The sequence below is a fragment of the Corapipo altera genome, unplaced genomic scaffold, assembly GCF_003945725.1.
Source record: "Corapipo altera isolate COAL_440 unplaced genomic scaffold, ASM394572v1 61286, whole genome shotgun sequence".
Taxonomy (NCBI): Eukaryota; Metazoa; Chordata; class Aves; order Passeriformes; family Pipridae; genus Corapipo; species Corapipo altera.
The window spans coordinates 4,765,126-4,837,214 of NW_020884907.1; the positions used below are offsets into that span (position 1 = coordinate 4,765,126).

Here is a 72,089-nt window from a genome sequence, read left to right on the forward strand (position 1 = left end):
CCAAATACCTTCAAGTTTCACTTAATGTGATTGTAAAAACAGGTCTGTTATTCAGCTCTCAAGGGTGGCATCAACTTCATTAGGTGTTGTTTGTACAATATGTTAAGCTCAGAGGTATTTTAGACTAATGAGGCTCTATTGTTACAATGTGTCCCTCCCTAATTGCAATTTCTTTATAAGTAGTTGATGTGGTTCAAACTCTCTTAAATAGTAAATACTGGCCAAACGATCAGTCTTAATTGATGTGTACTTTAAAATAAATCTTCCCATTAGGGACATGCAAGCTGTATGCCTACAAGCTTCAGACAAAAAAAAAAAATTTTAAAAGAAAAAAGAAAAATACATGTGTCCAATGCCTCACCCATTTGCAGAAAAGTTCTGCAGACTCCTTCCTTCTTTGCAGCCTTGCTACACAACCAGACACACAGCAGCAGCAGTAGGGTCTACAGCTGAGTTAGAAGCATGGAATCATTTAGGCTGGAAAAGGCCTCTAAGATCACTGAGAGCAACACTGCCAAGTCCACAGCTAAACCATGCCCTCAAGTGCCACATCTATGGGTCTTTTAAATACCTACAGGGATGACAGAGTTCAGCTCACCCAGCCTGTGCTTTCCAGCAGCAGCCTTCACTGACACCCTCAGTTTAGGTAATCCACTGCCTCCCTCACACTAAGAAGAGAAACAGCCCCAGAGGTCTGGATAGGCAGTCTTCTGTCTCACCAGTGCACAGGCACAAGGGCTAAACTGTGGTATTCAAACAAGCAGTGGCAAGAGGGACAGATGGAATCACTCAATTTGGCAAATGCCTCAAATACTGCTCTACAAAGGATAAGTATATACAGCAACTCACTTGGGATGAAATAAGTTAAGCAAATTAAGGGAAAAACAAGAGTGAAACCAAACAAAGGAATATCCAGGTTGCAAAGAGGATTTTTGTTTCTGAACAATGTAATTTCTGTGCTCTTCTTTGTCCCTCATGCAGAAAAGACATGAGGCCTATGTAAACAGAAATCGAGATAAATGTAAGAGCTCCAAAGGAAAAGAAATGCACTAAAACTTAGTTCCCCTTTTGCACTGACAAGGCTCCTTCTAATGGTCATGCCTGGGCAAAAACTGTTTTGCTTTTAACACAGTTGCACCGAGAAAGACAGTACATAAAAAGAGATGTCTGCCTACACAGGGATAAAATTTCACCTCTGAAAAGGCACTCATAAGAAAAAAGTTTCTTTATAACAAAATATGTACTTTTATTTTACTTTCAGGAAGCACTCTACTGTGTAATCACCGAAGATTAATCTTGTCTCTCCAACACTTCCTCCTATTGTTTGTGTTAAATAAAAATATATGGTAAGAGGTAGAAAGGGAACATATTAACAGCTGGGCCCATATTCTGATCAGGACTACATAAGAGCAGTAAACTGCCAATTTTCTTATAAAGAACAGAAAAACAGGTTTGAAGCGCTTAAATTTCCTGAATCTGTTTCCTTTCCTCATGGACTAGTCTAATCACTCCCTGAGAATATCAAAGCAACCAAATACATGACTTGTTCAGATCATCTTTATTGATTACTGTAAGCAATTTTCTGTCAAGTGAGGTTTTCCTGTACCTCCTATCTACAAATTAAATTCAGTATTGCAGCACAGAGTTGTCTGACACTGGTTGATCAGAAGTCTGGTGAAGCTTCTGTTCACCTAGGTGGGGTTTGGTATAATGCCTCAAATGCCATTCCTGCTTTAACAATTTGTTACACTGACATACTAAAGATGGCCTTGTTGGAGTTTAATTCCTATTACCACCTTTTTGTTGTTTTATTGACAACTGTGTTACCAGCTGCTATCTCATGGATGTTATTACTGTCTCATGCATCTTCTTGGTGCTGCTACAGTAGGTAAACATTGCTAAAATTTCCTGTTTTATTCACTAATGCCTTTGGCCATGCAGTGCTCGAGAGGAGGTGTCACTATACAGTCATCAATGGTATTTTACACTGTACATACATACCAATACTTCATTTACCAACTAAACTGTTTAATAAAGCAGAGGTCTAGCCAGAAGGCAGCTATTATAAACTCACCTCAAAGATGAAAGCACTATGGATAAGGAGAAATTTTCAACATATCACAGTGCTGTTTACTGAATTTATTTCTTCCTTTCATGTCAGCAGCCACCACCTTGGTAAAATATTGTCACTTCTCATTCTGAGCAACATTTTACTCCATGCTTGTCTGTACTCTTCATCATTACTACAAAAAGTTTGAAAGTGCGACCTGGACAAACTCAACAGATTGAATTGTGTAAATAAAGATAGTAGTAGTAGTATTAGTATTCCAGTACTGCAGAGAATAGATGAATTCACATTTTTTAGTGCTTGGACTGATATTAATGCAAGCCTTTAGACATCACTTAAAGAATGGGAAATGCAGTCGCTTACAAAGATGAATTTATTTAACTTTTTAAAGCATATCCTGCAAACATCCAGGCTTTATTAACAGCAATAGTCTTTCACTCAACCAGATGATGTGGTTTTTTTCTTGCTTATAACAAACCCAAGTCTCTCACTCACACAGGGCAACAAACTCTGAGACTTTTTGTCTTATATTTCCTTATCAGCCTCAGTTTCTCAAGCATTAAAGTTTGAATTTTTAGAATTTGGCATTTCCCTCTATTAAAAGAAAATCTTACAAAGCCCCATTTTCTAAGTTAAAGTTGCCTTTCATAACCCCACATCAGACCCAATTCTCCACCCCAGTGACTTTCTTCCAAGTTCATCGGATGAGGGTTTATTTCTTAAAAAAAGGTTTTCCTGCTTGGAGGTAGAAGCATCCAAATACAGATATGTCCAAGTATTTCAAGTGGGTTAGACTCAGCTATGTGCTCCAGACGTTGAGCACATGGGAGTTCCAGGAGGAGGAAGGGGATCATTCATGCACTGGAGTAAGGAAATAGCATCTCCTGAGGTGACCACCACACCAGGGAGCAGAAAAGACATAGTTTTAAGTGCGTGTTCCAACTGCAAGATTACTAGAGAGGAAAACAGTACTGGCTTCCACAAAACACACCATTCAGTTCATTCCTATGTACCTCTAGGTGTCATTCTTCTATGAATTCTTCTATGACACATTCTACATATTCATCTACCTCTCTCACTGCACCTAACCAGTTGAAGCAGTTTTCTGTCTCCTTGCTCTGTAAATGTGTTTGTAACTCTATGAGTTCTGGTCTTCTGCAGCATTCAGAGCAGGACAGAAGGAGGCACAGCAATCCTCAGTATGGTAGCATCCAGATCCCGTAGCATCCCACTTAACACAGTATTTGTTTAAGTTTAAGCAGAAATAGGCACAACCGACACACAAACTAAGTGTATCTCACTGTTGCAAATTAAGTATAGGGTAGAACAGATCAAACCCCAGTTCAAAAGGAAAACCAAAAAATCTAAGATTAGAAAAAGGAATATCAAACACTAGCCATAAAACCTATCTTAAAATGTCCAAACCGATTTTAGGGTGAAGTACATCTGATCCATATTTCCTTCCGGAATTATCTGTGGAAAGGTGCACTTTTCAAGTGTACAGTTTGGAGGAAAAATACTAATTTTTGCGCAGACTTGTGCAGCGAAAAGGAAAATAAAAACTGAAGGCAATCCTAACCATGAAAGACAATGTCACTTCTGAATCAGGGCAGCTGCTTCTGTATATATGATAGAAAACAAAAATTATGCATGCTAAACCCATAAAGCAAGAACTCAGTTCTTCAGGCCACTAGTTAAACGTTGCTCCCTCTATCCTCCACCTGGTAATTGTAGGGATCATAATGGAATAATGCACAGTCTTATTCCAATTTACAGGGCTGTAAATTCTCAGAGCAAACTGATAAAATGCCCACTCATCAATTCCCCTGCCCTTTATAAAAAAAATCTATAAGGTTTTGTAGCTGCACTCCAGCCAAGATGTAAACTCTTATAAGATTCTACATAATAGCATTCACTACCGTCCCAAATCAATAGTATGACATTCTGCCACAAGTACAGCAGCTGGTTTATTGTTGATTTGATTCATTCTTGGATGATAATAAAACTGAATGTTTTGTTCAGAATATATTTCCCAACCTCCCTTTACATATTTTGTTAACAACATCTCCCTTTATCATCACATCAACTTGAGAACTTTATGTAGTTTCTTAGCAGTTACCTATCACATAGCACAAAGGCTTTTCTAGTATAAATGAAACCTCTTTCTCTGAATACCCAGATTTCATCACTTTTTGCTCCCTATCCAATAACATGAGGACATTTTAGTAAAGGCATAAGGACCTAAAATGGGTGCAACACAATTGGCATTAGTAATATATTTCCCAGTATCACTGTCCTCAGAAGAAACACTCCAGGGATCACGAAAGCAATAATGATCTACCATTTCTTTTCCTGGAGTAATTAACTTAATTGTAAATTAAAAAAAAATAAATCACGGTAGTCACGAGTATTAAAAAAATAAAAAAATAAAATACATTTGTACATTTTGTATATTTGTACAAATTCTAACCTTTTAGTGATGACTGCTGCAGACTGACAACAAAACTGTATGAGGTTCAAGGACACCAACCACATTTTTTTCCCTTCTGCCTGCCTATCAGAAACGACTGCAAAGTGCTAGACTCCACAAGATCTAGTCTAGCTGGTAAGCGATATGAGAGTGTCAGTGACAAAGGTCAGAATTAAAGGGCATAGTTTGATAATTGAGAAAAATAAGGACACACTGGGCCAAATACACATATGGATTTGAAAAATAAACTAAAGGAAGAGGAACACAAATAAAGCGGGAAAGCTGTTCTCATTGTATGAGGCAGCAAGAGACCAAGTAAAAAAAAGTATTCAAGCTTACAAGCCACTGAGCTACCAATTTCTTCAGAAGATGAAGAACAATTCTCTGGGGAGAAGTCTGTGTACAGCAGATAGCCACACCATCAGGAGTATCAACTTCTTCCCACACCTGATCCACCACATCAGAAAGAGAAAAGATACTAGTATCTGTCTAAGAGGTCTGAAGCAAGCAGATAAGAAAATAAGGTACTGTATCTGCCCCACACCTCTATATGTGACATTTCTGTAGCTATCTAAACCTACCCCCCCAAAAAAGTTATGGATACCAGGAATCAGAAAGACAAAGAGTGATCAACTGCTTTAAAAATCTGCCTAGTGATTATAAACTACAAAATTTGCATATCCTTGCATCCAAATATGGCAATCCCGAAATTGATCATACAGCTTAAATGCTCTTAAAATAAAAATGGCATGAATTCAAGCCTTATCTTTTATACAGGCATTATCAAATCAGCCTTTTCGGGTTCCTAATGGCAAATAACTATCTACTATTTTCCAGCCCTAAAACATCTCCAAAACATCTCAAGATCACAGTTGTGCAGAGGCACTAGAAATCAATAGCAAACTCAGTTTGTATGAGCCTGATAATCAGGAGAGGAAATCTCCATCTCTTGGGCATATAATGACAGCACCAGCACCACTATACCTCTCTGCTCCCACCAGAAATGCATCTTAAAGGCCTGCTCCTCTTCTTTCCATTAATCCAGGCAGTAACTGTTGCAACATCCAAGAAAGGTAAGACTTCTTAATAAGCAGTAGCAGTAAGAGTCTCAGGGCACAGTCACCCAAGCCTGTTTTGCTTTACATGACCTTACATAACACCAAGTCCCACTGCAGTAAAGTTCATAAGGTGGTCTTGGCAGCGCTAGGTTTACAGTTAGACTTCATTTTAAACGTCTTTTTGATCCTAAATGACATTATGATTCTATGTAGTCAGGCCTGAGCTAAAGCTAGACTAGCTCAATAATACCAGCTGTGTAGACACAAAAGCACTGAACTCCCTAGCCTAGTACCTGACCTGGTTAGTACTGCACTAGCGTGGGCAAACCTAGAAGCCATTCAGTACAGACAAGTGCAAGTAGTGACATAATTGCAGGCTGGAAAATACAGACTTACCCTGCTGGTAGCATAGGATAGAAAACAGTTGCTCAGAAGCAGACACAGTACTCTGTGAGAGAACGTGACTATTTTGTAAACTACAGCAAAGACGCATAACATTGAAGAAAGGAACCATGTCATAATTGTTCCTTGCTAAAATGTTCCTGAAATTATCCATTTGGGGGAAAAAAACAATTGCCTTCTCTCTGTACTTGTTCTTTAACATATAGAGTGAACGCAGTTGCCATTCTGACTTTTAATGAAGGGTTTCATTACATTTTACTGTACAAATAGACTGTTTTCAAAGATAAATACTTCATATTAATGATTTACAAGCTCAGTATGTCACTTAAGTTTTCTAATCAGTTTTAAGAATGTATGTTTCTTTGAGAAGAATAAAGACTTCCTATCCTAAGTGAGTAGATGTGAAATAAACAATAGTCAAGGCCAATTCTTCTTGTGACCAGAGAAGGTAAAAGCTTTTCTTTACAATATTTGTTGAAGGTTATAGCACTTGTTTTATGGAGGAGGAATAAAGTACAGAGACTTTGCCTAGCTGGCCAGTCTTGTGCCTGGCCTATGATCACGTAGTATCAAATGCAGACTAACAAAAAGGCCTAAGTAGCAGGAAACCAAAGATGTACAGAGTAGCTACTCAAAGAGGCATTAAGTCAGACTCCAAGTAGCTTAAATACAGCTTCTTAAGTACAAGTTTCACAGGGAATACCCAAGATGATGAAGAGCATGTATTTCATTCCTTTTCTTCCTTTTCTCTCTCAAGACTTCTCACATTTATTTGGAATTTTCACTTCCAAGGAAATAGCTGTTTCATCTTTACTTTTGCTTCTTAGCTATTATGCTAATCCTACATTTCAATAGTTACTGTTTCACACATTTATAGATTTCATTATAGTTTAATACTGACCACAAAACAAGTTTTCTATTTAAAAAGACCAAGTATTTAGTTATACAAAGAAACCAGAGACAAAAAAAACCAAAAACGCATCATAGTATAACTAGATGTCTCTTGAGTTTACAAATAAAACCTGTGAACAGTCCAAAGACAGTCCAAATGCATTTGTATTTGTATTGTTTCACAATCTGTTTATAGATGCTAAGAATAGAAAGAGAGTACCACATTCAATATCTTTGTTCAGTCTCATAGAGAAACCCTCATTACAGTGCAGGTCCTAAATGAAGTCTAACAGAACTTCTGGATGCCTCGAGTGTGAGGATTTGCAATCTAAAGAAACATCGCTGATCATTTCCTTGACTAACCTAATCATTATAGTAATCTTCAACAAACAGAAAACTGTGTTAGTAGTTAATGTTTGCCAATTCCTATGGAAAAACTGGTTAGACAAACTGTTTTGTCCCACTGGCTTTTGGTGCATTGAGAATTAATACTATCTATTTTTAAACTGATCTGCAATGATTTGACTTTATAGCAGGTACATGCACACATGTGCACAAATTTATCACCAGAGAAGTGCAATATAATAATCTGACATGTCAGGACGGGTGGACATAGTCATGTCTGAAATATATACATACGTTATTCAAACTTGGGTACTTAGAGACAGATAGATAATTCACAAAGTAGAATTTATAACAGACCACATTACAGTTTTTGGTAAAATGTCAGCAAAACATCATTTGAAATAAGAGTTTTTGTTTTACATTCCTTCTTAATGCATTGAAACAAGATATTGCTATTAATAATGACATTTCAAAGACACAGTGCACTTAGATTTAGATGATTTCTGCTTTCAAGTGAACCTATGAAGTGCTGCGGATAAAAAAGTAAACTCCCTTATGACGTCGCATCAATACGTTACTCATTAACTGATTTTTAAATCTGGCTTGAGCTGGACTCACACCAAGACACCACTTCCTACAGCAGTGAAAGGCTGTAAGTTTCAAGAATCACTGTAGAACTGAATTTACCTAAGCCTGCAGTTAACTCCATTAAAATGTTGAGAAAAGGAAACTCTTCAGAGGACTCCGTTTTTCATTCTGAAAGTTGGAACAGCTTCCGAAACTCAAGTAATGACACCCCAGTCAGTCCTACAGAGAGTGTTGGATCAGTATTTATAAGGTAAATACCAGTATGTCTGGGGTTTCTGTATGTACTTGATGACAGGGGGAACAGGGCAGCAACAGAGAGGCATTGGGACAAATACAGCAATGACGATATCCACATGACAAAGCTTAATATGAGAAGGCAATGCATGCAGAGATGATAATTCATATTACTGATTGCACTGGGAAGGGGAGCACTACCGTAAAAGAGAAATTTGTAGTCATGGACAGAAGGGTGTTGTTCTTTCCTTCATTACCTATGACACTGAAATAGGGTTTTGAATTTGTATAACACTATATACAAAAAAACTCAAGCCTTTAAGTGACCTCTGTCAGGTCATCCAGATATTTATGATATCTGAGTGGATCTCTGTACATAACAAATGTAAGCTTTGTTATATCAGGCAGCTTAACAAAACATTTTCATGTGTGTTTTGGCCTATACGAACTTTGCAATGTTTAGTAAATTATGTTTCAAGAGAAAAGGTACCTTAACCACAAGGAATAATCATGGAAGTTGAACACTTGGATGCAAGAATACTGCTAAAGTGTTTGCTGATAGAACAATAGTAAAAAAAGTTTTAAGGGGAAATTTTTTTCCTTACTTTGGAAGAGTGGGCTTTTTGGATAGCAGACCACCACTGAGGTGGAATTTCATTGCAATGAAGAGTTCTGGATAAATCATGCACACTTCAAACAGCACAGAAAAATGAGGGAAGGCAATGTCGGAGAGCTTCTGGCACTTTCAACTTATCTTTCCCCATCTACTGCAGGAGAGAGACAAGTAAACATCCATAGTATTTAGGTCAGCCCATCATGAATAAAATAGCTTTAAAAGCTATTCAAAGATATCTTTAGACATTTATTGGTTCTTAACTCACTTGAAAATTCCTTACCAAGCCCTTGTCCTTAATATCTGCTCAGTGCAACAACCATCAAGAATGATTTGAAACGTTCACCTCCACATAGTATTTGTGTGGCTGAGTTACATTTCTTTGTGGCTGTGCACAAATATTTTATATGGAGTAACAACACATATCAGTACTACTATATCAGGTCACTACTATAAATGAGTCTGTTGGCCTCATTTTTTCTCTTTTTAAATGTTATTAGGGCTTTTTAATATCATATCTGCATACCGTCCTTTCTTCCAACTCAAATGCCAGAGAGATAATGTCCACGAGTTTGGACAGATAATACAGAAACAGAAATTTTAAGTTTTAATTAGAACTTTCAAAGATTCTTATCCAGAACTAATCACTTAGAGCTTGTTTTTTAAACAAAAAATTCACATCTGTTTCTGTATACATCTTGATCTCATTTTCCAATCAGGCATGGGACATAAGTACATACAGTGGCATAAGGAGGGTGCAACACAAGGTGACATTTAATCACTTCTAATTTGGGAAATACAAAGTTTGTCCTCTTTTCTCTGTCCTGTCCAGAACACTGGGCAGACAGATTTACCTGCTTTTTTATTTACCACTAGATAACAGTACACAAAAAGCTGCCATATACGCTCTGACAGCAACATGATTGGGCCTTACAAAGAACAGAGTCCTTTACCTCAGATTTCTCAATAATCAACCTGCCTGCCAAATGTATTGAGTGGTAGGGGCAGGTCTTCTAGAAATCCAGTTTACTCAACTGCTGTTTTAGTAAGGATAATATGACCATAAGGCCCTGATGTGAAATGATACCTCTATCAATACAAAGATGGAATACCAGGCTGTGAATACTAGTCAGTCTAATAAGAAGAATGCATGATAGTACACAATGAGCTAGTAGTTAGACTGAGCTCTCATCAAACTTGCTTTTCATGTGTTTGTCACAGTCATAATACATTTATGCAAAAATGACCCACACAAAAAAAAATCAGGTAAAATGCTTTCGGGAAAAATAAATGCAGACTCTGTATTCAGACTCTATTTTCAATACAGTCCCATTTTTCATATATATGAAGATGCACCCATAGAGAAAATTTACTATATTAATGATTGTTCTTGTTCATCCTAATTATTCATGCCTGAGGACAAAAACTGACTATATGCCTAAGTTTTTATATACCTCTGGTTTTGTCTCACTATAATTGGCACCATGTGGAAGAGCATGAATTTGCCAGAATCCAGGGGGTTATTAACATTTCATAAAGGCGAGCTTACAGTTTATTACCATGGCAGTATGTTATTCCTGACATAGAGCAGAGCTGATTTCAGAAGCAAATTAAGTCTCTGGAGCTATAGCTGAGATGTCAGCTTTATATGCATTATAGATGGGAAATTCATATTGATAAAAGTATTCACCACATGTGTATGCAGCATTTTATCAGCACGAATGTATAGAGTTGTTTGGAAATTAGAAAAAAAAAACATTTTCCACAGTCCAGATCAAAATACATGCTAAAACAATAGGGATCTCAACCTCCCATTTGGAGCTCACCCCTATAATCTGAGTCAATACCCTGTACCCAGATCTCCTAAACTTTAGAAAAATCTCGAGTCTTTTGGTTTTTACCAATCTTGATAGTGACTCTGGAAAAAAAAAAACCAAAACATATTAAACACAAGAAAATGTGTTTTTTCAGCAATTTAGGTCAGGACTACTAACCACTAGGTCTGTAAATGTCATACTGCTATGTATGTTTACATCAATCCTAGCAGTAATCACATTGCAGGTTGGACATTACATGCTTGGGGAAAAAAAAAGAAAAAAGAGAGAAGATTTTGTATTTGTCAGTAACACTGATATTAGGCAAAGATTAGAAACAATTTTTTTAAAATACAGAAAAATGTACAGCATTGAGAGATTTGTTTTCTAAATGTAAACTCATGGCAATGGGAGTCAAAAAGTCCCTTGACTCTAATCCCGGCTTGGCAGCTCATTTGGTGCATTACAACACATAAATAAATTAAACACAAAACCCATGTTTTGCATCTGTGATCTGGCATTAATATTTACCTATCTTTCGCATACAGTAGAATAACAGAAAAACCATGTAACAACTAGTAACATAAACTTTAAAGATGGTTTTGTTACAGATGGTTTTTTGGTTGGACATAAGAAATTATCCTCACATTAGGTTTTCTCTCTGAAAATTTTTTGGTAAAAAAATAAACTTTTTAAAAGTAAATTCTGCATTGAAATTATACCCCTCAGCATCTTCCAATGTACTTCTGCAAAGCTGAGGCTTAGTTCAGACTAAATCACGCAGTCATGTTAAAAAGACAGACATATACTTACCACCTTCTAAAAGGTGTGTTGCCTTTATAGCTCAATTATGAGCACCTGGAACATTGGCAACCACTTTACTGTTCAATGGCTTGCATCCGGGAGCTGGCATTCACACTTTGTGGCCTGAATATGAAGACATATTTACATTTGGGGTTTTTTTCTTCCTCCAGAGTAATACAGCTCTTAGTTCTAAATGAGACAGAACAGTATATCAGCTCAGTCAAACAGCTTATTATTCACAACCCCATCTGATGTAACAACTGTGAGAAAACTGATAGAATGACCCACTCTTTCCCATTATCTTGTGTTCCTCACTTTAACCTCCCTCTTCTAAGGGTGAGAACAAATCTTTCCTAAGCTTCTGGAATGTCTGGGTACTACATTTTCTTAAGGAAGATTCAGTTTATTCTCAAATAAGCTAACTTTCATTTTCTTACATACTTAACATACCATATTGCTACTCTTCAGAGACTACTAGATGACCAAAGGTTTCTCTCAACAAAATGATCACTATATTTAGACATATCATGAATGTTTGCTTGCATGCATGCATATCTGGTTGCAAAAAGGGTCCACTGCATTCCTCTATGATACACAGATTCAATAATTATACACATGCATGTACCTTATTCATTAGATGCACATAATCTGTTTGATGTCCTAAACATACAGCTGTACCTGGATAGAAATTTTTGTCCCAGGTATCTGTATACAGAGATGTCACACTTGGATGTCACCCAGCATTTCCTTGGACATCTATAATTAGAGGATGACAAATCAAGCTAATCTGATCCACCAGAGTAGAAAAAGTAATATTTGCATTTATTTTTTCCAGCATAGCTAGACAATATATTAAATGATAACATATTTGTTTTATTATAAAGCAATATATATATATATTTGTATTATAAATCCAGAAAAATGCATTTTGCTGCCATGGGATTTGATCCTATCCTTTTAAATTACAAGATCTAGGCATTACAGTATTCTAACGTGCTAGCATGGCCACCCATGAGGCATCCAGGGCAATATATTGCATGAAAAACATGCCTTAACTTTTTTTCCTTATGAACTAAGAGAAGACACTCTGTGTGCCAACTGTCTGAGTGCCTTCTCACAGGTAGCAGGACTGAACATGTCACAAGGTTGCTTTTGTCACAATACAAAAAACTTGTCAGGAACAATTTGGAGAGAGATGAATGTTACTTTGTTTCAACATTGTGTTTTTCTTCACCCTCCTTCCCATACTGTTCTTTTGGTCAGTATAGCCCAGCAAGACACAGTGGTAAGACTCACAGTATGCAGTGTGTCCTCTGTGACCCTACATGGGTCCTTGTGAAGGTCATTGGTATAAATACGGTTGTAAATGTGTTGATGGAGCACAAGTACAATGTGTTACACATTCACTTTGAGGTGGGCTGACACCACATTACTAGTAAGCCAGAAGTTTTGTGAGACGGTTTGTCTCTTTTTTCCTGCTGGGTGTTACAGTCCATGATTGTAGCGTAGTCTAGTTCATCCAACTGCGTCAGTATGGAGCCACAACAAACAGCCTCGGTATGCCTCAACATTTGTGATGAGAAATACGCTACCCTTCGGCCCAGCTTACTTCATTTGCCCTATATACTTACCTGTCCAAAGCAGAGTTCAATCAATACAGTAATCCAGGCTACCTTAAAAAAAAAACAGGAATGGATAGGCAGATAAGACTTCCAGTAAACTGCTCAGGAGAAAACAGTGACCTAATATGGGTCTCTATAAAGTAATCTCACACTTTTAGAAACAAATTACTGAACTCTTAACCCAGGCAAGGAGTGAGAGTCAACTGGCCAAAACTGCTTTTCATTTCTTACAAAATTGCACCACTTTCTGTGTTCTGGCCCTAGTTATTTTCCATAGGCTATTTTGGGCACTGGCTTATTCCATCCATTTTGAGAATACTTCAAGTGTGCTGAGTGACTTGAACACTGTTTTTGAATACTCCTGCTTGAGTGCTTGAGTGCATCAACACCCGATTAGATCAGGTATTGCCTTGTCTAGTTGGATCCTGTAACCTCCAAAGACAGAGTCCATAGCCTAGCCTCTCGGGGCAACTTCTTCTAGTGCTGCACCACCCTTCAAGTGCAGCTATTTTGTCTTTTCTACTGTGCATCTCCCAAGCTGTAAGCCTAGTTTCACTCTAACTTGTGTTTGACTTGTATATATTCTAGAAATCAGATTTTTTTTCACTGTTTCAACACCTTTCCAATTGTCTACTAGTTTGTGTCTCATACTATCACAGCTCCTATTTCTATAGTATTTATCATAAGACTGCTTTCCTATCACATTTCAGCTGCAAGGACTCACTTAGCAGGTCTTTCAACACTTAATGGCTTCCAAGAATTTCTGTAGCTTTCACAGAATCCTACCAATGCAGAATATCATATAAAAAACTGAAGACAAGACATACATAATGACTTATGAGCCAAAAGTACCTGCATTCAGGCACTATTAAGGTTGTATCTCTTAATACATTTTTGCACCTGCAATGAGATACAGAAAAATTCGCTACTGAGGAGAAATGTGCTCGAGTATACAGAATGCCTGCAATCACTGTACTCATTTTCTGCTTTGTTTCTTTCCAAGTAAGTTTCCTCACACTCAGGCATGCTGATACTTGCCATATAAAAGAAATACTGTGTGAATAGCCTTGACTGTACTGAAATAAACCTTGTTGATTAAGACAATCTCTAACCCTCTTTATTTCCAGCTAGATTGCCTTTTTTATTGTTCAACAGCAATATCCTATCCAAGGATCTCTAGGCCTGGGTAGCAGTTCTACCGCTTTTTATACAGACCTTTCCAGTGTGCCCCATTAGGCTCTTTTATTCTTTCTTTCTTCATATCATTCAAGATAGGATTCATAATTATTCGGATAAATTGAAGAAACAGATTGGAAAAAAAAAAACCCAGAGCAAAATACACAAAGGATACGTAGACAGTCATACTTAATCAGATCTAGGAAATTGATGTCAATATACTAGAGGAGAACAACATCTCAGCTGTCCTTTATGAAAGCTTCACTAGGTCACGGTGGTTGAACACTAAACCTTAGCCAGCCTCACCCTGTTGTGAAACACATAAACATTTTACTACGAAATATGACCAATGGTACTGTGTGTACGAGAGATGAGTAATCTCTTAATCTCCTCTCTATGCAGCCTTTGTAAGGCTACTGGTGTCCATCTTGGGGTAAGGCACTTCAGAAAAGATCTGAACCTATCAGACGCAGTTCATAGGAAAACAATTTGTACATTTTACCTGAGACTAAAGATAAGATGAAAATGAGGGCAAACTGGAGACAGTTTTTCACTGTTCTTCATGTTGAATAAATTAAGAAGTAATGGGTTTAAATTTCAGCAACAAGGATTCAGGACCACATTAGGGTTTGAGGATGTCTCTCGGATGATAGCAAATATTAGAATTGATTGCCAGGACACATTGTTGACTTTAAAGAACAACTTAGACAAGAGTCTTGTCAGGAGTAACACAAGAACAGCAGGTCTTACTTTGGGACATGAAACTCGATGAACTCGATGACTCTGTGAGTCTCTCTCCATTCTGCTTTTCTGTGATTTAACATGTATCTGAAATCTTCTATAGTGACATTGTTTCACCTCTAATTTTTCATCCTTTGCTATATTATACATAATGTTGAAGGTCCCAACTACAGAAAACGCCCAATCTTCTCTGAGATTTTATGTACCCTTCAGAGCAGGACCATGTCAGTTTTTGCCTACATGGCATCACTAGCACTGCAGGTACTAAACAGGAATCAGTAATTTTAGAGTACACTACTTTTCTCTTTCTCTCTCCAGTCTGCATTTCATCAACTAAAGAAAAACTAAGCTCACATTTTCGCACAAAAATAGGTCTCTGTTAGGGACAGGTTGGTCTTCAAATACTTGCTTTACCATATCTATATAAATGAACAATTATCACAGTAAAAGCTTCTTTGCACTTTTTGTGTGTGTTTGTAAGACTTGATCAAAATAAAAGCATATAGTTTTCAAGTATATTCCAGCAACATGAGCAGCTGCAGATTTGATTGTTTCATATAGAGCACTCCTCACTGCATATTACTGGGAAACCTGGCATTCAGAACTTTTATCACTCCGGAGTGTGTCCTCTTACTCTAGAGTTGCTGTGTCACGTACAGTTTGACAGAGCTTGGCCACAGTTTCTTTTTCAAATCCTTCAAAAAAATCACAAGCTATGGTCATTGCTCATTACTTCCACTGTCATTATCAAATGATAGCAAACTGCTCTAATGAGGCATGTATTGGCAATTTACCAGAATCAACTCTCTGACAAGAGTTAAGGTATCATGATATGGAAGAAAGTATTAAGCCAGGATTAATTTTTTAGCGTTTAGGCTCCAGGTATCAATTTATTTGAGAGTAAGTTTCTTCTACACTAAATAACTTGACTGATTTATTTAAATCAGAGAGCTCTGCATACCTTGAGAATGGAATCAGATGAAACCAAAACAGAGACTGAGCTCCAGGGGATCAAGCAACTCCTTTCCAGTTCTTGCACCACTGAGGCAGAGATAGGAACCTCTGGAGATGAGTGAACAAAACAGCATTTATCTCCTGTAGCTAAATCTGCCAGACTGAAAATCTAAGCATTCAAAAGACAGCAGATTTTATTTATTCAAATATCTAAAAGTCAGATTCTGACTTACAGAAACCACCACTGTTCTGCTGAAGTGCATATAGTTACCCAGGAGTTATTCAACCACAAGTCTGCTTCATAATTAGGACTAAATTAGCAGCAGATACATTTTTAGTGCAGTGAGAAGCCTCCAAAAACAAGATGAGGGGTAGGCAGTCACTTTTCCTGCTGATTCTAATTATCCCATGCATGCCTAGTACACCCTTATATGAGAAAAATCTGCGGGGAACACAAAACCTCAAACAGGTTGCTGCACTGCAGAAAAGGGTTCTAAGCCTGAACAGACACAGGATTCCAATCCTGCCTTGCCTAATCCTTTCGGTTCCAATTCTACTCACAGTCCAGACAGCTAAAACGGCCCCTATTCTGTTATCTTTAGATAAATGAGATGCTGGTATACAGCCACAGGTTGTGTCTGGCATAAGAGAGTGGGAGAGGCTCTGTAAAGCAGTGCCAAGTTCGCTCAGGTGCTCCACAGGGAAGCATAATGAAGCAATCAATGTTTCACAGGTGCAGGACCTAACAAGTCTGAATAATCTTTCTTGTAAATTACACCTCATTTTTTTCCACATATGCCTTGACTTTTATGTTAAACAATACATAAACATTAGTTAATAGTGTTTCCCAGAAATACAGCCATTTTAAATGTCTTCCTTTCTGTGCAGCTTGGTTTACAGTCTTCGCATTTTCTTGAACTGGAGCTAATTAAACCAACACAGCCTAGATAAGATCATACAGCAATCTCACATTTGCTGTGTGCCCAAGAAGCTATGGCAGTCCTGAACATCTTCACCATTAACAACTCTTTCTTTTCACTGATTTCCCGAATGTACTGCAATACCTAAAATTCATTTCTTGCACCTCCAAAAGACTAAGTATTCAAGTAATCCTAATAATGCCACTCAGAGGTGATTAATTTGCTTCTTATATTTTTTAATCTGAAATGTATGTTAGTATCTATCTCCTACACAGATAACCACTAACAGAAGCCATTGTCATGTACATATTCTCCTCTTACCTCATGTGAACAGTTGGCTGTTAGGAAGAAACCAATATATTGTATTATTAATTCTATTAATATATTCTAACATATTAAAACATTAAAATAGACCTTTTCATAGAGCTGTTACTGTGAATTTTCATTCCCAAGATTGGCACTCTTTAGACTGTATCCTTACAACCACAAACTCGATCTTAACTTTATGAAAATATTAGTTCACCAAACTAAAACCTGACTTGGGTATTAAGTGGGCAGTGAAAATATTTTTCATTTGCATGTTGACAGTTTGTGCCTGCCATGCAAGACGACTTGTGCCAAATGCTTCCTTAAATTTAACCTTCCTGAGGGCACAAACTTGCCCCACACCTCCACCAGCACAAGCCAAGGGAAGGCCAGGGTAGGTCATACTTGATCTTTTTTGCACAATATTAGGTCATTTTTCCAGAGTTACTAGAAATGAGACAAGGAAGGCTAAGACCCATCTAGAATTAAATCTGTCCAAGAATGTCAAGAACAACAAGAAGGTTGTCTACAAATACATCAATAACAAAAGGAAAACTAAGGATAATATGGGCCTGTTAATGAAAAAGGGACCGTGGTAACAGAGGATGCAAAGAAGGTAGAGCTCCTGTGCACCTTCTTTGCACTGGTCTTCACTGGCAAGACCAGCCACCGGGGATCTCTGACTGAGTGGACCTGGGTAAAAGAATGTTGGAAGGAAGACTTTCCCTTGGTCAAGGAGGAACTACTTAGAGAACACCTAGGGAAATTTGACATCCTCAAATCCACAGACCCTGACAGGATACATCTACAAGTGCTGAAAGAGCTGGCAGACAATATAACTAGACTCCTGACCATCATCATCTTTGAAAGGCCATGGAGATCAGGAAAGGTGCCTGAGGACTGGAAGAATGCAAATGTCACCACAGTGTTCAAATAGAACAAGAAGGAGGACCCAGGGAACCACTAGCCAGTCAGCCTCACCTCAGTCCTGGAAAGGTAATTGGGCATCACATCCTGGAGGTCATGTCTACTTACATGGATGACAAGATGGTGATCAGGAGTAGTCAGCATGTATTCACTGAAGGGAAATCAACCTTGACAAATTCGGTTGCCTTCTACAATGAAACAACTACCTGGATGGATGAGAGGAGAGTAGTGGATAGTGTCTACGTCAACTTCAGCAAAGCTTTCAATACTGTCCCTCACAACATCTTCATAGACAAGCTGAGTGGTGCCAAGCAATAGGACAAGAAGCAACAGACAGAAACTGATGCACAGGAAGTTCCATCCAACTATGAGGAAGAACTTCTTTTAGGGTGACCGCACACTAGGAAGGATTGCCCAGGGTGGCTGTGGAGTCTTCCTTGAGAAATACAATTGTCTGGACACAATCCAGTGCCGTGTGCTCTAGGATGACCCTACTCGAGCAGGCAGGTTGGGCCAGATGACCCACTGTGGTCCCTTCCACCTTGATCTATTCTGTGATTCTGTGATTTTTCTGGGCAGACGAACCAGTCTGGGGTGCTGCTCATGACAAAGGAACCAAAACCACTTGAGGCTGCCACAAATGGAAATATCAGCTAGTCACCTCAGAAGTTCACGTTAGTACAAGCCGCCCAGAGGCCAGCATCGATATTTGGGCTACTGCCTGCTTCCAGGAGTCACTGGGGAAATACGCTGACAGAAACCGGGGCCCCGCTCACCGCCGCCTTCTCCCCCGGGACGGCGCCTGTGTGAAAGCCCGTATCTCCTGTCCCCCCGTATAAAACATTAAGGATGGCTTTTGTTGGAGCGGCGGGAGGCGGCGTCTCACGCGACACAGCATCCCGACTGAATAATTTAAGGCTCGTATAGGATGGGCTGCGAGGGGAGCGTGGGGCGGCAGCGCTCCCTGAGTTCTCGGCCGCGGCCCGGGCCGGCACAGAGCCCCCAGCCGGTCGGATCGACCGGTTTTTGGCGGCTCGGGCTCCGGCCCCAGCCGGCCGAGCGCGGGGGCGGGGCGACGAGGGCGGAGCGGAGCGGGGAGGCCCGTCCCGCCGCCGGCGGAGTGCTGTGGGGCGCCGGGGTGCTGCCGTGCCGATGGTGCTCATGACTGAGCCGCGGTGCGATGCGGAGGAGCCGAGGGCTGTGCGGGCCGCCGGCAGGCAGGAGAGCAGGGGCGGTCTGCGGCTGTGAGTACTGCCCGCGCCGGGACAGGGGGGACCCGCCAGGGCGCGGCTCCGCCCGGGGGGAGCGGCGGCGGCCCCCGGGAGCCGCTCGGCGGAACCGCGGCCCGGGGGCGGCGGGGCGGTGGCGCCGCGCTCTGGGGGGCGCGGGCCTCGAAGTGCCCCGGGAAGAGTCGCCAAAGGGGCTCCGCGGGCAGGCTTAAATGGAGCGCGAACACCCCCGCTCAGCCAAGGTCCGCACCCGAGCACAGCGTTGAACTCCGAAGTTACACTTCAGGAGCAACGCGTATAAATACTGCTTCTAGTGATTTCACGCAGCAGCCTGGAAATCTTTCTGAAGTACAGCAGCTGTGTTTTATCGCTTACGGCAGTGTGCATGGGCTCCAGTGGGAAGCTGTGATCCTCTCCTCTAGGTGCCAAGAAAACCCAGAGCTTTTCTAGAAGTTCACAAAGTCTGATACAGGCACGAGGCAGTAAAATGGGAGTTCAGTGTGACTTCTGTCCCACACAGAGACGGGACAAGGCAAGGCGGTGGTCGGTCACCTGCCTTGGTATGGTTCCCCACCATGGTCCTTGCCCGTTGTGGCAATACCCATACTGAAACTTCTGCTTTTTAACCTAGGAGGTACTGTAAAAATTGAGCAGGTGTACATATCGAAAGTACTTAATGTTCTCCATGAGGAAGAGGAGGCCTTGCTGGGTGGCAAAGGCTGTCGGCCTGGTGGAAGGTAGGGAAGTCAGAGGGCTTCCCATGGGCCGGAGGACTCTCTGCACTCCCCCAGGGCTGCTGACCTTCCCAACCTCTGATGGTGACTGGGGGCATAGAGGGTTAAAGGTTCATCTCCTGCACTGGTCTTTGGCTTCCTGTGGAGATCTTGGTTGTTTAGTTTCTTGCATGCCATGGCAATGACCATCACGTGAAAATGTTACTGGAGTCAAACAGCTGTCTGTTTCCATACCAGCCTCCCAATTCACATGGCTCTTGGCAGTCCCAAGGATAGTGTTAGAGAAGTTAAGCATCTGCAAAACAAAAATCTAAAAACTGTGGGGCTTTCTCCTCAAAAGAAATTTAAAAAGTTAACTTTCTCCTATTCTGAGATGACTCCTCTTCCCAAAAAACTATTTTTCAGAAAAATTTAATCTTAGCCTCCAGGAAAAAGGCGAACAAGTTACCAGCAGCTAGCTCTTTCTCTGGAAAGAAACACTGAGAAGGTCTGTGGGTTCTGGAGGTTTTTTTGGTTTGTTTTTTTTTTTCCCTCAGCTGTTCTATCCCTGATCTCTAAGCAGGTGTATTCCCAAAGTATGTATCAGAGTGAAATCTGTTGCCAGAAATAACTTGCTTGTTAGAGAGCACTGGGAATCAAAGTGTCTTCTAAGTGTCCTTTATCCTGAATGGTGTAATCACATCAGTGACTTCACATTACAAGTGAGGCATAATTCCCAGACCTTCTCTAGAGCCTTCTGACTTGGATCCTGATCCCCCACGCAGAATTATGCCAATGAACCTAATCAAGTTCTTCAGGTATGCAAGATCTGTATCTGAGTTTTCTTTTGAGAACAGAAGTAGGAGCCCAAGACAGAGCATAGAAAGCTTGATCTCAGAGACAGTGCATGTACGCCAGGTGACGAATTGTCTGTTTTGACTCCAGACGTTTAATCTTTTGATCCTGAATCAGCTACAGTTTTAGAAGCAAGGTCAGTCTTAACCAGTGTGATAAATGGAGAAGTCTCACTTGCTATGACACTATGACATTTTTTTAGCTGTCAGTTCTTGCTGTTCGGTAGGTGTGATGCAGAGGAAAGCTGGGAGGTCTGTTACGCTGTAGGCTACAATCTTCAGCAGTACTAGCCTGGGCATCAGGAGGCTGAAACGACCTGGGGTAGGCAAAAAAACTTGAAATGCTTTGTCTTAGACTAGAAAACTGTTGAATCGTTTGCTGGCTGGAAACAAAGTTGAAATTTGTTTGCCAGTCTTATTTAACAGGTAGCTGGATCCTTCTGAGAACCTGTTGTATTCATGTAACTGTGAGTTAGCTCACAAGCCAAGTAACTTTGATTTGACTAATGAGAAGTTGTACCGGGGGATTGTTCAGCTGAAGAAGAGGAGAATCATAGTTTTGATTCAGCAAGAAGTGAGCTTTCCAGAAATTGAATCGTTGAAGATTTGTTTTTAGAAAATGTTGTGCATAAGTGTATGTGGATATGGTGGAGTTTCATTCCCTTCATGTACTTCCAGGGAAAAATATACAACCAACAGAGCTCATGCTGACCTCTATTTGAAAAAAACGCTAGCACGGTTATAGAGGCTTATGGAATCTTTTTGTGTTTTCCAAAGCTCAGGAGACAGAGATATGTGTGTAGAGTGTGTGTGTACAGTACCATACTTCCTGAAGATACACTTAAAATGTTGTTCAGTTTAGAGATGGACTTGAAGCTTGATATGCTTCTGCTGCTATCATAAAGATGTCCCTGGAGGATAGGTGCTTCTGAAAGATTGAAGCTGTAGAAGTATTTTGGGTTGTTTTTTTTTGTTGTTCAATTAGTTGTTCTTATTTATTTCAGGCTTAGAAACTGGGAAGTTTCTGTTTATCTGACAATGATTCAGGAACGTCATACAAAAAGAGTTATGTTCATACTGATTTAGAAAATGGGCTTCTCTGACATGTTTAGTGATAATCATATATTTACAAAGTTTGCAGTAGATCTATGTGAGTTTTATGACCACAGAGATAACACTGTGTGTAAGGTGGGCACTGTTGTTATGCAGACCCAAAGCAGTGATGTGCCAAAAGTTTCTCATTACGTGGAGTTCCTCCCAAGCAAATAAAAAATTTCTGGACAGAAAAAACCTTCCGAGTGGTGATTCTTGACCATTACATCTTGATGTGGCCTCAGACCAAAAGGAGTTAACCCTTGTATTTAGAGGAGATTCAGTTTTCTGACCTGCAAGTGGGATGTGTTATATTTGTGGTGGCACTGGACATGCCTTAGGAGCTGTCAGCCCTGCTGCATAGACAGCTGGTGGAACAGATATTTTAGCACTGAAAACAAGAGTGTGGCACATGAAGGAGAAATGACAGAAGTGTAGTAGCAAGCAATTCATATTCCATGTCAGCATCACTCTGCTTTCACCCATACTTGCTTCTTCTGAAGTCACTATAGCACTTTCTGGTGCCACAGATGGTATTTGTTCTGGTACAGTTCAGTCTGTCTGTATTGATGTGATGTGCTGAGTTCCTGCATGGTAAAATACAGCTAATATTGTGGCACATTCTGTCCCCTTATGGTTACAGCATAATGTCCAGTTACTGAGTGTAACTTAAAGAAATTAAAAGGCTGGGCCTTGAGAGTCTGAAAGGTATGGAAGGTTTTAGATTTTTTTTTTTTCCTTTTGGAGCAAAAATACTTTGCAGATACTGGGGAAAATATGCTACTGAAAGCAGTGGAAAATGCTTGCAAGCAAATTGTGTACTTCTGGACAAAGAGCGAATGTGATTTTTATGGTTTGTTTGTATGAAATATTATTCTACTGTAACAGATGTTTCCTAATAACTGTTTATCAGTTGATAAGTTAAAAGAAAATTGGCTGACCTGTGCATAATCGCTATTCACGAATTATTTTTTTTCTTGAAGTCTCTTACTTGAGCGAAATACAAAATGCAGAGCAGAAAGGGGAGATTGTTTATTACTGATTCAAAGTTTTATTTCAGCTTTGATCCAGGTTAACTTCTTTCCAGCAGCCAAACTTCTACTGGTTTTTTTTGCAAAGGGCAAAAGGTGTAGGTGTGTACTTTCAGTGGATGAAGATATTAATGTCTATTAAGATCATGTTTTTTAATTTTTCCCTGGTAGTTCTTCTTATTTTTATAGCAAAAATTGTAGCATATGATCTGAAAAGAAGGATAGGCTTGCAAATGAAACATTTAAACTTGAGGTGGCACAGGAAAGGTTTTCAACCTAGGTAACCTCCATTTGTTCATGATCATGTTTTTTAATGCCTTCTATTTTTTCCTTTCTTCCCTCTATCATTCTTACTTTTTTCACTTTATGTGCATGCTTAAGTTATAAAAGCAGCTTTTTAAAAATAATTGTTCCGTGTGTAAATGCATGATACGCATCTGAACAATGTTTTCTTTCTACCCACTTGTCTCATGTGGCTAACCTGAAATATTCCCAAATGTGCTGCATTTACTGGTTATATGCAGTCTGTGAGAAATGCTTGTTAGGCAACTACAGATAAGCTTTGGGCAGCAGGATTTATTGCTGGTATTTGACAGGTGATGCATAAACATAGTATCAGAGTATTGTCTTCATACCACTATCTCCATAAATGTTACAGTCATGTGGTTAGAAAATATGTGCTTATCTAATGATACCACTGCTGGGGTTAATGATCTTCTTGCTCTGTACATAGCTGTTGTCAAGTCCATATATATCCTTTTAAGTTAATCTTTTTAAACTTGTGTTACTCTTATACCATAGAGATCTTGCGTTTGGTCTAGTGTTCTTTACAGACCTCTTTTTCAGTAATTATTTTAACTGAAATTGATAGGTGCTGTTCTGAATCCGGCTAGCAAAAGTCTCTTCAAATGTTGTCATCATGGAATTAATTTCACTGCAGATAATAGGGGTATGGTAGGACAAGTGTTTCCCTGATTCTTCACTTTTCCTTGAGGAGAAACTTCTTGCTTTATCTAGAGGATCTCTGAACTACCCCAAAATTAGAGATTATACTTTCTTGCCAGAAGGCTGTAATTATTTACAAGTATTTAGAACACCTGTTTTTCCTTCCAGGTAGAGTAGAAGATTCCAGGAGGACCTGGGCAGCTGCTTCTGGCCCACCCACTGTGTAGGGTCCTTGTCTCATCTTAGTAAAATGGCATAGCATCTCATGCTGGGATGATCATTACAGCAATAGAATCAAGTACTGGGAGGTGGGACAGTTGAGTAAAAGGGGTTGTAGGGGTATGTACAAGGAGAACACAGTTGCCTTTTCTTAATTCCCTGGTAACTGAGCTTCAGTGCTGTACTGAAGTATTCACTTCCTTTAACTAAACTTCTACCTGGCACTGACTGTATTCTGCCTCTGTCCTTGAAAAATAGCGCACTTAGGTTAGGGAGGTTAATAAGGTTCCAGAAAGAGTGGCAGGAAATAATATGCAGACTGCAGATAGGCAGCAGGGCATTTCAGCAGAGTAGGGAATGTAGAGGCAGACTGAAACCTTCATCCTCTGTGGATAGAATGGAGAAGCCTCCTCATTACCTGACTATAAAACAGCAGGTCTGTACATCTGCTATAAAACCAGCCATACCTAGGCATTTCTTCTACAAAGACCCATTCCTGCATGTGCCTCAGTTTAGCCCTCTGGGATAGACCATGATGGTGCTTTTGTAGCTGCCATCTGTGCTGCACTAGTTCAAAAAAAAACATTTAGGTTTTTCAGCCTTTTTCTGGACGAGAAGGAAGGTTATGATACAAAAGTTCAGTAAATAATATATATTCCTACTTGTTTTTGTGAAATTTTAAAATACATGTAAGCATGCTATGGCCAGCATAGGAGAGAGTGTGTTTTGCCATGAAGGACAGCGTGTGGCCAGTGGAGAAGTTTATGTTGAAGAAGGAGGCTTTCAGAGCATTCAGGCTCATTGTCCTAGTGACACAGAAAATAAAGTTCAGCTGGCCTTAGCAGCAGTCTGGCCACCACATGTCACATCTGATTCTAATAAGGCTGTCTTTTTCCAAGACTTTGGAAGGAAAATGGTTTGTTATATTCAGTGTCACTGTCAAAGGCACTGTTGCAATTAGTGTTGGTTAGACCTATTGTTGGAAGCTAGTATTTCTTACTGTGAAATAGTAGCTTTTGTATTAGATTATCTACATTGTCCTGGGCTTTCCCATGAACACTTAGGGAGCTCTGTAAGAAAAATCATAGACTGCAAATACAATAATGGGAAATTAAGCATTACCAGATCCTTGGTGAACCTCCAACACTGATTTTACTTTAGTTCACATCTGTCCTTGATGAAACATAAAAATGTACTCAGATATTCCTTGAAACTTCAAGTTTTGTCTTCTCATTTACTGTTCCATTTTAAACAAGGAAGGTGTGATGAAATAAGGTAGATAGACACAGATGTTCATTTTCATCTCAGTTAGTGTTTTTCATTTGGCCTTGTTGTGCACTATTCTTGCTGGGGAACCTTACAAAAAAGGTACATAGATATGTAGAAGCAGAATCTATCTTTAATACACTTTACACTTGAAACAGGGAAATCTTATTAATGATTATGGATTATCTGTTATCAATGCCAGTTCTCGACAAAACTGCTGTCTGATCAGCATCCTTTTCTTTGTGTATAACCTATTACAAGAACCAAAATTATTTTTTCTTGTGTACATTGATTAAAACATGTTATGTACTGCATAGTAAGTCATTATTTCTAGAAGTGCCATAACACAGACGTTGCTGGTCAAGTGATTCATGGCAGCTTCACTTTTTATAAGCAGAGAATGGAAATAAAGTGTTGGTAAGATTGCTCTCAGACTCTGCTTTCATTTCTGACGGTTCTGCATTCTTAATAACAATCGTTAATATAATTGCTGATGTCTTTTTTTTTCTTAATTCTATTTCAGTCTTATGTAAATGCTTAAAACTTTTTTTGAAAGCACAATTAATGCTGGAAAACTGGCAGAAAAACATGCCTCATGTGGAGGCATGTTGCTCTGGAGTTCTTCCTCCAAATTCCAGAGATGTAGCTTCAGGTAATGAGGCCAAACCTTTATGCTTATGCTCTGATGATCACGCCTCATTTGCAAAGTTGCTTGTGTTTTTTCATAGAGATTTGTGGTGTGTCTACCTGACTTAAGGAGCAGCTCTGGTTGATAGGTCTAGTATTTGTCTTTTTTGTTGGATTTGGTATAGAACAATTGGTAGACCGGGCACTTAAGTACCTTTGCCCTCTTTTCTACACCCGGAAAATTTGTGTTGTGTGCTAGATTTGTCTATGCTTTTGTTCAGATAAATAGTTGTTGGTCACCCTATTGAAACTCCCAGGAAAACTGCATCGTGGGAATGTGTGGAGTTGAGTGAAGATGCATATGAGAGGGCTCTTGCTTTTTGAAGTGGATATATGAAACGGAAACTCATGAAAAGACAAGAGAGCTAAATGGCTTGTGTTCCTGTTCTAGTGTTAACTTAATAAAATATCTTGTTATAGTGTCTCTTGTTTCAGAGCACAGGGAATTCTTCTGGTTTGTGGTTGTTTTTTTTTCTATGGAACTTGATACCAGTCTGGTTTTGATTAGACAGGGAATACAGACAGTTAATAATAGATGGTATTTAGAGCAGAGAATTTACATACTTGCTAATGACGTCCGCAGTGTCACAGTGATCTTGCTGATGTCCAAGTGGTAAGGCAGTGTGAAACTTGATCTAGTTATTATGTGAAATGTCTATTCAGTTGGGGAGAAAAACCTGACTTCCTCTGTCTTTAACAGTGTTAGAGGGGTTTCTCTTCAGTATTAACTCAAAAATTCCATTCATGTTTTTAATAAAGATATAACAACACAGATATACAAAACTACTCACAAGTGAGTAATTGTGTTCCAAGAGAGCGGTGTGGAATAAAGCACAGCAAGTATTTCTGAAATTAATTACCTTCATGTATAAAATTAGATTCAGAGTTAAAGGTCATCCCTAACAATTGGGTTCGTTCCTCTTTTGGTGGCATCTGACATCAAGATTCCAGCTGTGCCTGCAGACATGTTTTATCCTAGAAATGCATAGGGAAACACATGGTGTGTATGCATGTTTGCCCATCCATATGCCTATTTTATACACTTAATGTACAGCTGTGTAACTCTGCCTCCATTATGCCGTGTTTGACTGATTTCATGAGAAGAGAATTAACCTGCTCCTTGAACAACCTGAGGTAGTTAAATCTCAGACTGGTTCATACCTATTCATATCAACAAACCCTTCATGCAGGGTTTCACATCTCCACACACATTAATGCTTTGCTGCTCTCTGTATTTGGTATAAATACATCTGCTGTCTGTTTGTTTGGTATACAAAAGACAAACAAAATACTGTTCTTCAGAATCAGCGGCTTAACTTCCTTCAGACTTCAACCTTAAGTGTAAGCTGTGTCCTAAGTATATGGAATTATATAAATACCAAATTGATACATTGTGGCCATTTTTAACATCTGTTATAGCAGCTGTTAAGCAGCTCTCTGGCCCTGTGTGATTAGGGTAGCTGTAGGTCATTTTCTGCCTTTTTTGATAGTTTGGTGGTGTCAGTGATAGTCAGTGTTTGACTTTCCATTTACATGGTAAAAGTGGTACTTGGTCTTAGATTAAATCATGACATTATTTTGAGGGGTTGTTTTCAGGAGATGTCTTTTCTCACATAAACAGTGCTGTGTGCCACCTAACACTGGAGCATGGCTACAGAGCTACAGGAGGCATTTTGCTTCCAGTGACCAGACTGTACAAACAGACAAAACAGACAACACCTAAGTCCTCAGCTTGTGCACTTCTGTTAGTTTTTCCAGTAGGGAGACCACTCTGCTCTAAGAGGACAGCAGGAGAGTTTACTGTGGAAAGGTATTTTCTTCAGTCCAGATGTGAAGTAATGGAATTGTGTATAGTATGAAAGCAAGCTCATCAGATAAAGCACTCCAGAATCTAATTACACATGCAAAAAAAAATTTGTTCGGACTGGTGTGGCATAGAAAAGATGTTTAGTGGAATGATATCTTTTGAAAGAAGACTTAAGACTTTAGTCCTAGTACAAGGTCATTTGAGATAATTGCTCCTCTATGATGTGATAGGAAAGTCAGTGTCTAGGAGGAGACCTCTGACCTGCAGTGTGCTTAGCAGAGTGTCCTTTCAAGCACTGGTACGTTTTGTCATACCCTCTTGCAGTCTTCTCTGCTTGAAGCATGTTTTCGGTTATGTCTCCTGGATTACTGCTTAGATAGATCTCTTCATCCTGCTCATTCTCCTCTGCTTCCAAAGCCTGCCGTAGTCTGTCATCTTGATCACAGTCTACAACTTCCTTGTGAGGGTAAGAGGATGAGTAGACACTGATCTCTTCTGTGTGGTGACCAGTGACAGGACCTGAGGGAATGGCCTGAAGTTGTGTCAGGAGAGGTTTATGTTGGATATTAGAAAAATGTTCTTCACCCAGAGGGTGGTTGGGCACTGGAACAGGCTCCCCAGGAAAGTGGTCACAGTACCAAGCCTGACAGAGTTCAGGAAGCATTTGAATGATACTCTCAGGCACATGGTGTGATTCTTGGCAATGGTCCTGTGCAGGGCTAAGGGTTGGACTCAATGGTCCTTATGGATTCCTTCCTTCAGAAGATTCCGTGGTTTGGGATCCTTAAATATTTGGAGTCTCTTCCTTTGGCTTTTAGTTTCTGATTAGAGACCAGTGTCAGGGAGTAAGAATAGCTTAAATAACACTATCTCTTAGCATTTGGACCTTTTACACTGCTTTGATTCCTTTGTCAAATCCTTTTGGTCTGCCAGCACAACTAAGGGATACAGAATTTCTTTGTGATGGATATTTTCACCCATGGTGTATAAGCATGGTTGTGGACAGTAGGGGAGAGGTTAATTCACACTACTGGTTGATCATTTGCAGTAATATAGCAGTCTAACTGCTGTTGCAAAATTAATACTTTTTGTATGAAAGAAACAAAGCAGAACAACAGGACTTCTAAGGTAACATGATGATTGATACGTATGCTACATCCACAGAAGGAAAGTTGCACCAGCTCTGAGTCAGCTTTAAACCCTAGGGAAATTCTGGTTTGGCTCCAGTTTTACAAAAAATTGAAGTTGTAGCTAACTTCTCTGGTTATTCAACAGGCCTTTCTTGTCCTGCGAAACTGATCTGTAATTTGTGGACCAGGGGACTGGTTTGTCACAACTTATTGTGGCTTCTGAACTTTTAGACCTTTTATCAGGTAGACCAAGTGGTGTCCTGAGAAAGCTTTGTAGAAGGATTTGTGTGGTTGCAGGGAATTAAAGAAAGTAACCACCGTACAGTTCTGGAATTTTTGGTATTTTATGTATGCCTGAGAAGTGTTTGTGTCTGGTTCTGTACTGGGTTGTCAAAGACAACTGTTGTTTATTAAGGCTCACTTTCCAAACTGCAGCCTATTATTTTTTTCAGTGCTTTTTTTACTCAAACTGGTTTAGAAGGGAACAGGGAAAAGTTTGTATTTTAGATTAATGTGTTTAATTTTTTCTCTAGAAAAAATCCCATTAATATGGTACATTATAACATTCACAGGGAGTTTGAATTTTTCTGGTCTGGGAGAAGATTAATACCAAACAAGAAAACCTTTTGAAGTTCAGAAAAATTTATGCAGTATAAAGAACTTTATGCACATCTGCCAGCAAGTTTTTGTTTCACAGAAACTATTCAGATCAGAAGAGAGGAAGTTCCTCTGAGTTTTAAAATATATTGGTGAATAATGTATTTTTGAACTTCATTAGAATGAAACTTAGTCCACTGCCTTGGTTTATGGATTTCATAGCACTTTCCCTTAAACACAACTAATGTTTATAATAACTTGCTTGGATACAATGTATGATCCCGTAGTAAGTATAGGCCTTGGCTTTGAAAATATTCCTTATGACAGCTGTTCTTTATTTAAAAACTAGAGACAACTTTTCTCTTTTTTTTCTTTTAGTTGTTATTTTGAGTGGGTTTGCTAGTAGTACCAAATGTACAATATATGTTCAATTTGAGAAGCTTTTGTTTTCGTATCAACAATCCTGATGTCTCAAAGTCTTTTTTCTTTGCCCTGATATTTGTAAATACAGTTCTTTTATGTGCAACTACCGCTAACAGTTGTAGTTAACGTCACTTGTTTCTTAAATGCTCTTTATCTAATTTTTTTATGGGTTCCTGACTTTTATACTCTTTTAATAAAGCATTTATGAATACTGACTCATGCATAAAAATGTAAGAACTGCTTTAAATTACTTGTGACTAAATAAACAATATTTTACTGGTTTTAGAAAAGGAAAGGAAGATTTAGGAAGGAACGATCTTCTCCAGAAGGTCAGCTAAAATTCTTCTGATACTTAAGAACCACCTACTGGTGGTTCTTCTACACACCACTGCTGTGTGAAGCTATAGTTATCAGAAGTGTAAGGACAAATCCTTAGGTAGATTTTCACTATGAGAAGAAAGCATATAGGAGTTAGGGTGAAGGATAGACGTAGTGAAACCATGTCAGATAATAGAATTCAGCCAACTGCTACTGCACATGTTACATGGGTGAATCTCCTCACATCTGCGTTTGGGTACGTTGTCACTGTTCTCAGCTGCAGAAGACAGTCTTAGAGAGCTGACCAGACTGGTGTGAGTTAGCTCAGCATTTCCACACACAGCTGTCAGCAGGATTGGCATGTTGAGATACCCAAACTCTCTGCCATCTGAAAGCAGCTAGATGGAATGAATTCAGACAGTAGAGATTCAGGAATAGTAGAAGTCAGTGGGGAAGACAGATAGGATAGAACAGGCTCATAGGTTTACCTGTGAAGCAGGGATTCATTTCTGGATGAGGGAAAAGGAATAAGAGTAATAAGTAAAAAAAAGCATTTAAGAGTAGCAAAGCATCTAACCATGCTGACAGGTGTAAGTAAACACTAAAAACTGTGTTACAGGTTTTTTTGAAAGTTATTTTTAATACAGAGATGTGAGACAGGCCACCTGAATCAGTTGCATTGCCAGGTAAGAATAGCAGGCTGCCCAAGGCAATGATGGGCACCAATCAGGCTTCAAGCTCAAGCAACTACATCTTAAAAACACTGCTGTGTTATGTAGTCCTATTCACTTGGGAGTTTCCATGCTGAGCTGCTTTTTTGAAATACATGTGTGACTGAAGCTGACGATTTTGCCTCATCCTGTTCCTTATCCCACTCATGTCTGGTATTCTCTGGCTGCCCTTGGAGCCCAAGGATTTGGGGCATAGAAATGTAACAGATCACAAAGACTGTGAATAAGGCATTTTGAGGTTTTGCAGACTCACCTATGTTTGCATGGAGCACCTTGAGTTGGTAGTTCTGTCTGCTTAAAATCTCAACCACCTCAAACAGCTGTTTGTTTGGGTTTTTCAGGCAGGTTGGGTTCTACACTTAAATCCTGTGAATTGTCTATTCAATTCTAATTTATATTGGCTGAAAATAAAAGCTAATGATTTGTGATCAGGCAGAGCTGATCGAAGAGGGAAGGTATGGGGTAATAATAGTTTTCTTTCTTATTAATCCTTTTATTACTGCAGTAATCCTTTCAATTATACATAAAATGTGACTTAGGAAGTATCAATTCAGTGCCTCTGTGTTGGGGAGTTCTAAGGGTTGAGGAAGGAAGAGATAGGGAAATAACTGCTGTATGTAAACATAAAATGCCTTGAGAATCATGGCATTTGTCCTGTGACATCAGCTCTAGTTTAACTGTGAGGTAGGATAACACCTCATTAGATCTCAATTAAGATGTTCTGATTTTATTCATTAGAGTGTAATAAAAGCAAAGGATCTTTTTGTGTCCTTCCTTATGGAAGAGAGATTAAATCAGTCTGAGAACCTCTGTTAGCAAAACTTTTGTCTTAGTAGGAAAAGAAACTGTTCGTAGTAAAGACATTGTCATGTGATGGCCGTGGTGTTTCTGTAAAATGACAGAAATTAAACATTTTAATGGAAAGCCTCTGGGGTCACTCAAGCCAGGCATTTAATTAGTGGGCGACATAGTTTGGCTTTGTTCTTTCATACTAAGAGCATGCTTGAGTCTTTCTGAGGTGTCAGGTTTCCACAGGCAGATATTTGTATGTATTGTCATGTCACTTTGAAGTATTGTCATTCTTCAGACCCAGTTATTAATGACAGTTTTTTCAATCTAAATTTTCTGAGTCAGAAAATCTATTTTCTAATGGTTTATTAGAAAATTATGAAAAGGGAAGCCAGGGAGAGGCTCTGATGGCACCTCTCAGCCTTCAGACTCTAGTTCCTTAACATATATTTCTGAGGCAGTGACATGTGATGTGAAAAGACAATGCACTGTGGTGGCAGTGCTGCTTTTGTAAAATAAAACCAGTGCTTTTTGTACTTGTAGGGGAACCTTTATTGTAAAAATTCTGCATGTGGAATCTCACAGAAGAGGTACGTTAGAGGCAAGATAGGACCCATCTTCCTCTTGCAACATTGAACCACAGATAATCTGCTAAGCACTAGATACTGTCATGCAGGATGTTTTTCTCCCAGCTTGCTGATCAAGTTAATTTCCATTAGTCATCTGAGTCTAAGTACCAAACATGGAATGCATTTTTCCTAAACGAGACATACTCTTTGGAACAGAAGCTAGAGCTACAAATTTTATGAGCGCTGAAATATCCGTGGCAGTATTTCAGTTTTCCTCTCTTGCTGAAATTCTAGTACTGGAGCTAAGAATACTGTTCAGATACATAATACAGTCAAGTCAGTAGATGAAGACTTTTCAGGACCTTAATCTAAAAGATATGTCATAATTTTGTTCTTTATTATGTGCTGTATTGTCAATATGTTGCAGTGGCATTTGACATCACTATGAATCCTGCAATACACATTGCTATCTGGGCTTCTAATTATTTGTTTATTTTTCCCTCTGCAGTTCAGATGGAGAAAATGGAACAGATGAAAAGAGAAAGGCAGGAAAATTGCCTACTGTGTTGCTGCAGACCCCCAGCAGTGAAATGGAGTATTTTGATGATCGGAAAAAAGTTGATGTTGCTAGGTAATGTCAGAAATACTGTCAATATTCCTCTGGTCAAATTATTAGAACGGTTACAACCAATTAAAAAAGCTAGACTGAGTAGCACTCAGTGCAAATAAACAGGAGTCAGCCCCACTTTCCAGGGTTGCTCTGTTACCCAACACAAGCAGTCAGAATAGTGGGAATTTAATCTTTGAGCTGGCTTAGTTTCCCTGTTCTAGGAAAAAATACATTACACTGTTTGTTGCCATTGCTAGTTACATCCCTTTCACAATCAATTTGACAGGCAGTCAAACTGAGCTGCAGTTTGAGTCCTGACCTGTTTCCAGAACACTTTCATGCTGGAATATTGATTGTCCATGGTAAAACTATGACATAAGTTTTAATTTTAGATTCTCAGTTCTATATTGCAGTAGATTATTGTAATGTCCCCACAGAAACAGTAATTATTACTTTGTTGGAGAACTGGAATGCATTTTAAACTCTTCTAAAAGAAAACTGAGTAGTGCTAAAATCCCGCTTGAATAGTTTGCACACAGCTTTTGCATCCTTTTCACTTTGAAATTCACTGAGCAGTGAATTCAAAAGTCAGTGGTCAACCTGACATTGTGGGTTTGATCACAAGGCAAATATTTAAAAGACATCACTTAATTTCATGAAGCATCTTTGAGGAAAAGATATTTGAAGGAATATGTCATTACTTTTTTTTCCCCTGAGTCTTTCTAGTGTTACCTCTCATAATGTAATTGACTGTGTTTGGTGAGGCATAGGCATGAGTTTTTTGTAACTTGTGCTTTAGATAAGCACAGAAATACATGTGCGCATGTATTTCAGTGTTTTCTTCTCTGAGGAACCACCTGAGATAATGCAGCCACTTCCCCTCTTATCTAAGTCAGTCCTACTATACAATCTCTTTCCAGCTGTGTCTCCATTATACTTAGGGTTTCTGTTCCTCTCACCCTTAGAGATTTTATTGTTAGTTCTGAGCCTCTCAAGTTTAGACAAGTAAAGAAGACTTGTTATGCAGGATATGGTGCAGTAATAGAAACTTCTCACAGAATCACAGAATATGCTGATTTGGAAGGGACCCACAAGGATCACTGGATCCAACTTCTGGCCCTTAACAGAACCATTCCAAAGAATCACACCATGTACCAGAGAACACTGTCCAAACGCTTCTTGAACTCTGTCAGGCTTGGTGCTGTGACTTCTTTCCTGGGGAGCCTGTTTCAGTGCCCAAGCTGGGTGAAGAATCTTTTTCTAATATCCAAGCTAAACTTCCCCTGACACAACTTCAGGCTATTCTCTCAAGTCCTATCACTGCTCACGACAGAGAAGAGATCAGTGCATGCCCATCCTCTTGCCCTTACAAAACTGCAGTGAGGTTTCCCCTCAGACTCCTCCAGGCTGAACAAACTAAGTGATCTCAGCCACTTCTCATATGGCTTCTCCTCAAGGCCCTTCACAATCTTCGTTGTCCTCATTTGGACACTCTCTAATAGCTTAATATCTTTCTTATACTGTGGTTCCCAAAACTGCACACAATATTCAAGGTGAGGCCACCCCAGTGCCGAGCAGAGGCAGGACAATCCCCTCCTTTGACTCGCTGGCGATGCTTTCCTGATGCCCCCCAGGACAGGGTTGGCCCTCCTGGCTGCCAGGGCACTGCTGACTCAGATTCAACTTGCTATCAGCCAGGACCCATAGATCCCTTTCCATGGCACTGCTTTCCAGCATCTCATTGCCCAGTCTTTCTGTACACCCAGTGTTCCCCCACCTCAGGTGCAGAATCCAACACTTTCCCTTGTTGACCTTCATACAGTTGGTGATTGCCCAGTCCTCTGATTTGTCGAGGTCTCTCTGCAGGGCCTCCCTGCCTTCGAGGGAGTCAACAGCTCCTCCCAGTTTTGTCTCATCTGCAAACTTACTTAGTATCCCTTCCAGTCCTGCATCCAAGTAATTTATGAAGTTGTCGAATAGCACAGGGCCCAAGATGGAGCCCTGTGGAACCCCACCAGTGACAGGTCACCAGTCTGATGTTACCCTGTTCACTGTTACCCTCTGTGCTTGACCGTGAGCCAATTGCTCACCCACCACATGATGTGTGTATCCAGCTGTGTACTGGGCATTTTGTCCAGAAGGATCATGTGAGAGACAGTGTTGAAAGCTTTATGGAAATCCAAAAAGATTATGTCAACTGGCTCTTCCCTTGATCATCTACGTGAGTTACCTTGCCATAAAAGGAAATCAGGTTTGATAAGCAGGAATTTCCTCTCTTGCAACAGTACTGGCTTTGACGAAAAACTGTGTTGTCTTTCAGGTGTTTTGGAATACCTCCCGGAATAATCTTCTCCGTAACTTTATGAGCACCTTTCTTTCCCCATTGTATCTTCAGCACAGCATGTTCTTCGGGTCTTTCAGTATAAGAGTCCTGTGATGTGTTTTTACTTCTGCTCTTCAATCTGTAACTGAAGGCATATGAAAAAGAGCTGCCTGATTTTTATAGTGTGTTGATATGCATTTGTTCTGTGCTAAATAGCTCTCAGAGGTAATGTTCTCTTCCTGACTTATGAAACAATTATTGTACCTCTCTGTTTTTCTGAACAGTCCAGGCCATTAATTCCTCCTTTATAAATCAGACAAAACTTATTTTCCCAGCCATCCACAGAGACTTTCCTCTGTACTTGTTCTTCTCTAGAGTTGTATGATGAGTTTTTTTGTTTTCCAGTATAAATACCTAGAGCTGTACAGGTACAGCTTCCTACACAACTGGCACTCAGAATTTTGTTTAATCTCCTCTAGGGTTGCTGGTTATCTTAATGATTTCATTATGCTACACAACACAGTTCATAGCCATCCTCTGACTTGTACATATGTGTTTCTTCTCTGTTGCACTTTCAAATGAGCTCACTTCCTGTAATACACATTCATAGCTTTCAGCACACTACCTTTCACTTTCAACTACTAAGTTTTATCTTACTTCATCGTGCATTAGTAAGGAATCTGCTTAGTATTAGTATTTCACATATTGCCAAGAAACAAATTAATGTGAAGCTAACACTGTAATAGCTAATTCACTAAGTTGTAAATTGTCTTGAAATTTTTGTACTTTCTTACAAGTAAATAATTTAGAATATCTCTTCTAAATTAAAAGTCCACCTTCAGGGAGAACTGACATAATTTAAGAATAAGATATACTCCTCTTTATTTCTGTGTAATTCTTAATGAATTAGATAATAGTTATTTAAAGGATTAATATGTGTCATGGAACAGCACATCCTGGTGGTAACATACAAAGACTAATGAACTGAGACCAGGCTTATATCAGATGCTTTTTTTAATCTTCAGGACAAAGAGCAGCACAGATAGTCCAGTCCTGTCAATGGATATCAAGAGTGACTCCAAGATTGAAAGGAAAAAACGTGCCTCAAATCAGGTAGGGCAGAGAATTTACTTGTTTGTTTACATATGTTAAAAATAAGCACATAACTACAATGAGAGGCCTTTTGTTTAGCAATATTATAGTTCATGGTTGTATAAGGATATAGGTTCCTTTTGCATCAGTGTATTAAAGTCTGGGTAAAGCAGATTATAGAGCTAATAGCCACAAAGAAAAAAAATGAGGATTTATTGTAAAACAAGTGGGCAAAATGAGAAGGTATGGGGAGACCAGGAAGTGGAGCAGGTCACTTGATTGTCAGACTGTCTAATAAAGTATGTGTCTTTTGGGTGTGGGGCTTTTTGTTTTTTAGCTGAAGGCAAATGCACACTTTCATAAGCTGTTTCTAGATGTTCCCATTGATGAGCCACTGAAACAAAGTAAGTATTAATCCCTGTATCATTGTTGGCTGTGGATCCTAGATAATGTAGTTACCCAACAACTGTGGTGCTGTACAAGAGGAACTACCTACATTTTAAAAACCTTTAACTCCAGCTGCCTAGAGCTTCAGGGCCTTCACCTACATGCAATGGCCATTTTGATGTAATCTTGCAGATCTTAAATCTTTTTTGGTACTGAATCTTCCTTACTAAAGGCACTACTGAGACAGCACTGGTCAAGTGATTATCTTGAGTTTTTGCTGTTGATGATGCTTTGATACTTAAAAAACGGAAAGGACATCAAATGATTAAATATTCTGCTGTTGCCCGTGGTACTTACAACAAGGGAATTCTATGTAGACGTTTATAACAAATGTTTCTTAAAAGTAATATAAGGAAGGCAATTCATGAGTGAGAAGTGGTTTGCTCAATATCTATGCAGTAAAAGCAGTATTACTTTATGTGGGTTCTACCTCTGGTCATCTAGTTCAGACAACTGCTATAGAGCTAGAAGTTTAAAGCTAAAGCTTTCGTTAAACCCTTTACATTTAAGTAATATAGTTAGCTAAAAGCTAGTGAAAAAGTTTATAGGAAGCTAGGTGGTAGTCTCTCAGAAAGGATTTTTGACTTGTAGAGACCAGTTGCGTGTTACTATTCATTTCAGTCATTATTCTTCAAATATTTTGAGCCTAAACTTAGGCCTGTGACATCTTCTGAGCTTGTCAGTGTCAGTTAATCATTGAAAATTTCAAAGTTTGACAATGTTTATCAAAGTTATTAATCTAAATATATTATGGCTTTGAAAAAAGAACAAAACCAAACCTGAATTGGCTTGGCTTGGGTTGTGATTACTTTGAAGATTATAGAGTATTTATTTGTTTCAGGCTTCACCTGTGCTCTGCAGAAAGAAATTCTGTACCAAGGAAAGTTATTCCTTTCTGAAAACTGGATTTGCTTCCATTCCAAAGTTTTTGGTAAAGACACTAAGGTTAGTAAAATCTTTGTGTATGGAACAGTAATGCTATTCTTAACAATTTGTTCATCACCAGAAATTCAAATTATTATGCAAGAGTAGAATACTAATATTTCTAAGTTTTTTAAATACAGTCTCTATTTAGAAGTGATGCCCAAAATTCACTCTAGAACTGGAGCACTATTATCTTTATTAGAGATTGAGTCTCTTGCTTAAGAACTTTCTGTCTGAAAAAAAACCTGATGAAAGGAGAGGATCAGACAAGCAGCAGTGAGGGTGTTGTAAAACCTGTGTAGCACAAACTGCAAAAATGTCTCTCTTGGGGTAAGTATGTAAAAGAGGAGGAGGGGGAATAATGAAGGCTGAAAAGTATTAAGGACTCCAAGACTATAGCTGGGGAACTGGGGAGAAGAATCAACATATTTTAAGGCAGTTAAAGAGGAAGAACTAAAACTGGCTTCTGACTTGAGTGGCAAAGCTCTTTGAAGCATTCTTCTATCACTCCCGTTCTGCATAAATAGAGAACAGGGAAAGAAAAACAAGTTTGCAAGGTTTTTACCTGTGAGCCTAGCATACAGAGCAGAAATGAGATGTGAACAGTTGGGAAGATCAAAATTTAGTCTTTGTGACCCACCTAAGATTTGGTCCCACTGTGGTAAATGATGTGCATATAGATAAAAATAAAGACTTTGCAAAAAGATCTGTGTTCTGGCTCTGTTGATAAGGAGTGATTTTGTTCACATAAGCTGCTTTTTTTTTGAAGGATTTCTTTGACTTCTTTCTTTCAGGTGCATCCCTGAACAAAGTTCCTGGTTAGATCCAGTGAACTGGATGCTGAAGTCAGTTTAGGGGTTGAGATTACCTTATTTCTCTGCTGTCAACCATTTTGATAGAATACATCTGTCTTTGAAAGGACTTTAAAAAGATGGAATAGTTTTAAAGAACACTTAAAATTATTAATGGCACATTGTCCATTAAAATTGAAGCTGCTTTACTAGCAGCCTTCTATTCAGCATGAACAAATGTGACTAATTCCAACTGTGGAATAGCTTTCTAAATTCAAGCTAAGCTAAATGTTTACAAAATATGGTAGAACTGTACTGAATAGAAAAAAAACAGAAAAAAAGAGGCAGAATAACAGTGATGTAGTACTAGGAAATTATTTTTGTCAACAGGGTTTCAAATGCAGGAATATATACATAAATATATATGATGAAAAGTGAAAACATTTCACAAGATAAGATAGAACAGACAGTATTGTAAATGTGACTGTAGTAAGATTCCAATTCCAATTCTGGGTCTTGTTTTCAGAAAACAGTGTGGGGAAAATTAAGAGTGAAGGGAATAGTCCTTATTGTTTACTTAGGGCTTTGTCCAGTTTTTAGGAATACCATCAACAAAAAAACAGGAAAATCATAAATACAATGAAAATTAATGTAGTGGGAGAGAGAGGAGGAAATCAAGCTTGATAGGAAGAAGAACATTCTTAGCAGTCAGATACACTGACAAAGTCTCCAAGATGCAAAGCCTCTATTGCTTGGAACTTGTAAAACAATTTAAGCCTGGTGATAAAACGTTTATTGTGAGAAATAGCAGATCTACGTGTTCTAATAAAACTTTTTAGATGAATTCTACCTGCAGAATTTTTTTTTGAAAGCTTTGGTGCAGGGAACAACTATGCAAATCCGGAATTTTGCATACACAGTGAAGACAATTGTGCATATTCAAAAATAAGAGATTGCTTCGGCAGGATTGAATAGGCTTTGACAGACATCACTTTCTTTCTGGGTAGCTCTTATTTGGCTATATGTTGGCCTTGAGTCTTTTTTGAATTTAAATGTTGTCTTACATTTTTAAATTGTTTTCCAAGTTTCCTGCAGGTTAACCTTGTATTCTGAAATAATTATTACTTGACATATGAATAAAGTAGCGATAAAGCAGTATTTTTACCATTTCAGTCTAATACATTAAGCAATAAGTAAATGCTTAATCCCACTGAAGTACACTTTAGTCCTGATTACAGTAATGTTATCCAACAAAATAGCGTGCAGTATCATCTCTGATTCAAAGCTCTTGGAGGTGAATTGTGAACTGACATAGAAAACTTGTAAGCTGGTTTTTTTGTAGCTTGTAGCAGGATTTCTGTTCAAACAGTATTTGGCAGTCTTGTAACCAGCCTATTAATGCAATAATATATTTTTTGTTACCTGGAACAATTTTTCATTTCATGATTTGGTGTTACTGTTCTGAACAAAAGTTAACAAGAAGCTGTGCACAGAGTAACTTCATTCTCCTGTAGTAACATGTTTTTAATTCAGTTCTGCGATTGCTCTTTGAACAATCTATGGACACTTTAAACCTTGTTTCCAAATTTCTCAGGTAGTTGTGACAGTCTGTGCCAAAGGAATTTTTAACAGGATCTGTACCTTAATCATGTATATCCAGGATTATTATATTTGCCTAACTCTCTAAGCTTTTCAACTGAGCATCAAACCAGATATTTGTTCCTTTGCAACATGAGCTTTACAAGAAGAGCCCATGCAGAATATCTAAAGTGAAATCCTCTGAAACATTGCAGATGTTAATTAAGCTAATGGGGTTGGATGTAAACACAAAGCAGGAGTGAAGATTGAGAACTTTGCAATGTAAATGTAGTCAAGCCTGGTTGGCACACGCAGAAATCAGTTTAAGTCAGAGAGTGTGTGGATATTGGATCTTTCAATATTGCTGAAGGACAAGCTGTTTACTCACCTGCTTGTTGCAAATCTGCAGCTGGTGAGAAGACTTTTGTGTTCACTCTTCAACAAGCTTCTTTTGTCTGATGTGTTCTGAAATGTTCTAAACAAAGAAACCTAACTCTAAGACTGGTTTGTTCTGCAGGTCTACAGTGAACTAAGCCTATAGTCTTGTGAGACCCAGAAGGGATCAGGAAAGGAAGACATAAGCAGAAGCCTGGATTAGCATTTCATAATAGCAGAAGTAGTTAAGAAATAGTAATAATCTGGAACCATACCTATTCCATATGAAATAATAGTAATCAGGGATGTAGTGGAGAAATCTCTACGAGGGTTTGGCTTATCACAGTTGGTAGGCCGTCCCTTGTGAAAGATTTTACTCCAGATTTGTGTGCACATGTTGGGATTCGAGCACTGCTTCGATCTTGTTTCAGATTAGTATACCCGTGCTGTCAGTGACACTGCTGAAGAAAACCAAAACTGCCCTTCTTGTGCCAAATGCCCTGATCATAGCGACAGTCACAGATAGGGTAAGTACAGGTAGAGGGCAATGGTATTGCACCCTACCCACTTTCCTTTTTTTTTTCTACTTTTTCTTTCTCCTTACTTACCAGCAGTAATATGAAGGCATCTGGAAAGTACCAAGTGGCCACTTAAACAGCTATAGGAATTGGTCACATGTGGGCATTTAGAGTCAGAACCATGAGGTATCTGGTTTGTTGGGGAATGATTCTAACTTCTTCTGCCTCCTCTCTTTTGACAGGCAAGGACAACTTTTTTCCTGTTACTAATTTCCTGTCTTTTTTTCTTTGGATCTGCAGTAAACAAAGCTATGTAGAACTTGGTGAGAAAATGAAAAAAGAACCACAGAATCTCTGTTTGCCACCTGTTCTCTGTAATCTTTCATTCCCTGTTTTCCAAGATTGCTGTCATAGCGTAGAGGGAGCTGAAACAGCACTGAGTTGGGAAGTGCATGCACAGAGGGTTACCTGCCTTGGCAGCTCTGACAGTCTTCTTTCATTTACTTGTGTCTCTTACCTAACCAGCCATACCTTAGACACACAAAAACTGGTTGCTTACAGTGATATTCAGGAATAATAATTGCATCAGTCAGTAGGAAGTGTGATTAGCCTAAGAGCAGCTTTAGAACCAACATACTTTCGTTGCACAAATATTTTGTGGGTACAGGAGACTGTACTCTAAAAGCAAGTTTTGGGTTTGGGATTTTGTTTGTTTGGGGTTTTTTAAGGGGTAGGTAAAACATAGCATGGAAAGTGTTTTTAAAAGAAAGAACAGATCTGGATTATGCTCTGGTTCCTGCAGCAGAACATGGTAACTTTTACGTGCCTGTTGTGATTAACCTCAAGTCATAGATTTAGAAGAAGTGCAGGTTTTTCCTGCTGTACTAAAGTTCTTGAAAGTAGGTACTTGATCTGCAAAACCACTTGTCAGTTTTATTTAAATAAAAGGAAGCTTGTAGTGTGTACTTTTTCCTCAAACAATTGTTGAACTTTTGTTTTTCAGTACATGTTTGTCTCCTTACTCTCCAGAGATACCACCTACAAGCTGTTAAAATCTATCTGTAGACATCTTGAGGTAAGTACTAGAGGGAGTGAGGAAGTACTAGTGGGTATGTAGCTTTGTGTTCTTTATTACTCCCTTTCTGCTGTTAAATACCAGGTAGTTTCCGAGTGTGTTCCTGTTAACACTGCTGCTTTTTTTCAGGATACAAGCGTAGGCAACAGTCCAAATCCCTCTTCTGCAGAAAACAGCTTCAGGGTTGATCGTCCTACAACCCTCCCCCTGGTAAATGGTTTAGAAGTTTGTTCTTTTATTGCATGGCATCTTTGATTGCAAGTACTATTTATAATCTCTTATGAAAGGAAACTGACGGAAACCATGACATCTGCTTCTCAAACTCCGTGATTTTTTAACATTAGAAAACACTTGGAGCAATTAGCATAGGTGTCATTTGAGCTGATCACATGCAGTATATATACATGCATGTGCTTTGGATTTATCCCAAGGTTTGTATGTTCTATATATCTCTGTTTTGCAATCAGGTTTCACTGTACTTGAAGTTACTTCGTCATCTGCCATGAATAGTTTCTAAAGTGTTTTTAGAAGCACTCCTTCCTCTGTAAGCTTGTTCAGACATATGAAAGAGCTGTGTAGACTCAGTGATGACCAGAATCTAAGTCTAGTAATGCCCATCCTGGACTCTCCAGTTTGTATAACTTAGCAGTCTGACTTTTACACACAGACCTAATTTCTTTACTTAAACAAAGGCAGAGGATGAAGCTTGAATTCTGGTGATCTTATGGATCTTATTTTTCTGGCTTGATGTCAGCATCTTGATATCAGAGATTATTCCTGGTTAAACAGTTTTAAAGCTTTAGGTTTTGGTTCTAATTGCAGAGGGAGGTTGAAGAAAATTAGACTGCTTAGATTTAGAACAGAATTGAGCCTTTTTGTGATGTTTTTCTCCCGATCAGGATTTCAATGAAGATTATTCTGATCTGGATGGAATAGTACAGCAGCGAAGACAAGAGATGGAGGAGTCCAGCAGCACAGGCTCACAGACACCAGAGCTGGAATGCTTCCAAGGTGAGTGGGATCATGGAGCACCACGAAAATGAGTATGGCTTAGCTTTCAATTATACTCCTGTAATCCCCTTCTGATGTGGAATCTACATTCTCCACAGTCCTGGAGAATTATGTGATTTTTGAGGTCTTCCTCAAGTCCTCGATACCTGCATTTTTGTTATTTCGTTACCCTTTGCAATCCACATTCAGGCAGTGACTTGGTCATCAGCAGATCTCAATTGTCACTACTGCTTCCAGTTGCTTACCCATGCTAGGACAGGTACAATGTAGGAGCTGTTCCTGCTTTGAAACACAGAAGAAAAATACTTAACACTGCTGCTTGCAATCTGCTCTTGTCTCAGGTTGTTCACCTAAATAGCAGTAATGCTGTGTGGAAACTCACTACATATAAGTTAAATGAGTACAGCAGTACTTGTTTTTTGTAGCCCATGCTGAATGTTACTTCATGAGTTACCATCTTTTAAAGGATCTGGAAATATACAGGCAACATACATTATCCCTTGTTTTTATTTTGTGTTGATGCAGAATTCATATGTAAACTATTTCAAGGATACAAAAAACTGCTTTGTACCCAATGACAGAAATGCACCTTTTAAAATCATCCTCTTCCCCTACTGCTTGACTAAGTTAACACACCAGCAATTTCCCTTGACTTCATATTTCAACTCTATTAAAAATCTTGCTTTTGACAGATTATCATGTTGTAGAAACACAGACTCACTTGAAAGTTTCCAAGACTGAGACCAAGTCTGTTCGTTCAGATGCACATAATAAACGTGGACCTGATGGAAAAGCCCGAAACAGTCCTCGAAATGGTACGGAATCAAGGGCAGACTCCATCAGCTGGAGTTACTTGAGATAAGTTTGCATAGTTGTGACAGTTCACATAATTTGGAAGATCTCTGTCTTGGTTTTCTCTCTGTTTGTATTAGCTGTTGTATGCTTCAAAACACTGTTTGTATGCTTCAAAACACTGTTTGTATACTGTGGTCTGCTCCAATCGAAGTAACATTTGGTTCTTTTCCTTGTAGACCATTCTGAAGCCTTCAGATTCTTCCACAAAGTGAAGTCCCAGAAGCTCTTATCTCTGAACCATGTGCTTGTGTTTTATGCAGTTGTGTAAGTTAGCAATTAATACCAAGATTGTCCAAATATTAGGATTTTCTTACATTTACAGAATTGATATAATCTAAGCTTCACTGGAAAAAGGAAAATTAGGGAATTGTGACCTTTATACTTTTCAGAAGTATATATATATAAGCCTGCTAGGACTGGCCTTTTATATGCAAGGGGTCTTTTGATTCAGGAAATGTTTACAGTATTTAAGTACTTGCAAATTCATTTTGTATATCATTTAAAAAAACCATACTCAAGGCTGAGACTTCCATAACTGTCTGAATGCTAGTGATTGTGTTCCTGAAGTGTTTCTAAGAATGATACCTTTATTATTGAACATGTACATGTAGCAATTTAAGTGGCTTTTAACATTAAATTTGTCAGGTACTACCAAAGGTACTGATCTACTTTATTCTTCTCTCTTGCAGTGTTTGTATATTAATATTTTCTACCTTCTACATGAGATATAAAATCAGTGTCCTGGAGGAACGTCTTATGTCCATCACATCCTTTGATTCACATATTAAGGAGTAAGATGCAGTCTTTAAAACACTCACTCTGGGGGTTTAAAATCTTTTTCAAGTCTCTCTCGTGTTCACCTATGCTCTTCAGAAACCAGTGTAATATTGTAGTGCCCATGTGGTCCTTTAGTGTTCTCTAATTCTTTCATCTAGCCTAGTCTCATCATTTTGTTTCAGACTATTAGTACAAATGTGATATATTGTGGTGTACTGCTGTCTTGAGAATATTTCAGATAGCTGTGGGTACTTCACTGTAAACTGCTGAAGTGAGCAGCTCCTTTCCAGAGCAGTAATCCTTGAAAATGGTGTAACTTCAGTCTTGATGTAATTTGGTTAGTCTAAAATAATAGAACATACTGCATAATCTTTGGGCCAGTACACCTGTCTCGTTTGTGTACTGTTTTCTAAAGCTTTGGGCTGCCTATATTCTCTTTAGAAACTGATATCCTATCTTGCTAAAGTAAAAAAAACCTATACCAGAAAACCAAACCAAACCAAAATCCAAACACACCAAGGGACAACAGTTCTTTGTGTATTTGAAGGGGAAATAGGGAAAGGAACCACCGTTCCATGAATAGTTCCTTCCTGTAGCTAATCCTGGCTATCATCTTCCCCTGTGGTTAGTCTGTTTGTTTGTTTTGTTGTTGTTTTGTCTCCATGTTTCATAGACAGAAAATATGCAAAGATTAAATGGAGAGGCAGTACAGAGGCATGTGTTTTCCACAGTAGTTTGCCACCAGAACTTGTGTCGGCTTCTTGCACCTGTCATAGGACAGAAGGCAGTTAACTGGATACTGCTGAAAATACTAATCAGTTTATTGAACTTTGAATTAGCTCTTCTCCCCTTCTTATAACAAATTTTTTCCTGAGCTACTCTGAAAAACATGGCTTCAAAAGTCATTTGTAAAGTCAGTGCAAAACTTGTAGCCACATGCAGCATGAACGGAAATGCTGACAGCTGGAGAAGCACCTTATGAAAAAAGAGAGGGAAAATAAAATTCAAGACAGAGCTGACTCAGGCATTGTGGAACTGTCTGCAAAGTGTTTCAAACCTATACCAAGCTCCTAAATAAGTGTGCTTTTTAATTCAACTTTCTTTGATGACCCATCCATGAAAAAGCATGTCGCTCTGACATTACACTTTTGGTCATATCGAACAATGACTGGCCTGCTTACGATCCAAATGCTTTCAGCTGTCATCTGTGGAAAGCTGTAGGACTTGAGTGCGTGTGTGAGAAGACAGAGCTAAGTTCTTCATAAAAAAGGGATAGGAAGGAAACGGTTCTCTGTCTTAAAGGGCTTTGTATTTATATGTTACCAGCAATGCAAGGAGCGGGGTAAACCTGCCTCACATAGTGCGTGATGTCAAAAGCCTTTTTCTCACTTCTGGCATATTTTTATTAACAGAATGCTGTGTCGCTCTTCAGAAACTCAAGACAGTCCTGTTTCTGGTGTTCTAATCCCAAAGAGTAAAAGATACAGGAAGGAAGATCTAATGTGCACTTCTACATTCTCAGGAGGGTGGGCTTTTTGATTTCCTCCAAGTCACAGGATGTGGAACTTATGCACCTTTTCAATGGAAATAGCAGTAAAGTTTTACATCAAAACTTCTGGAGAATGAGACCACATAAAGTGACTTAGTACTTTGTTTGTGTTAATAAGTACAGTTCACAGTGTTGCCACTGTGTTGCCTTCTGTAGGTGAATCCCAGTTCTGTTTTCCTCTTTTTTTTTGAGTCTGTCACACTTACTTTTTCATTCCGTTTGACAGAAATCCAGTGCACCAAGGTTTGGGATCTCATCTGCAAATTAATGCTGATGCCCTGTGTGATGAGTTAACTACCAATCTTGTGAAATTGGAAAAGGTAACATACTATGATATAATCAAATGCTGATAGACTAATCAGGTTCTTGCTATGTTTATATGATCTGTTATTTTGAAAAGTGTCAGGTTACCTCCAGATTTGATACCAAAAGCTGACACATTTTCTTAGACAAAGGACTGTTTTTTGAACTACAAATTAACCCAAGTATAATATTGGTATGTGTAGAAATTTTGCCTTGACCCGATGCTTATAACTAGGAATACTGTCCCTGAATCAGGAGTGATTATTACATGTGGTGATCTCAGTTCTTCTTTTAATATATCAGGGCTAAGGATTTTGAACTTAACTTTTGTGGCTGTTTGATGAATTTTCCTGTTTGGGGCTTTTTTTTGAGTTTTGCTTTTTTGATTAAGAAAAACAATACTGGTTTTCATATAACTGCAAAACTAAATGAATTTGGTGACTTAAATTAAAAACTATACATAACGAGAGGGTGTGCACACTTCAGGTGTTGTGGCGTGCTAACTTTGGCCAGCAATCAGATGCCCACCCAGCCACTTTCTTACTCCCCTTTCTTAGTGGGGCAGGAGGAGAAAGCTCGTGGGTCAAAATAAGGGGAGAAAGACTGCTTACAAGTTACCATTGCAGTCAAAACATGCTCGACTCCGGGGAAATCAATTTAAAGTAGTACTAAGTTAAAATAGATTTGAGTATTGATAAACAAGGACAACCAATAGAACACCTATCCTCTCCCTTGTGCCAGGCTTAACTTGATTCCTTTGCTGGTGACTCCTAACCCACATGGGGCTAGTGGGGGGATTACATTCAGTGCATAACTGTTTTCCCTCTTCTTCTCTTTTCTTCACCTATTTTCTACCTGCTGCAGTGCAAGCTCCTCCAAGAGCCCCAGTTCTCAGGAAATGCATGCTTTGGCATGGATTCTCCATGGGCTGCGGTGTGGACATCTCTGCCATGAAGCACCTCCTCCCCCACCTCCTTCTCAGAGCTTGGGGTTTCTTTTGCTGTTTCCCATCCTCTTACTCTCCTTCTGTCTCTGTATGGTGTTTTTTCACCTTTCTAAAATACTTTACCAGATGCTCCACCACCATCATGGCTGGGTTGATGCGGTGGGTCCATCAGAGGCTGCTGAAATGGCTGTGTTTAGCATGAGGCAGCCCCTGATTCTTTCTCACAGCTGCTGCCCCTGCAGAGCTCGTCCCACCCTGCCCCCAAACGCTGATAAATGCATCCAGTACAGGTATATGAAATGTTGCGTGTTGGGAACACATACGAAGGCCAAGAATGACAAAAGTACTGGTGGAACAGAACCAAATTCCTGTGAATTCCTATGTGCTTAAGTCACATGGGATATTTTTGCCTCTGTTTCTAAAACTGAGTCTGTGCCAAGGTCTTTCAACACCTTTTTTCCCCAAACCAAATTTCTCAAACAGCATAAAGCTGAGATTATATGATATCACCTCTGTGGCACAGATTTTAGAAATACTGCCAAAAAGGAGTTTCTTCCCCACATCTTCAACCCCTTGTCGGTGGAAATCTAGAGTAATGCTACCATTACCCCTCTCTGTGCTCTGAATAATAACAGTGTGAGTACAAGGGGAAAATGCTTTCCAGATGGTTACCAGATAGAATCTTTAGCCAAATTAGGTCATTTAAGAGATTACTGCTTTCTGGCTGTCTGGGACAGGCTGGCAAGATGGTTCATGGGAGGCCTTATTTCAGTGGGAAGCCAGCCAGCCAGCCCTTTGCAGCAGGGCTAGACACTTTCCCATTCCCTTATATAGTCTCTGCTTGGAGACACAGTAATAGGCAGCTGGATGGTTGGATCATTCAGCTGTTCCCAGAGAAGTGAACCCCCTTAAGCCGTGTGGTTTTTTCATTTGGTGTCTACCAATCTCAAGGATTGGACCCTTAAAAACTTACTTGACAGCTGTTCAAGACAGTGAAGTGTTCTGCATACAAGATAAATCAGTATTGCCCATAGCTGCATAATGCCACATGCTGGTTCTCTCTAATCTAGATTAGTGGTTAAAACAGAATGTTTGACCCTACTCTTTGTACTGCAAAACTGGTAGAAATCTAATAGCTTTTTGTTCTCTGAGCAGAGTTACTACAGTTGCTTAACAGTTTCATATGCTTTAGTGAATAGTGGTGCAGCAGCAGAGGTGGTGTAAAAAGTTCCAGTGCAATTTGTCGTCTCTCCACTTGCTTATTCTGTGAGCGCAGCACTGTAAACTGGAGCACAGAGATTATCTAGATTGAAAACTAAAAATTACTTTGCAGGTAAAAGATGTTCAGTGCAAGAGTATGTTGCAATGACTTTTTCAGTGTGACCTTGTGATTTTTACAAGCTCTCCTTTATGCCTGGAGCCAAGGAACTACCATGGCTTATCAAAATTCTGCTAATTTGGCATTTAATTTTATTTAACAGATTGTTGAAATGCACCATGTGTATCAGAGGATAAAGTGTTAAATGGGGGAGGGAAAATGTGTCCTAATATTACTCATTCCCTTACGCTAACTTATCTTGTTAAAAGGAAATTCATGATTGTGTTGTAACTCTTAAAAAATTAGGTACTTCTTACTGTTTCCTTTCCCCCAGAATGCCACTCTTGAAAACAGTATGCATCTGGGATAGAAATCATGAAGTAGAATTAAAAAGTGGTATCCTTGAACAGGAAGTAAAATGGCTTCTCAAATAAAAGCCTGAAAGTAGCTGGGACTAAACCTTCTGTAACCAGTGACTGTGAGTTACTAAGATACTGACATGTCAAGTACTTGTGTGCCAGGGGATGTGACCCACTATATTCCCCTCTCTCTGCTTTTAAGGACAAGGAGATGAAAAGTGGAAAAATAGGCTGTGTAAAAATAGGTCTGTACAAATTATCCTCAAGGATGCCGCTGGCTGGCATTACCTTCATTGTAGCTAAGAGAGGATGACCCACAATCAGTGGACTAAACCTGGCAAATGGGACACATCTCCTAACAGTTAGAAGACCTTATTTTGCTGTGCACACATCATAGAGGAAGCTGTTACAAAACTGTTTGAATTATCCACTTAAACCATAGAGCTGTGACTTGGAAGTTTGAGACCTTTATCAGATTTTGATCAATCTCAAAATAATTGGGTTTCTTGTCCCATTGCTTCAAGCTGGAATTTTATTTCTATCTTATTTTCTCATACGTAATGAAGGAGAGAATCTGTAGGAGAAAATTGCAGGAGAGACTCATCATATAAAAGCTAGGTATTGTGGTGGTCAGTTGTATCTAGGTGTTTCCTTTGATGCTAGTGCAGGAAACATTTAACAGGAATACCATTGGTATGAATAGGTGTGACAGAATTAAATTCACAGAGAGTATATTGAAAAGCATGTCTTGATTTTATTTTTTATTTCAAATGCAGTATAACACTTTTTGTGTCCCCCCTGTTTCCTTCTCTTTTTCTAAGATACAGAACAACTTACAGAAACTTCTTGAAGATGGTGAATGAAACATCATTGTTCTTGGACTGCTTCAAACCTCATTCTTCTGTCGTGACAAACAGTTCCAAAGGAGCTCTGCTGGCCAGAGTTCAAGCTTCTTTATTTTCAGTCCAAGCCAAGCTTAAACTACTGTAAAGCTCATGTCATAATACAAAAAGTCAGTTTATTCTTGAACATATATATCTATATGTTTTGAAAACATACATGGTTTGATCTACATGCATCTATGTGTTTTAAAAATATGGGGATTTTTCTTTCTCTTTTGTGTGTGAATTAGTGGACTTTATAGCTTGCTTGATTCTAGACTTGCTTACACCAGTGCAAACCTGGTCCATATCCTTTTACCTCAACATTTGCTTTATACCTGTTGTCATACAAACGTAAATGTGAAGAATTTCAGTCATGACTCATGTGCTGAAGTGCTGTGTGGATGAGCAGGTATCTCTTTTAGCTTTGGTTATGGAACGGTGCTGTGCTCTTCATTTTTACTTACTTCTTTGCACCCTGACATCCCAAAGATCAGAAAATAGATGCCTCTGCATTTGGGTGTGCAAAGTCCTGAATGTTTGAGGCGTGCTCAGTTCCCAGGTGCTGTAAAAAGTCTCGATTCCACCTTCTGTGACATTGTATCACCACTGAGGGTAAGGTCTGTTTCTACTGAGCATTCAGTTTCTATTGGAGTAAAGCTTGAAATCTGTATGGACTTGCCAACTTACAATCTAGTTGTTTATGAATGGCAGAATGGGTGTGACACACCTGCACAATTTAGAAAAGCCACTTGGGTTTTTTTTTGTCCACTCATGTCGTCTCTGTCCTTTACGTTAGTCAGTGTGAAGACCTCAGTCAGCTTTCCTTGGAGTTGAATGGGGTTTTGGTTGGCTGAGCAAGTGCAATTTATACTCCAGTTAGTGAAAATCTAGCCTTGGTATGTGACTCCAGGGACTGGATATTTCCACATAATAGGGACTGGCAAATTAATGGTGCAGCAATATAAACAATCAGTAGAGTGAATGAAAAAGTGGACACCTGCTTTGTTTTATCACATACTGTTTTTTTCAGAGTGCCTAAGATGGGGATTTTTAGCTTTCTGATTCACCAAGCAGGCTCATTAGTTTTTAAAAGCAATATTTAGGATAATAACAACTACTATCTGTAAAGTAACAGTATTGTTTGTAATATGCTATGCATTTTATAACCATTTCTGTGAAATGTACCTACTATGTTTAAATAAACTTTTTTAAAGCAAGCTACTTGACTGTAATTTGAAAGAACCCAATTCCATCCATCAGTTTTAGTCAAAGGTCATAATTATGAGGCTTATACCTCACAGTACAAAGTTTGTGCAAAACCCAGTACACAACAAAAAGGGTTAGGAACTGTATCCTGCTACTGTCCTTGCTCAGTTGTACATGAGATCTTCCCAGACTGCAATAAGAACACTACAAGCAAATTTGACCCCCACAGTTTTGAGGAAATTTTAATAACTTTCTCAAGGTCCTCAAGCTTCCTCCTTGAAGGATATTGGATGGGTATTGGCATGCTTAGGCAGCTTAGAGAGCCCTGTGTGCTCTAACATGGCTCCCTGGCTCAAGATTCCACCAGAGCACAGTATGTAAGAAATCTGTGATATTTGACTGTTCTCCCTATTGAAGCCTTTGATTCCTCAACTATCATGACTTTATTGGAAAAATCAGTTTCACAAGAAAAGTCTTGAAATAAGTAGGCTTATTTTTTTCCTTCTTTTTCTATCCTTATCCCTACTCTCTGCTACAGTTACATAGCTTATGTAATGTTGTGGACTGTAACCTCACTCTCTACCTTCTCCACTTCTCTCCCTTGAATTCTGTATCAGTAACAGAAGTCTGTAGCTCTGTATAGTTGAAAAACTGATGCCACAAGTCACCTTTGTCAAAGGAACTATAAGAAAACTTGATTATATCCAGCAGCTGAACTGAGTTAGCCAGTTACTCCATTACGTTGGAAGCTCTGTGCTTTGCTATAGGAGAACAAGGAGAGATATAATATTTGGCATGTGCCTATGTATATCAGGCAGGCTAACTCCTTATCATTAGCCATAAGTGAACAAAATAATTACTGGAGGGAATGAGTAATCAGAGGTGGAAGTGTGCCCTTTAGCCTGTTACTGCAGCGTGCCAGGGGAGGTGAGTCTGGACAAAGGTGTAAGCTCCAGAGAAAGAATTGTCTTGTGACTTGGAAGTCATGTGAGCTCACTGATGCAATTCAGTGTGGCCGCTTCTTGCCCTTCTGTTGCTACCCTCACCCTCCTTTTGCTGGAGGGAAAGGATGTCCTCGGGGAATGTCACCCTTTTCAGATGTCGGTGTGCAGTTGGGCAGTGAGAAGTACTGAGGTACTTCAAACGGAGCGCGTGCAAGACCCTGTGGACAAAGTTTGCAAGCAAGTGGAGTGATTTAAATCCTGTGATTCAATCTTACACATAGAGAGGAGGGGGTTTGCCCCAGTCATGTTTGAGAGGAAAGTACCAACAATGATAAGCAAAGAAAGTCTGATTCCTGTGAGGGTGGGAGTCTGTTAAAGAGTAGGGGGACTTCTCCTACCGTCTGTGGTAGTGCATACAAAGGCTACAAGGAGGGCTTTTGCCTTTTGGCAAAAGTGCAAGTTTGCAGAAATAGGAAAGATGTGTGACTTCAGGGAAGTCAGAAATCCACACAAAATGCTTAGCACATACTCCTAATAATGAGCATTCATAATTTGCTGCATAGGCTGCATAGAAATCTGCTTTAAAAAGCCAACTTTAAAAATTCTTCCATGTTCGTTTTTCCAATTTTATCTGTTTGTTGTACTTCACAGCATAGAGGCTAGAAAAACAGCTGACTTCCACCAGCCTTGAAGGACCTAATAAGAGTACAAGGTTCTGGGAAGATACTTTGAAATTGCAGATGAAAGGCAAGAGGGGCACATCACTAATGTTTTCTCTAGTAGTGGTTGGTGACCCAATATTTTTCTCTAAACAGTCTTAGCCCCACCTTCTTCAGTTCATAAGAATGCATCTTGTAAGGGAAAAGAGGCAAAGTAAACACTGCTTGATTTTCTTTCTTAGAAAACAATTTTGAGGAAACTCCAAAGACACTTTGGTGCTTGTCAGCAGGAGCCATAGACAGCACCTGACTTGCCGGCAAGTGGACTTTGAAAGGAACTCCTGGCCTGCCGAGAGTAATTTAAAGTGTTTTTCTCCACTTCACTGGTGTGAACATATACTAAATTGCTGACAGTTGCTGGGCAGAGGGGAAGGGATGACAGAAGAGAACATGGAAGTATATTATAGACATGACTTTTTGATCTTTTGGAATTCCTCTTATCTTCAGGCTGCTGTCAATGGAAAGAGTCCTCCTTTCCATTTCTCCCCTCTTCCAGATTCATGGTTGCCACTTTCTTGTGCATTTTTCACAGGTAGCAAAAAGGAGACAAAAAAAGTAATGTGCATTTGGAGAGGCTGGTTGGGTTGAGGGGTTGTTGAATTAGTTTTCTGCCAAATCATGTACCAGACATGTATCAAGTTTAGGATACTGTTGGTGTGAAGGATGCAGCTAGCACTCTAAGAGAGAAGTATTATAAAGCCCCCCTCTCAGCAGAACATGAAAGGCAGTAACTCCCATTAGCATTTACAGGAAAGACAAACAGTTTTGTGAGTGGTTTTGTGTGGGTTTATTTAATACTATTAATTGCTTTCACGTGAACCTTCAAACAGGTGTGTAGTAATGCTTTCTGCTTCCTGCTACGCCCACACTTTCATTTGCGTGTTTCCACCTAATAGTCAGCTGATAAATGCTAAATAAATCTCTGTGTTGGTGTTATCCAGGCCTTGGCAGGCTATTGCTCAGCTGGTTCGGCTGCAACTGCTAGTGAGGTGTTATTCCCGAGTACAGAGGAGATTTTGCATTTACAGCGCAGGTGTGATATGCAGTAATGATCGTGGAAAAGCTGGCTATTTAAACAGAAAACTGAGCAAACATTAAACTGAGCAAACAGTTCCTTTTGCACTCAGTGCCTCTATAAACAGCAGAGGAATAATGTCGTTTGAAAGCATTTTACCGGCACCTACTTTCAGTTTGCCTGGTGAGACTGTCTGAGTCTGACAGGCAAATTTGCTCAGGAGGGAAAATTGACTAATCTTGTTTGACACTTCTGTGTTTATACTTTGAACTCAGTGGAGCTTTCTACTAAACATGGTTGCGTATAATGAGACTTTACAAAAGGGATGGAGGTTTTTTGCTTTCTTGGGTTTTAAAATCAATGTAATACCACTTTATGGTTGTAGAGCCTCTTGATATCCTACTGGTCACTGAACAACCATAACAAAATATATGCCAGTAGATTTCACTTAATTGTCCCTTAAGTTGCTGTTCCCTGTTTGTCAGTAGCCATCCTGTATTTTAACAAAAAATCAGTAAAATCCATGCAATAAAAGAATGTACAGTATACATGAACTCCACAGCACTTAAGAGAGTTTATTCCCTGAGCTTCATGCAATGTCATGATCACTGTCACTATTGCTGTCCAAAATACAGGCATTTCACTGATACTTACATAGAGGTTTTTTTCAGACCTTCTGTTTTTTCTTCCTGGTGACATCTACTGAACCTCAAGTTTCCTTTTAGTCAAAATACCCATCAAGACTGTGCCTACTCAGATTAAGTCTAAGATTATTTGATGACGAGGCTTATATCCTGTGCTTAGGAAACCTTGACTACACCTGCTATCGGTAGGACCCTCAAAGGGGATGATCCCCAGAAATAACTGATGAGAAATATGCTCTGAGAGAATACCAGCAGGGTTACTATGATAATCAGGAGGTTTTATCTTTCTTCTGCACCTGGTTTCATATCATAATTTACAAACAAGGGGTCAGGCTGCAGCATTTTACCAAGCAGACTTTGAGCACGAATTCAAGGTATGCCAGAAAAGCCTTTGCCAAGATTGTGGAAGTATATATACAGAACTATAAGAATATTCCAGATACCCTCTGTTAAGTCACAAGTGCTTTGCATTAATCACTTTACCTATTTTCACCACTGTGGGCAGCATTTGTGCCAAAAAATCGTCCCTTTCTTGCAAGGCCAAGGTGTAAGGAGTAACCACCTTGAGTTGGATGTCTGTTCACTAAATAAACTGTACCAAAAAAAATGGAAATTAGCTCTTGAAGATAATTGTCCCAAAAATTATTGCCCATATGCATTTCATACGGACTAGGCTCCCTAGCTGCCAGCCTCTGTGAATTCAGTCTAGATAACTCTTCCCCCCATTGTTTTTTTCCTTTTGTTTGTTGTGTGTAGAGCCTGTGCCAATGTACTGTATTGTCTGTGTGACCTTCTTACCTTGCCAATTTCTGTGCTGAGTTCATTTGGAAACTGCTTAGAAGTTCATTATGTTCTTAGAGTTGAAAAGGCATCCTTCAGGCTTTACATAACCAACAGCAAGCTCATGTCATGATGATGTAGTAGTTGCATCCTGTTATGGAGGTGTGACATTCTACATTAGGATTTATTAATCCTTTGGCAATGCAGGTAGTTTGGACTGTACAATAAAGGCCTCTTCAACTGCTGTTCTCACATAATGGTATTGATAAGGTAATTTTCCACTGACTAGGCATTTTAGCTGTGCTTAGCAGGAGATTAAAGGAAAATCATTCCAGTGTGCTGCCAAGTACAAAATTAAAAACCAGCTCTTCGCACTGTCTTCAAATAGATGGAAAGGGTTCCCTTCAAGAAGAAAAGGTAATGAGTAACTTAATTAAAACCTTACATGCTGAACCTGGCACACAGGGCAAATATAGCTCTGAATCCTTCCCACACTTAAGGCTTGCTGTCGTGGCAATGTGCACACATGGGCACCTTCTGGAGCAGGGGCAAGGTGGGAAGAAAGTCAGCTTGTATTAACAGCTGTTTCCATGATGTATGTAATGAACTGTGAACCTTCTTTCACAAATGAATCATGAAAAATAAATGCCTTGACCCTGATTTACGATAGTAGCGTGAAGAGATGTCCTTTGGTGTTTTTCCCAGAAACTGGTCTAAGCAATGCCACTAACAGCACACATGAAAAAACCAATATAATCTACCTTAGCTGATTTGGAAATGGTCATGCTTCTAAAGACTCTGATCAACAGTAATGGCTATAAGGAAGAATGTTGCTGAGTGAAAGACAAACTTCTTGATTTTAAGAACACATCTGACACACTTCTCTTCCAAGTCCCTTCATATATTTCTGGTTCCGAAATCACTCTTTGACCATCACAGTAACTCCTACCACAAAAACTTGAACTAATGAAAGTACAGGATTTGGATTAGGTTTAGGACTAAAGAAATGAGAGTGCTTAGAGTTGGTTATTGAGAACTCCGTACTTAGTTACTCCCTTCTTCTGCTTACAGACCATCCTCTGCTTCTATTTCCCATCTTGTTCTACCAGATGTGTGCTGGATCCAGAAGCTGACCTGGTAAATAGTAACCCATCCAAAAATAGTTTTCCACCAGAGATGTTGATAAGAGTCTGTAAGACAGCCCAGTATCAAATGCAGGCCTGTTGAGCAATGCCTGAAATAATGTTTTAGGACTTTTGCTGACATTACTACCTTTTTTTCCCTCTTTGTATTCCAACATTGGAAACTGCAAGAATATTCTGGGGCAATTTCTCTGTACGACTGCCCTGTACACCTGCCTCTGTTCTTCCCCAAGGAGCCATGGGCACAGACAACTGATATGGACCAAATGTGTCAGCAGCAGTAAGTTAGGCTTCTGCACAGCTCTGGTTTTATTCAAACTGTGAGCGTCAGAGAAAACTCCTCTTTTTTTAGTTTGTTTGTATTCCCTCCAGGAACAATTAGAGTTACCTAATGCAATCAAACCTGTACTACTACTTGCAACTAGAGGAAATCAGACCTTCTTTTAAAGCTGTGACAACTTTTAGTGGTAAAGTTGGAAGCACATCTGTCACAGCAAGTACGCCTTGGGATAAGATGGACTTCATGCTATGCACAATATTCTTTACTCTCCTGCAAAAGCAAGGTTGTATGCTGGCATACTTTGTTGGCATTTTTCTTCTTTTTAAATAGGGAAATTAGTCTCCAGGCACCAACACCAAACAGAAATAATCATCTCCTGCATCTCTTACTTTCTCTGCCTACCAGTTTTCCAGTTCATCTCTCTTTGATGAATTAGTTCTGGTCTGCTGTAAGAAGCAGAGCCGTTATATCCTGTGTCTGTTTTAATGCTTATAATAAGCCCTTTAGTACTAGAAATTCTATTTATAGTTCTGCATTTTTTGAAAAAATGTCATTCTTTTTGTTTTGGAGATATACAATAACAACTGTACATTGTATTATATAGTGTTTTTTTCAAGGTTTTGGGTTTTCTTTTCTACCTTTCTGAAACCTACATTTTTTTGGGGTTTTTTTTTTGGTTTTTTTCCGGCTCTCAGAGTAAAAGATGTTTAAGCTAGTTTGATTTCTGGAGTTTGAATATTTCTTCTGGTCTGAATCAATCCATTCTTTCTTTTACAATGTGCAAGAGTGTACTGCAAAAGCAGATGCACTCAAATCCCATTGGAAAAACAGAGAAGTTAATGCCTAAATCATAAAAGGTGATTTTTTTTTTCTCTGACAGTTTTTCCATCAACTAAAAACTTATTACAGTGACCCCAAGCATAGTTGAGTGAGTGTATAACAACTGTGCTATTTGAGCCACTAAATTATTATAGTATGGTGTCCCAGGCCATCCTAGAAGGGTACTTGGGAGCCTGGACTTGGAAAACTCAAAGCTGTACAGGATTTTCCCAATCATCTATTCCTTGCTCTGCCTGAGGAAGTGCCCTGTGCAGAGCAGTTCTGTTTCTGTCAGCACCAGGCAAAGACCTTTGATAATGTACCTTCACTGGCAAAATTTTAAATCTCCAGCCTTTTCACCACTTTGGTAGCTGTTACTTCTCCTAGTGGTACCCACCACTTAAAGGTATGTGCCACTGCTATTGGACAAGGGGATGCCCTTCTAGTGGATTCTTATCCAACACTGTGGATTCTCATCCAGCATCCAACTCTCATCTCCCGGAGGAGACAACTATTCCTTCCTATGTTGGTCTTGACACGAGGATTTCGTAAGCAAATGAGGTTGCACACAGGCTAACAACTGCAACCTCATGACAGAAAACTGCAGCATTGTTACGAGTCTTGGAGGGATGAAAATTGTAGCTTTGAGTGCTGCAAAAGTTTGTCATCCTTGCAGAGTAATGGGGATGTGCCATTCAAGCAAGTGAAACACAGATAGATGGTCTATGCACTGGAGTGAAGTCTTGATGTTTCCTCCAATATATTTGTCCTCATATATCTCATGAGTCTAGAAAAATTTTTGCCAGTCTTGTTAAGGAAGTCAGTAGAATATCTGTTCCACCAAAAAAAGAGTATGAACAGCCTTAATAAGAAGTTACTCAAAGAACTAGTCTCTGTATGTTGGTCTTTTTTGGAATTCCAGGGCATTTCCCAACTGCTTTGCATCACATACAATTGCATAACACATATGATAATACAATTGTGTTATACTAAGCATTGTTATACAGTGTGAATTGCTGCAGTGGGTGAGTCTGTACTGGCTCAGAGGTCTGAGCAAACAGTGGTTGAGGGCACTGACAGGCTTTTGGCAGCAATGCTAATGGCTGACAACAGAGAATCTGCACTGTGCAAGTGTCTGCCAATCTTCTACTTTCAGGATAGGTTTATGAAGGAAGGGAAAGTCAGTAATTTTCTTACCAATATGTAGTTGGCATAGTGAGGCACAGTTCAGGAAGTGTGAATTAGTCAAACAAACAAAAATATCCACTCACAACTCTGCTGAGGCTCAGTGGTTCTTCTTACTCCTCTTAAGTCACGAGCAATTGATCAGTTTCTCTCCTAGGGCTGGTTGATGAGTGAGTTACTCGTCTGGGATTTTACTGGCAATAGCACATGACATGGGCCACGGGAGAGCAGAGTGCTTTGGTAACCTACACTACCTGTGTTTCCACCACCTCTCTAACACTTGCAATGAGCAATCCCTCACAAAACACTTGTGACCAACTACATAATCATCATCATTATCATTACTAACAATAATGATATGTTTATTTATTTCACCACTCATAAGGTTGAGTGGCTAGTATCTTTCCTGAGATTAAAAGTTATTGTAAAGAAATCAGCATTGTCTGATCCTTAAGGATTTAGTCATTCATCTGCCCAACTCACTTCAGATCCTTCCATATTTCCATCTCCTCTGCCATTAAGCACTTAAATGAAGCCAGCTGTGGCTGTTGTCCAAACTACCATCTGTTGCTCTCCTTAAAGACCAGCATTACTGTCACCCTACCTTCACCACCTTCCTGATCATGTGCTGCTGCTTCCCCTCCCCACCAGTGGGCCTGTAGTGCAGTAGCCCTAATATGCTTCCAGGAAAATCAGCTGGGATTATTTTGTACCAAAGTCCAGAGTGCAAAGGTATGTTGCATCAGCTCTGCTGCATCAGCTTTGCTAAATAGATTAGAGCATCTGAGTAATCAGTTTGGCAGAGGAATGAGGAACTGGAAATGATGAGTGTCTGGGGTAATAACACATTCATCTCCTATGGGTAGATGTGGAAGATGCTGCTTTATGTTTCTAATTCCCTTTTGGCAGCACTTGCCTATATTTAAGACTGAGGTTGGATATACACTCCTGGACATTAAAGAAAACATTTACAACTATGTTTTGTAAGGAGCCCTGTCCTGGTTCAGAGAAAACTTACTGAATTAGGCAGGCAAATGCTTTTTGACATCTACTGATAGAGACTTTGCAGTGGGCCACAGAGGGAACAGCATTGTCTCAGAGAGCAGCAGGTTGTCCTGTCAGCATGTCCTGTGTGGGAAAGAATAGGATGAGGCAACAGATTAACCAAGAACCTGTTCGGCCTCTAATTCAGTGCACAAGGTAAAATCCTGCTTTACAGTGCTCTGGCCACAGCTATATGAAAGAAGATGTCTTTGTATTGAAATCTCTGTGTTTTTACCTTGCAGTCACTGCACCATGTGACTGTGGAGCAAAAACAATTCCTCTGAAAATCTTGTAGACAGGACCAGACCTGTTTCAGTCCAAGATGCTCATGCATTGCTTTCGCTTTGAAGTCAGTCTGTCATGTTTGTGGCTGACACAGAGGGAGGCCTTTATTTGGTACCTCTGACCCCTGGCAATCTGCCCTGCTGATGAGAAATTGGGAGGGCACCTTGTGGGTGCAGGCGTCCACTGTGGGCCAGGAAGGACAGCAGAAAAGGGCAGACAGCTTTTCTCATCTCTTGGACAAGTAGAACTACAGAACAGCATATTGCAGAAAAATTCAGCTTCTCGTATGCTCTGTCCTGGGGAAGAGCTGTGAAGGAAATGATCAGAGCAGAGATCAGGAAGAACTTGATTTTTGTGCATTGGTTGCACTCACTGTATTCATCTTGCCTTCATGGAAGAAAACAAAAATTAACACCTTGAGTCTTAATTAACCAGTCTGGTAGATCCAGATTCTCTACCCCCAGCAAATATCAATCTAGAGTAATTACATAGGATTATACAAACAGAAACAATGCTAAGTCACAATAATGAGGAAAGAGCAGAAATATTTTCTGCTCTGCTCTGATCATTTACTGAACTATAACAAAAGTTGACTAATCCCTCAGTGTTGAGAAATTAAAAGCTACAGAATGATGAAACAGATAATTAAAATCAATGCAAAGTTATGGAGATGCTAGAGAGAATATTATGTTAGTCTATAGGTATTTAGGGGAAAAATTATTGTTTTGATTTGGATTATATCTGCTGTAATTCTGTTACAGAACTTGGTTTGATCTCTGGTAGAGAAATAACGAAAGACTATGATTTCCATGTTTTAACCCACATTGCAGAAGTTTTCTTAGCAGCTTAAATACAGAATTCAAAATATAGTTTCTGAGTAGCTGAAGGCCATTGTAAGCCAAGCAAATCACTTATTTTTTGCAACCCAGTGGACCCCAAAATATTAATGTCTTAATGTTTCAAAAAAGCCCCAAAGAAACAAACTTACACTCTGAGGAATGACAAAGTTCTCACTTACAGTAATTAGGAAATTTGTGATTTGAAGAATTCATAAAAATTGAGTGAACTATTCTTCATATTTACTATTTCCCGTAGGAACAACACAACATGGAATAACACAGGCTCAGTACCAGGAAGGGTTAGCCTTTCTGTGAACTTTCAGTATTTGTTGTTCAGAAAGAAGAAGGCAGTGAACACCCGGAAGAGAAAATGATATGATCAGCATGCAAGCTAGAGTACTTAGACAAACAATGGCTGACATAAATCTCACAGAGATTTGAAATGCATGGTTTGCAACATCAGAGATGATTTTTAAAAACACAGACCAAAGGGACTGGTGTGGTGTTTTGGTTTGGTTTATTTTTTTCACAAAACATGTTTAATGACATTGGGACATTTTTTACAGCAAAGAAAACATTAAGAGAAACACAACCATCAAAACAAGAATGTTTCTTCTCTTCTGAGGTGCCTGTGTTGATAGTGGGTTTTTTCGTTAATCACAATACATAGTTTTGACAGCTATTAGATTCATGCCATAATCAATGAATTCTGAACAGGTTTGGAGGTTTGGGATGATATTATACCATAGTGAGTATGTCTGTTTATGCCTAAATATGCCATAAATGTAAACTTATGTGTTAGCTTAAACTACATCTGGCTCCTTTCCCTGCTCTCCTCACTCAGTAATTCTCTTATTCTTTTATATATTTGAAAAAATGCTCTTTCAGTTTATCCTACTTTGCACACTCTGCTCTGCCTCTCATTTGCAATAGTCAGACCTCCCTCAGCATCCCCCATGTAATATCCAGCATCTAAAAGTCTGGTACTAGGTCCTGTCTCTCTACAATGCTGCCTGTGTCTTTCTTCAGATTTTGCAGGGAGTCACTTCTGCATTGAATTGGTAGGGGGAAAATAAATAAATCAGCAACGCAGCTAACCAAAAAATATGGGAAGGCAACGAACAGGCAAAACAGGGGGGCAGCAGCCAGTGTTGGTTAAGCTGGTTGTGGAACAGCAATGCTTGACCTACCATTTTTAAATTTCCTACCTTGTGCTCCATTCCTTTTTCTATGCCCTTAGGTTTCTGTCTCTTTTGCCTTCACTCCATGATCCTAAATACCCTCTCTTTAAACTGAAGTCCTCACACTGTTTTTTTAACCTATAAGGACTTAATATAGTAGCAAATCTTCGGAGAATAGTTCGACTTGTACTGTATCATGAAACATCACCATAACCTTATTCTGCCATTTGTTCTGCTTTAAACCAAGTGCTGTCTGAGTTAAATAGAGAGGAGGAGGAATGTCTTTACTCTTTATGTGGCAAACAGATATCCCCCATTTCTCAAACATATAATCAGGAGCACATACAGGTGTAAGTGAATACAGTCACACATGAGCTAGAAGGAGGTTTGTATTCCAGAGTTCTATGAGAATTCTGCATACTTCTTCAGATAAATGTATTCATATAAAAATACTAGCAATTGTGGTCCAAATTGTAGTTAGAAGAAATACAGCTCAAAGAAAAGTTCAGTGCTACACTTTTTAGATACTTTTCAAGTTCAGCTGTCACACTGGACTGAGGCATTTCTATCATTATAGGTCAGTCTAAATCACAGGCCAGTGAGTGAGTAGCCTCATAAAATTCATAAAAAACAGGAGACAATAAGCACTTAGTTCAGGAATTAAATAAAATCCTTGGGAGCAAAAGATATTATATTTATCCTCTGTTCCTCCTCTATCTCCCATTTTTAAACTCTCTGTAATTTCATTACCTCTATAACACTCCTGAATATGCAAACAGGTGATATTAACTTCGCTGTCTGAGGAGGTTTGGAACACCTGTAAGGATAGTGCCAGGGAAGCACAAAACACAATTGCCACCTGTTGCCAGCTTTCCAGACTTTAATGTAGTGCAAAGATGTGCCTTCCCCTGAAGTTCAAAGATCTAGCTTGCACTATTTGTTCCCTATTAGCCCACCTTGAAACCAGGCTTCAGGAAAAGAGCTGTAATGCTGGAGAACAGCAACATACCGGGTAAAGTATGTATTAAACCATTTATTCTTCCCCGGAAAGGAGTACTCAGCTGAAACACTATTATTTATATCCTTTGGGTTTTGAAGTTAATGTTTTATATAGCCATTGCACTAATCAACTGAGGCTTTTGCAGAATGCAATGTATTTAATTACTAGCTCAGGAGCAGCATTCCCAGATGTACTGGAACATAAAAGACATTCAGACAAAGAGGTCTGTGTTTTACACAGCTGGCTAGCAAATGCAAAGGCTTTAGCCTGACCAACAGCGACACCAGCAGGAACACAAGGTTCCACTACACTCTCCTGTGTAAGTCCCTGTCCCAAAATGCAGGTGCATTTTCCTGTTAAGTAGTGAGCTGTATGGAAAATCAGTGCTAATAATTAAGCAGAAATGAAAGACTGATAACAAACTATCTACCTTTGTACCACCTATCCACAGGCAAGCATGCTGAAAATGCAAAGTAAGGCAAGACACTTCTCTCTGCAAGGAACACGTCAGTCGCAGCAGAAGTTTGCAGACAGAATGCAATTAATCCATTAGTTTTCTAACACCTGGCATGTGCAAATGACAGCAGGTTTTACTGATCAAGGAGTACTAAACAGAAGACACTAAAATAAGTCTCTGCTAAGCCAGTGTTTTTACTCAAGAATTTGATTTTATGTGATTAAGTCAGGAAAATAAGAGTATACACTTCTCCAGTACATGGCCAGCACCTTAATGCAACACCAACACGGCCAGTGATTCAGAAGAAAATCCAGGCAAAGATGTCTCCTGTAGTTTACACTTTATCACACAGTTCCTGCTGAGATTAATGCTGAGATATAAATTGGCTAGTACTGGCTAATGAGTCTTGAATGCAGCAGCTATACATATGGTTTCTTGTACAGGAACATAGACAGCTGCCACAAATTAAGAGATCTGGCAGCCATGTGGTTTTCAACTTGTTCAGCAACAAAACATAAACAGAACGACAAAAATACCGCAAGAAAACAACATGATACAACATGAATGGGCTGGTATGTTAGTACTGAAAGATAAGTGAGTACTTCCCTGGTTCTTTTAAATTCAGCACTGCAGGATCGCTTTTTGCAAAATCCCAAGCTGATACCTATTACTGGCAAGTAGTATTCTTGGTTCCCAAAAACAGTCCCCATACCAGCTCTGCAATTAGGAACTGTGATAGGATACAATAGAAGAGAAGCAGCCTGCAGCTCACATTTTCATCATTCATTAAAAAAGCAACTGCTCTGTTTATCAGCAAAAATTAAATCAGTAGAATTTTCATTTTTCTTCAGGTAATAATATCACAAAAAGAAAGGAAGCTACTTGCAAGACTGTTCCATCAAGGTCATTTCACAGTAAGCAATACTGTGCTAACAAATGAATTATTGATCACGTGTCATTTAACACTTGTTATTCACTGGTGTTACACACTCAGTGGTAATTAAATTTATGCAACTGTGGAAGATGCTGACAGAATTTGTATTAAAACTGCTAGTTCCATTATGTTGCACATACCAGTAGCTACAAGACACAGTTTATGAATTCTCAAAATTGCTTTGCTTGGGTGAGATAACCCACTGACAGCTAATGCAGTTTACAATCTCCTGAGTGGATTTTCCAGATTGAAGCAGAAACTGAGAAACTGGGAGCTTATCATGTCTTTAAACCTCCTTAGATTAATACCTCATCATAATCATAACTGCTCACAGGGACCTAAATTCTTGCCAAAACATACTGAAATGTGCAGCTGTCTTTAAAAGTCACTCTTCCCAGAGCTACTTCACTGGAAGTCACTCAGCTAGTCAATTCAGGCAGGAATGTTCAACACCACATACCTATATATATAAAAGGGTGGGGAGAAGCAAATTGCAAAAATAATGTAAGGAATTCAAAGCTGCCTGGAAAGCAGATGAAGCATTATGATTACATGCTCTGAGGCCATACTAGTAGTCCAATGTCAATGCAGATAACAGGACCTTTGCAAAAGTCAGGATGAATTTGTAATCTACTTACATAGAGAGCACATTATCTGCCTACATACAGTTGATCTAATGCACTTACTCATAACATACAAAGGTAGTTACACAAGTATTTCAAGCCAAATCCTCTGTAAGACTACTCAAATTTTGTATTAAAGAAGGGACTGTTAGGTATCAAAATGTCAAGCTAACCTTCAAAAGCAGTTTAGCATGGTTTGCTATAATCACCCTCTTGACCACATTCTCACACTTTTTCCATTCATATTCATTTTCAGATAATGATTTGAAGACCAGTCAAACATCAGACTTGCCATCCCATTTTTGCCTCATTCATGGTCTGAGTGCACATATCTAAAGCCAGATGGCAGAATCAACCTTATTACTATAAATTAAATCACTGGATTTGTGAAATTATTTTACTCAAAAAGAGTAAAAAAGAGCCTTTATTTTCAAGAACAACAGAAGTGACCTGAGGCTATCAAAAAACTATTAATAAGCAGCAGAGAATTCTTATTTTTCATTGCTGAGAGTTTCATATAACATTCAGTGCCATAGAACAGCATTGAAGAATACAGTTTGTATAAATCTGTGCTATTTTCAGAATGATTAAATTTGGGAACTGAATTGTTTCTTTGCTCTATCTGCTAGTGATTTATCTCTCTGCTTAGGGTATGCACACAGTTCCTTCTCTGTGCTAACATACAACATTCTTTAATAAAATCCATTTCCTAACTAAATGGCCAAGCACAAAGTAATAGAGGAGAGTTCATCAGGATGTAAGAGACTCAGTAGGATAAAACCCTGCCTGCCTAATGGTTGATCTACAGAAAGCAACACCTCAAATACTTTCTATAATACAGATGTAAAACTCTAAACACTATTGATTTTGAAACTAAGGTAAAAGATACTAAAGTGAAAGAAGACCAACTAGCCTTGTGGTATGGTAGACCTTCAATACAGTTTGCATGGCATTGCTATTACAACATCAAAATCAGACTCCTAGAATCTGAGACAAAATGAACAGTTCTGCCACGCCTAGAGATTGTGGAGATTTGGTACGTAAGGAAAAGAAATCTCCAAAAACAGTACATTAAAAACCTTAGAAGTTACTCTGTGGAAAGCTAAAATCAGTCTAGTAGCACTGTGCCTTTTCTAATCCTGAGTCTTGAGCAAGGCTCCTAAATGAGCTGTTGTTGGCTGTAATCTCCAGTGGCCACAAGAAATTCCCATCTGATGTGAAACATATAAAAACAATTTGCCTTTTCCTGGCAAATTCCCTCAGGAAGAGTATTCCCTTCTGACTCCATCTTCAGTGCTTCAGCTGGTTTGGCTGTAGGGTGTCACAAGAGCTGTGACAACCTGAATTGGCTGTAACCCTTTCTAGCGTTAAGAGAAGGTTCCAAAAGACTACAGTAGTCCTTGGCCTTACCCTATATCTCCCAACATATTCAATGAATGTCTCTTTTCTGAAAGAGAAGCAGGAAAGCAAAAGCAGTCCTTTTAGTCCAATGCTATTCCCTCAGCTTGCAGCCCAGTGCGTGAAAACAAAGTCAGCTGAATGTTCCTGCTCCAAAACAATGAACAAAACAAATGACAAGCCCAAGCTATCTCACAAAATGTACCTTTATTTGTGCATTGAAAAACAGCCCTGTAATGCCCACCCCCACAGCACCAGTTATCTGCAGGAAACTCGGCACACAGCTTGAAGCACAAGCTGTGTTCGAGCTGGAAATATCAGCGAATGGTGGGGAGGGAAGGGATACAGTGCTGGTACTGAAACACAGCGGTAAGGCAACAGGTTATCCAGGCCACTTGAATATAAGATTGTTAGTATCAGTCCCTCTCCCTTCTTCCCAAAGACCATATACTTCTCTCATTTGAAGACTGAAGTAGTAAATTCATACATAGAAAGTGAAGCAATTTTAGAGTAGATGATTTTCTGATAGAATTGGTTTCAGATAATAAATTTTTATCCCCATAATGCTTAGAAGGTGCTTGATTCTGAAATGGTAGGAGAGTTCATAGCACTGCCATTCATAAGGCCGTTACTGAAACTTGATTCCTTGAGCCAGAGGCAAATCCTTGCTGTAGTTGATTGTACTGGAAGAGAAACAAGCATTTAGAGACCAGACTTAATCACTGAGACAGATTATGCAGTCCACTTCTTACGTACAAGGCTTCTGTAAGCAGTTTGCTTATTTAAAGTTATGAACTGACTTTACTCCAGTTTTCAACCTAGTAACTATATACGGAGAAAGACCACATTCTCCATTATTTCTTCCTTGACAGAGAATCTATTTCTCTTTATCTATTTAATCTTTTACTGTGACAACATTCAGATCGAAAAAGCAAAGTGGGATTTCTCACGTTCATAAAACCAAAGTTAGCACAGGTAAAGGCTGTGAAGGCCAGCAGGGAATGGGAACGGTCAACCACTATGGGCTGTCAGGAGATTTGGGGTTAGATAACCAAAACATAGCTAAATCAGCCATCAGTGGCAATAGTGGTTCCCTAACTGTGGTTGTCACTTTATGTATTTCCTGACAAGTTTCAGTAATTTAATTTTTAGATGAGTTTAAAATCAAGCAAGAGGGGAAAAAAACCCAGGGGTTTTGTTTTCCTTTTGAAAGGAAAAAAAGGTCTTCATAAAAACCCTTCAAATAATCTTCTAAGGAATGTGAAGAAAAGGCAATTACACTCATATATAGTTATCTCACATTCAGTAAAGATAGTCTCCTTGTAGTTAAAGATTTATATGTTTTGAAAGTTTATCTGCAGTTTACATTTATTTGGAACTTAAAAGGTCTGTCTTACCAAGTAGACCGTCTCATATAAAGTTTCCATGAATCACTTCCAGATTCCCTTCCCCCACCAGTGTGCTTTTCACCACCTGTGGAAAAAAGGTTATAAATTAAATTTGACTTTTTTTTTTTTCAGAGCATGAGACATTTTACAAAAATACATGGGGAAGAACTATTCCTTTGCCCTTATTCCCTATCTGAACTGAATTACTAGAACACCACCCCACAAAATACCGACAGCTAGCTATCTCCCTCATGCTTGATGCAAAAAAATATCTGCCTGGAGTTGAAATCTCATCATCATGGCACCAAACAACCTTGTTTTAAAGATATTTTGTCTTAACATGAGACAAGAGTACCAGAATGTGCTGGTTCTTGTACTGTTTAAATAGTCAGGTGAATATTTCTTCTTCTACTCTCTCAATTCCTTAAATATGTACCAAAAAGAGAAATAAAGGTAAAAATGCTTATTTAAAGACTTTTTCACGAAAATACTATAGGTTATGGATCTTATATAAACATGCAAATATTCACAACAAAAATGCTCAAGATTGTTTAAAAACTGTTTTAATTAGTTTTCCACCTGGCCATACCTCTAAACACCTTCAGAACATACCTCTGACTTACATTCCTTTGATGGGAAGGAGGAAATAACACATGGAATTTTTAAAAACTAAATACAGGTATTTTTAAAATATCCGTATTTGGGAGTTTAAGTCCAGCTACCTCTGGCCAGTATCTCTTTACTGCTAAAGCAGTATAACTCAAAATTAACTTCACTGATTTCTTCACATTTAGTCATTTAAATAGACTGATTAAAACCTTGAAAAATAAAAAGAGGAGATCTAAATTATAACAGTTTTTACAGGGAAAATGTTTTATTCTCTTCCAGAGTTGTTACAAAAATAAAAAAAAATTTCTCACTTTTAAAAAATAGTGAAGTCTGAGGAATAATACCAAGCCTCTAGATCAAATGTTAGAGGACTTTCCCATTTGTAGGAAAAGGAAAAAAAGCATAAATAACATACCAAAAGCACCTCCAATCTCAGCTCCGCTGGTTGGGATGTTAACATTCACAATGCCACAGTCAGAACCCTTTGGCCTACAAGGATAAGACACAATTCCTCCTTAGGATCAGGAAAGGCTCCTTTCCTAAAATGAGGGCTATAAAATTCTCAGCTAGAATTGTGCATAGGTTTACAAAATACACAGAAGACTGTGAACTTATGCCTCAGGAAAGTAGAAAAATAATTTAAGTTATACCCAAGCCAGCGGAAAATCCTTCCCAAATCCTTGGTAAAGATACTGCTGGAAAGACCTTGTTTTACTTCATTATTCCAGGCAAAAACATCCTCTTCCTCCTAGAAGGAACATGTACAAATGGTTAAGCCATGATTATTCAAGGCAAAGCAGTTACAAAGAAGCACCGTGAGAAAAAATCCCAACATATCACAGCCATAACAAAAATGTACTGAATGCCACTGGGCAAACACACATGTACCATGACAGCAATACCTCCACCACTGCACAAAACACACTCTCTGCTTTTCAATAGATAGGAACAATATCAACAATACAACATAAGCAATAGAAATCTATTCCTGTACAGACTCTTAACTCCAGTGCTCTTCACATAAATGTAGCTATGCAGTGAGGTGAGCTATTATAGTGGATATTTCACTGGGCAGAACAAGAGTTACCACCTCTTGAAGTGCTGGGAGAATTGCATGGACATGACATACATCTGACATCTCTCTCCTGACTCTTCTGTTAGCATCCTTGACACCTGACTAGTTCCCCACTGTTATTTTACCTTAAATTTCAGCACATACAGTATGGGGGCAAACGTCTCAGTGTGGACAATGGGCGCATTATGAGGAAGGCCAGTCACAATGGTCGGCTCGACATAGTTTCCAGGGCGATTTATAACCTTCAAAACACATAAAAAGCAACTGAGTAAGTTTAAATTAGCATCTAGCTTAGCACTAGTGTAGGAAAGGAATCCCTCATGGTCTGACTAGTACAGTTGTGTCTAGCAATCAGAAACAGAAGCTCAGGTAATCTGAGTAGGTAACTTAAATTTTACTTGTTTAAGTATTTAAAATATAGAAGCATAGCTTATGTCGACTAAGGAGGTAACCAAATTGCAAACTCTAGCAGCTGAGACTAAAAACACTTCTTTTCTCCAACTTGTATGCTAATCAGAATTTTAAAGGTATCAAGAATAAAGAAGGTGCCAGTGAAAGACAAGGATTCCCAGAATGTTACTTCAAGGAGAATTAAATATCCCATATGATGAAAATATGCAAGTGGCTGTCTTGAATCTTCAGTATTTCCTGCAGTTTGATATTGTGAATTCAGGGATTTCCACTATTTTCCTTGTTATACATTTGACATTCACCATTTACAATGCTGTTTTTATTTTGACCATCACCTGCAACAGGAGAGTGGTATAAGAAAGAGCCAAAAGCTCTTAACCATTTCTTGAAGGAGAAAGTAGTTTCCAAGTACAATCACCTTTACCCTGAAGACAAGGCTATTCAAACATTCTCAGACTGACTAAACTAACATCCTGTAGTGGCTGACAGAACAAACTGAGAAACAATCTTGGTTTAAGCCACCATGTTACTGTGTTTTTTCCTAGAGCACAAAATGTAGCAGGAAAAATAAAAGTTAAAGTCACCTTTCCACCATAGACCACAGAGCCACCCTGTTGTTTCGCTTGTTCTACTGCATCAAGGAACATTTTCACTGCTTCTTTGGTATGAAGAGGTCCATACAGAGTGTCAGCTAAAAACAGAAGGTTCAGAGGCATACTTTCAGCAAAACTATATACATTTCCAAGTACTCTTATCATGACATTTTGGGACTAACGTTTTAATCTGTCCAAGACGAGCAGCACTAGCCAGATTCTTCATCTTCCTTTCAGAGTTTGTATTCTAAATGAAACCAGCTATTTCTACTCCCAGATAAACTGCTAAAACTAGATATTCTTGACCTATAACCCACTTGGAATTTAAAGAGAAAGAAACAAACTTGTCTCCTAAATCCGTGAGCTGAAAATGGTTACTTACGATCCCATGGATCACCGATGCGGACCTGGGCATAGGCCTTAGCAAGCTTTGCCACCACCTCATCATGGATGCTTTCATGGAGAAACTAAAATGTGGAAAGAAAGGTGTAAGACAGCACAGTCTATTTAACTATTCCTGGATACCACTGCACTTTGAAGAGGGATGAATGAAGTGTGGAGATAGTGTTGCTCATATTCAGCAAATCACAAAGTTAAAAATAAACACAGAGTAAGGCCTCCAAACAGCACCAACACTAGAAAACGAATATGTAAAATCTTCACCATGAAGATTTAAAGCAAGTGAAGAAACAAAGCCCTGCTTTAATTTTACCCGACCTCTTATCAGTGACATCGATGTGTTCTGTAAACACTTCAGTTAAGTGTTCTAGGACAAATACTCAAGTAATTTTATTGCTACAATTTGAGGAATCACTGCCTTTCCAATACACTCAAATCAATTTTGACTAATATTTACCCAATCAACCCAACTCTGAAAAGACTATACAAACACTGACTGACACTCTAAAACCTTTAAACTTGTTGAAAATGATTGGTTAAAAACTACTAATAAAGTAAGCAACACACAGCCCCTTGCTTTGCTGAAATCTAAACCCTGCACCAAAAATGTGTAGAAGTCACAAGCAAAGAAGTTCTGGCAATGAAAACAGAGAGAAATACAGAAGCATGCCAAGTATTATCTTCTGGGCTTTTAGCACCACATACCTTTGAAAACACATACAAAGAAACTGTTTAGATCTAGAATTATGGTGGAATGAAACCACAGTCTTATTTTACCATCATACTTATTTACTTATACTAAGTAAAATGTGTTTCAAATATTATTTGTTGCTCTTCATAGTATTAGGAATTGTCAGGCATTTTCTAAGCTAATTTGGAACTAAGTTAAAATGCAGAGCTACCCAAAACAGACAATACACATTTACTCACCAGCCTTCTAGCAGTTGTACACCTCTGACCTGCTGTTCCCACTGCGGCAAACAGAGCAGATGGGATGACTAGGTTCAGATCTGCATCTTCAAACACTTTAAAAAAAATTAAAACATGAGCA

General features: G+C 39.0%; 2 protein-coding genes across 3 annotated transcripts in view; one reads left to right on the forward strand and one right to left on the reverse strand.

The window, feature by feature from the left end:
- Positions 1-7,857: 7,857 nt before the first annotated feature.
- GRAMD2B (GRAM domain containing 2B) lies at positions 7,858-51,281 on the forward strand. 2 transcript variants are annotated; one of them, XM_027652574.1, is made up of 14 exons: positions 7,858-8,072; positions 32,842-32,964; positions 36,292-36,379; positions 36,696-36,762; positions 37,647-37,750; positions 40,905-41,000; positions 41,995-42,066; positions 42,196-42,276; positions 42,966-43,077; positions 43,770-43,892; positions 44,109-44,196; positions 44,622-44,723; positions 46,485-46,578; positions 50,006-51,281. In XM_027652574.1, the coding sequence occupies exons 1-14, from the start codon at positions 7,948-7,950 to the stop codon at positions 50,045-50,047; spliced, it is 1,317 nt and encodes a 438-aa protein (XP_027508375.1). In that variant the 5' UTR covers positions 7,858-7,947; the 3' UTR covers positions 50,048-51,281. The 2 variants fall into 2 exon arrangements, with proteins under 2 accessions (XP_027508375.1, XP_027508376.1); XM_027652575.1 differs by having other exon boundaries at positions 50,012-51,281.
- Positions 51,282-66,751: 15,470 nt separating this feature from the next.
- ALDH7A1 (aldehyde dehydrogenase 7 family member A1) overlaps positions 66,752-72,089 on the reverse strand; it is a 16,225-nt gene continuing 10,887 nt past the window's right edge. Inside the window, exons 11-18 of the mRNA XM_027652576.1 lie at positions 71,969-72,063; positions 71,022-71,106; positions 70,631-70,737; positions 69,761-69,877; positions 69,211-69,308; positions 68,976-69,049; positions 67,961-68,036; positions 66,752-67,246 (exon numbers count right to left, since the gene is read on the reverse strand). Coding sequence (XP_027508377.1) covers positions 67,192-67,246; positions 67,961-68,036; positions 68,976-69,049; positions 69,211-69,308; positions 69,761-69,877; positions 70,631-70,737; positions 71,022-71,106; positions 71,969-72,063 — 707 coding nt within the window. The 3' untranslated portion in view covers positions 66,752-67,191. The remainder of the gene's footprint in view (positions 67,247-67,960; positions 68,037-68,975; positions 69,050-69,210; positions 69,309-69,760; positions 69,878-70,630; positions 70,738-71,021; positions 71,107-71,968; positions 72,064-72,089) is intronic.

Bases quoted from the DNA above. Each gene is read 5' to 3' on its own strand.
- GRAMD2B (XM_027652574.1), top strand. From the start codon at position 7,948: ATGTTGAGAAAAGGAAACTCTTCAGAGGACTCCGTTTTTCATTCTGAA. The intron at 8,073-32,841 runs GTAAATACCAGT...TTCCCTCTGCAG, and splicing joins GTTGGATCAGTATTTATAAG to TTCAGATGGAGAAAATGGAA. The intron at 43,893-44,108 runs GTACGGAATCAA...TTTTCCTTGTAG, and splicing joins CCGAAACAGTCCTCGAAATG to ACCATTCTGAAGCCTTCAGA.